Here is a 59161-nt window from a genome sequence, read left to right as displayed (position 1 = left end):
ACATCATTCAACACATTGGGTTTTAATTCTCAATTACCACTGAATTAAACTCTTCAGCAAAATAACATTTCCAAGATTGATATCAGACACGTCTTCTTAATCGACAAAACTAACTTTGTCCATACATTCAACCAATTTCATATAATTCACAAAGCCACAACTTCACCATGTACAAACATTTCACTGCAGAACAAATTTCCAAGTACCAAGACCCTTACCGTTATTCTTTTCCAAATTACAAGCCAAATCGTCAAAGCTGCACTCTACCACCATTAATCCTTCAGATTCCCTAATACGCAAAATAGGATCAAAATCAACCTTCAACCAATTTCTTATTTCACATAGAATCTGCACATAATCCTTACCTTTCTCCTGATTTCAATCTAAACCATCTCAGCCTCTCAGGAGCTTCTCCTCCTCTCCGAAAATCTCAAGATTGCAGACTCCACAATACCTTATACCATCCAATTTGAACAATAGGAATTAGGATTTTCGGCCTAAATCGAATTGGAGGCTTCATGCAAGAATATGACGTCGTAAATTACCTAATAAGGACGATCTGGAGGTTCGGCGACTGTGAGCAGCGGAGCTACGATGGTTCACACGCCTGCAGTGGCACGTGCGGTGGCTTTGGTCGGAGCTGGAGGTCGGGAGTTTAAGGCTTTGATATTTCATTAAGCCCTGATTTCGATTATGGAGATCGTGTAGCCTGATTTTGACCGGAGATAAGAGAACGAAGGGATGCAGGGCCGAAAGCTTTGGTGATGCTCGAACAGCGTCGTCAGGAGTCGGTGGCGAAGAGGGGTTTCTGGGTTTTTTTTTCTCCTTTTGCTCGCTAAGTTGAGCGGTGGTGGTGGTGAGCTGAAGAAATAGCGGGAGATCAAAGAAAGCTAACGAGCAGTGGCGTCTCAGCTTTGAGGAACGCGTACGAAGGCTAGAGGCGATGCATATCGACAGTAAGGCTCAGGTTTTGGTCAGAATTTGGTCCTTGTTCGATCAGTGGTGGCGGTGACAAGAGGTGGTGCGTGGCTGGAACTGGTGTTTTCCAGCGCTGGCAGAGGGAAGACGAGAGAGAGAGAGAGAGAGAGAGAGAATCGTACTGCCTGAGGGAGAGAGAAAAATGAGAAGGATGTTAGGGTTTCATCTTATTTATACCACGTGTGCATTGACAATTTTGCCCTTACAACGAATTACGCAATACTGCCAACTGATCTCTTTCTGGTTTTCAGGCTCATCTCTTTACTCGTTTTTCGTCAACGACTTCTTTAGTGATTCCTCGACTTCGTCTAGATTCCAAAACTCGATTTCTTTAAGATTCAATATTCAAAACTTCGCTACAACCCAATTCATCTCCTATTCCAATTTGCTTCAACAATATTTTGTCTCAATGAACTTTAGTCATCTTTATAGGCCCAAAAGGAACAACTTTGGCCCAAACTCATATTACATGGCCCAAAATATGATCTCGATACCAAGACAACCTCCAAATTTTATTCCTTCACTTAAATCACCTTACAAAAATCTTAGTGGCAAAAAAAAAAAATTCTCCAAAAATTAAATAAAATTTTTGGGGCCTCACATCTATTGCCCCCCCCCCCCCCCCCCCAATAGACTTTCAAAGTATATATATTTTTTCTTTCCTTCTGCCCCTATTTTGCTTAAAAAAAATAATAATAAATTTGGACACCCACATCAAGAGTGGACGCGTTTCTCGCCGGTGCTTCGGAGCTCCAACTCCGAGATCGCCTACCAGGTGTTGGACTCCTGCGAGGTAGCTCCGATTGGAGCTGCTTCGTCGTCTTCAAGAGTGGATGATACTTCTCCGATCGGCGCCGTAGATGGGAAAAAAAAAAAAAAAAAAAGGCAGATCGCCAAAATTGACCATACATGCTTGGTGAGGCCAAGGAAACGGCGGAGACATCCAGGAGGCCATCTGCGACGCGTCGTCTGGTCATCGTTGTCAACATGATGGCGGTTGGGCTGACGGGGCTGAACTTGTACGAGCTCACCGGCGAGCTGCAACGGAATCTGGGCAAGAACTTGACGCTGCGCCGAAGTTGGAGATCGGGGAGTGGATCGACATCGGCCGGAGGTGGGGAGAGAGAGAGAGAGAGAGTTTCAAATTGGAGGAGAGAGAGATCGATGGCATATGGGGTAGTTTATTAATTTAGCTAAGGATAAAATTATCTTTTTACGTTAAATTGGGTAGTTAGGAATAAAAAAAAACTGTTGATGGGGTAGGATAATTTTGGTTCATTTTGGTGCTTTAAATCAAGGACCCAAAAAAGAAACATGGTTTCTTGCTTTTGTTCAAAAGCTTCCTGCAAACATATATGAGCCTTAATGAGAGAAGGTAAAAGATTTCTTTTTGCTTTTTCTCTTTGCTTACCTAATTAGGATTATTTCCAAGTTAATTCAAAGAACGTACAGTAGTGCGCCTTTTTATTTGAACTTAGCCTTCCATTTTCAGCCCCTCTCATTAACTATAGTTCCCACCTAATATTCAATTAATTTCATCATTTCAAAAAATATTCAATTAATTTCATTACCACAAATTTTAGGAAATTAGACACTCCTCACTAGGAGAGGCACACCAAAATCAACTCAAATATAGCTTTTTGGTACGTACGACATAAACAACCATATACATATATATAAATTAATTATTTTCTTGAGAAGTTAATTATATATAAGTAGATTAGCTAAGTTGGATTATTTGCTTGAGAAGTTAATTATATATAAATTAATTAATCAGATAGAACTAGGCAAAAAATTAAATTATCTTTTCTTTTTTGGAATAAAGAAAATTAAATTATTGTTTTAGGAAAACTGAAATTGGGAGAGAATTGAATTGTGCTTTCATTGATAATTAAGGCTTCTTTATATAGAGGATTACAACCAGAGAATTGAGTCTTACATGGAAACTGAATCATACAATGAATAGGATATCTCCGAGGATATTTATAAGATTAACCCTATTACAACTTGGACAACTCATTAGAGTTTGGGCCAGACACATAAATCAGATGTTCTTAAACACTCTCCTTGTGCCGCCCAAACGTGGTGCTCTTCTTGTTGCCTCGTCAAAAACGTTGCCGAGTAACAAAAACTCAGTAGGACAAAAATAACCTTGCTCGGTCGGAGAAAAAGAGTACAACACACCATTCACATTTCGAGACCATACATGTATACATCTCCCCCTGATAACTATGATCATGGGAGTTTGGATAACTTCCACAAACGATGCTACCAACATGTTTCTCGAAAGTGGATTTAGGTAATGACTTAGGGAACAAGGCTGCCACATTGTCCTAAGATCGAACCTAGTTCACTCTGATCTTGAGGAGAGTCTATTGTTGTTGATTATGCTCGGTGTTGTCTCCTTTGATATAGCCTTGCTTCATTTATTTGATGCAAGCAGCATTATCCTCATAAATGCTCGTAGGCTCATCTGTGGTAGACTTCAAACCACAATTGCGTTTAATTATATATCCAATCCTTATACATTCATGAACCGCTTCATGAAGAGCAATAATCTATGCATGGTTCGAAGAAGTAGCGACTATGGTCTGTTCTATAGAACTCCAACATATCGCGGTCTTAACCATGGTGAACACATAACCAGTTTGGGAATGACATTTATGTGGGTCAGAGAGGTACCAGCATCAGAAAAACCTTTCAAAACACTAATGTCTTTTTGGGATGGGGATAGAAGACGCAGGCCAGTGTTGGCGGCGTTCCTGGTGTGTGATGGGTCCGAATCCATTATCTCTCTGTAGGGATAGAACAAGGCCATATCAATCGTACATCTCAAGTATCGAAAGATATCTTTTACACAATTCCAATGGCGTCGCGTTGGTGCAAAGCTATACCTAGCTAACAAGTTCACAACAAATGAGATGTCTAGTCTTGTCACTCTTGTGCATTGAGCTAAGTACAATAATGCGCCTATTGTACTCAAGTAGGGCACTTATGCCTTTAGCACATCTTCGTCATCATCCTTCGGACGAAGAGGATCCTTTTTAGGATCAAGACTACGGACGATCATAGGTGTGCTTAAAGGTTTGAACTTGTCAAAATGCCTAAGCATCCATCGACACGATGCTCAAGTTTCAAACTGAGACATAATCTTGTTCTCCCAAGATCCTTCATCTCAAACTCGGATTTCAAGTGTTCAGCAGTTTCCCTTAACTCTTTAAGGGCTTCCAATAAAGATCATGTCACCAACATGAACCGCGATAGAATCTGGAACTTGTCATAGAAACGCGCGGGCAGTTACATATCCTTTCCCAATCAAGTAGTCACTTAGTGAGCGTTTCAACCTTATTGCAAACGTGCTCCGTAGTCTAGAGCCACTTGACTTAGGTGAATGAAGTCCACCAGGAACCTTCATATATATATATATTATGTATCTAGATCCTCATAAAGATACTTAGTGACCACATTCATAAGCTGCATGTTCAGTTATTTGAAAACTACCAAACTAATAGGGTAGTAGAGTGCAATGATATCCATTATGGAAGAATATGTCTCCTCGAAGTTAATTCCAGGGCGTTTGTGAGAAGGCTTGCGCCATCTGCTTTTCTCATCACGCTTTCTAACGAATACCTATTAGACAATAGGTTTTATGTTAGGAGGTGTCGGCGACACTGGCTCATAAAACCTTCATCTTCGTTAGAGAATCCAATTTAACATGGATCGCATCTTTCCATCTAGGCCAATTTTCTCTATGTTAGCGTTCATTCATCAACGGAGCGTGGTTCGATATCATCGGACTCAACAAACTCATGCTATGAAATACGCGAATACATCATCAATCATGATGGAGTTTCTACCCCACGTCTCATGTACACTAGTGTAATTTTCAGAGAGCTCTATATTCTCAGGAATATGTTCTGACGTTGAGGAGTCCCCCAACGATAACCTTAATCCGAAACATTCTCATGAGACTGATTTTGAGTGTCGATGATCAAATGATTGAGTTGTGCCAAAGTATCCTTCGAACCCACGGGCCTCCCACGCATCCTAGCTGGGGCCATGGCCTGTAAAGCCAGAGTGCCACTCTCTATGGCGTTGGTGTCGTGCCTACCTCCATGTAGGGTGGCGCTACGTCTTCTCGTAGGGACGTCCATCCTTGCAGGCATGTTTACAGTAGAGATATGTGTAATCTCGTCACTTTAACGGGGATCGAGATGAGACATAGTGGGGACAGACCAAGACAATTCATGTCATTTCTGTTGAACATCTGTGTTCTTATCTCCCCCTAACGACGGGAAGACTATCTCATCAAAGTAACAATCCGCAAATCTAGCGGCAAAGAGATCCCCTAGTAAGGGTCGTAAATGGCAGATGATTGTTGGAGTCCCATTCCAACTTATTTGCTCATTCATCTGTGAGGACCCATCATGATGCGCTGTGGTGGCGCAATTGACATATAAATGGCGCACTGAAATACACATAAGTAAGAGATACTTGTACCCAGTCACTAGCTGTAACGCATTGAAAAATTGAGTGGCGGTGGGTCGTAGACGAATTAGCATAGCTGCATGCGTTGCATAACCCCAAGCGGATATAGGGAGATTGGTGCGCCTTACCAATGTCCGGACTACCATCGTAGTCGTTTCCGCGAAACCATTTGGGTATGTACATGGGAATTATGATGTCTAACATCAGTCCCAGGGATATGCATAATCATCGAAAGTCTTCTATGTAAACTCTTTAGTATTGTCAAGTCAAAATGATTGAATGGGATGATTCGGGGAGTGAGTCCGTCGCCATATAATCTATGCAAGAAGTGTAGCGTAAGCAGCATTATAAGTGGACAATGGCACAACACTTGACCAACGAGAGGCCTTAGAAGCAACCAATGAGGATTTTGGTTGGGCCTGAGCATCTGAAACGCTATTGGAAGCAAAGTTGGTGATTGCAGCATCACATAGGGTGCCATCACCATGATGGACACTATCCATGGCGTCATGGATATGGACTACGCTAGCCCTAGGCTGGCGGTGGACGGCGGAAGCGCCAAAGGCAGCGGCGGCGGTTACACTTAGTCCAGCTTTGATTCTTCCTTCGTTTCGCTCAAAAGAATGAATGTCCGTGTGAAGTCTTTAGTAGACGAATCATCATACCATGACTAGGATGACCTATCCTGTCGTGACAAAACCAATATGTGTCTAAATTCAAGAGATCTTCTCTCATAACTTTATTGGATTTAATAGCTCAAATAGTGGTGACATAAAATCCACTAGAGAAACACATAAGTTTCTCTAAGATGCGCATTTATTTGCAATCATTAGAGGTATTGCAAAAGAACTCTTTTCCGTTCTCTACATGCGTTTCAGCATGGAATTCGTTGGCTCGAATAGCTCAATAGGGTTCGATTCGCCCTAGGAGCGTAGAGAGTTTCTGTTACAGTAATCAAAGTGCCATTTGGCAAGCGGAATTTGGGCCATTCCATGTCCTTGAACTAAACCTGATGGCCCAGCCATCGTAGTCACATAAGGATATGCTTAGAATTAAGATGGAGTCATAATAAAAAGAACTCAAAATTTTATTCATAAGCCAACGGTGTACATCATTATTTCTCAACCATTAAGAGAATCTAATCCAAATACTAGCTAATGCAAAACAATGGTAGTCGTTTGACTTCTTTCGGTAACTCCAAAATAAATATGACCAGGTGAGTAGAGAAATTTTGGTGGAGCAAAGCTCACTTAAATATATACCACTTATCTCAAAACCTTCCTGGACATCATATCTTGGAAAATAAATACTTTATTCAAAATCGCCAGTGGCCATGATCTTGGCCAGATTTGAAGTCTTCTACCCCTAGCTTGAGATCACCATCTTGATCCTCTTATTCCATGTAGTTTGCTTCCCTTGCTTCACGATACATCCGTTATGCTTTTGCCCAAGTCCGGATGCTCCATATCGAAGACAAACATCTCCATTGTTAGACTCCCTTGATCGAGGTGCTTTTGGGGCGAAGTTTGGATAGCCCTTGTTAATGTCTAAAAGTTCGGCGGTAGCTGAACCTTTGTTAACGCTGATCCGGTGGGCGGATCGATACTTGTGACGTTCTCAAAGTCTCCGCTACCTGTCAAGTAAAATACAAAGGGCGTCAGAGGGAGACCGCGTTGGGCGGTCTTCAACTCTCTGATGCCTAAGTTAGTCAATGTATTTATGTTGACAAAGTAACAGTAGGTAAGTATTGAATGCGTAATTAATGAGGAGAGAGGAGAGAACCTTTTATAGGTGAGGAAGAGGTTGATCTTCTCTTTGTTTTCGATGTGGGACTGATGTGCTTCAGTCCCCAGCTCTGGGAGCTTCTGATGCTACCTTGGCGCGGCGCGTTGGCGGTGATCTGGGGGTGATCCGCCGCCGAGGTTGTAGCCCGCCTGGCGGTGTGTTTGCATGTCATTCCTTTGGTTGGAATTAGTACCTTTGGCGGTCGAATGAGCGTGGCCCATTATAGCTAATTATGCTTGCAAATGTACATGTATGTACAGCCCTTATGGTGGGTGGTGCCACCACCATAGCCAGAGGCATTGCCTCCCTCTCTCTTTACACGTTGACCACCATTGTTCCGTGTCCGCTTGTTTTGGCGGTTACCTTCCTCATTAGAGTGAGAATATGGACCAGAACATCTAGAAGTGTCCCTAGCCTTAGGGTTTCGCTCTTAGTGCCCTCTCTTAGGTGCGCGACTATAGTTAGACTCCGGAATAGACTTTGTTCCCACGGACCTAGAATTATAGTTCTTCACAAGGATATTTTAGTGCTTCTCATCTACATTCATGGCTCCAATTAGCTCATGAAACCTTGTGATGCGTCCTGCAGTTACATCTATACGATAGTTCTTAGCAACCATCATTGCAGACGGGGAAGGTAGAGAGAGTCCTCTCGATCATCATCGCATCAGTGATATTCTTTCCACAGAATTTCATCAATGATTTGATGCGAAGTGCTTCTGAGTTGTAATCAAGAACTGTTTTAAAATCACAGAATAGGAGATTATGCCATCTCACTTATAGGTCAGGAAGCAGGGAGTCATGGACGTTGCCAAAGTGTTTTAAGAGTGAGACCCACAGCCTTCTGGGATCTTCTTCATTCAGATACTCGTACTAGAGCGAATCATCCATATGACGAGTCATTAGGATGATGACTTTCGCCTTATTTGCCTCCAAGGCTGCTCTATTTGCTTCCAAAGCTTGAGCTTACTCAACAGTTAGCACATCATGACTAGGCTCAAGAATCGTTTCCAGGATTTCTTGGGCCTTGAGATGTTGGCAGATATTACGAACCCACTTCTGATATCCAGAGCCAGTTATCCCCAATGGAGCAGAGTCCAGTTTGTTCAGGTTACTCATCCTGAAAATGAACAAGAAAAGGGGTAAGTTTCGGAGCAAAAAGGCTACCACGAAAATAAAAGAAATTTCTGAGCGTAATTGCTCCCAAGAAATTAGATTCCAAGAGGAATTGGATTAGATCGAAACAATGATGTGTGTGGTCGATCGTATATGCCTTACAAACTCTAAGTTTAGAGATCTCAACAAGCTCCAAGCTTGGAGATAGCACGAACTCCTATAGTTCGGCTTAGGTCTCCCCACAAAAGAAGAAGTAGAGGGTAGAAGAAGGGAGGTTGAAAGTCCTAGAGAAAAGAAAAGAAAAGAAATTAAAAGTACTGAAAGCGGGAACTTTTAGTAAAAATTTCCTGAAAATAGGTCGTCGGAAAAGTTGACCGGAATATGGCCAAAAAAGGATTGTCGGAGGTCGGTCTGGTCGGTGGTGGCCAATAGTGGTCGGCGATGGCCGATCGCTGGGTGGAACTTGGCTGGAACTCGTTGTGTAGTGGCTGGCAAGCGCTGTGCAGGGCTGCTGGTGGTTAGCGAGGCTAACAAAGGGGCTGGATGAGGCGAGGCTAGCAGAAGCTGTCGAGGCGAGGCTAACAATAGGTGAGGGTGTGCACGGGGCCGATGGGGACGAGGCTGCTGCTGGGCGTGCAGGCAGAGGGAAGCGAGGCTAATCTGTCACTGGCGAGGCTAATGCTGGTGTGCTTGCTTGGGCGTTGGCGTATGCGAGGTAGGCGCGAGGCTTAGGGCAGGCTGTGAGGAACAGCTGCGAGGGCTATGCGAGTCTGTGCAAAACTGCTGCGCAGGGGGAAGCTAAGGCAGGCAAGAGGAGGCGCTGGCGAGGCTAACCAAACTGATTCAGGAATTCCGGTGGCCGATTCGGGGGTTTTCTGGCCGATTCTGGTGGTTCCGACGCCAGTTTTGGGCTGCTGAGATAGAGGGCTTCAAGGTGTGCGGTGGGGGAAGTTAGGGTTTCAAGGTTACGAAATTAGGATTTCAGGGTTAAGGCTTCGTGCTGATAGCGTGTTTTAAGAAAACTGAAATTAGGAGAGAATTGAGTTGTGTTTTCATTGATAATATGGGCCTCTTTATCACTACAAAAAAAAATTGCAATGGCCACGGCGCAATGCCGTCGCTAAAACTTCATTTGCCGTCGCAAATGACTTTTGGCGACGGATAGGCGACAGCAAAGCTTCTGTCGCCGTTGGTGGCGTCGCCAATGCTATTTGCTATGGCAAATGTGCCGTCGTAAGAGTATTAGCGACGACAAACCTTTTGCCGTCGCATAAATCATGCGACTGAAAAATGCCGCTACCAGAGTCATTTGCCGTCGCCAAAAGTCATTTGCGACGGCAAAAACACCGTCGCAAAAGTGTTATTTATGAATAAAAAAAATTTGGCATGCAAATATGCATGCCAATTTTTTTTTTTTTTTGGATAAAAGCTATGCAAAAAAAATTAAAGCTTATACAAAAGGGATACATTTTAATTTTTCTCATGAATGTTACAAAAGGAATGAAGCTTCTACGAAAGTTTACAAGATGATTAAGCTTTACAAGGAAACAGACACTTTTGTTTTAATCTTCCTCGACTTCAAGATTAAAACAGAAGCTGCTCACCAAGCTTGAATTGATGCTTTAAAGCCCTACCTATATGACAAATTTTACATAGTCAAAATGTTAAATATATACAACCTTGAAGAAATATATAACAAAGCAGCAGCTAACAATCTTCAATTATATAACAAAGCAGCAGCTAGCTAGAAGCTAATGCTACCAAAAGCCTGAACTAGATAAACAAAAGCATAAATGCATCTAGGTATATTTCCAGATGGCCGGGTGTACAATATCCGAAATCAATTACATATGTGTCTTCTAGGTCGATGAAAGAATGGCTAATATTTATCACAACTCTCAATCATTTAAGTGTCATCAGTAGAACATAAGTATTTATGATAATTATGAATGAATAAAAATGGACTTTCAAAACATAAAGTATAAATCTGTACAAGTTTTCATGAGAGGGAGGAGGGGGGTATTCACATCACTCACCTCTCTTTGATGACCAACTACGGACATGCTTGTTACTGATGTTGTCCTAGAGATTCCAAGTATTTAAGAAGTGACTGATCATCACCAATAGAACCAAATGCACCTTCATGGACCTAGAATTATTCAAAAACAGTAAACATTGAATGTAAGAGGCAAATAAAAGCACAAGTATGCTGGTGTTCTGATTTGATTGTCGAAATTTTGGTATTCTTTTGCAAGTATTCAGGATTAGGGTGAGCTACAGCTACTTGACCAGTTACTTGGTCAATTACTTGACCAGTTACAGTTACTTGGTCAGTGACCATGTAACTGACCATGTAACTGACCAAGTTACATGGTCAGTTACTTGACCAGTTACAGTTACTTGGTCAGTTACATGGTCAGTTACTTGACCAGTTACAGTTACTTGGTTAGTTACATGTAACTGACCAAGTAACTAACCATGTAACTGACCACGATATTACATCAAGAACAGTATTCATGAATTACAGAATTTCAGATCTTTTGGTCTAAAAGGAAAAAGCAACCCAACATGAAATAGAGAAACCACTCACCAATATTGTAATAGCATCTGCAGTGCTTTCACTCTTAAGTTCTTCTTCAATGGAACTCTCCGATGAGAAAGATAGTGTTAAGTTTTTAGATTGCACCATTTGCAACAGCTCATCCTATCACAAATGCAATACAAATCTTAGACTTCAAAACAATAAATTATCTATTTTCATACTGAACAACCACTACGCCAATATTTGAATCAGACAACATGCATCAGACAACTGCGCACATTTTATCTGTCGTCTGAATTTTTCAGACGACAGCAAGAATTATTCTATCGTGTATGATTCAATCATACAACAGTTATTGTAAAATAGGTGTGATGTTGTCCGCATTTTTTAAACGGACAACAGATTTTCAGATTGCTGTTGTCCAAATAGCTAGTTTCAGACAACATAATAATTGTTGATGTTGTTTCATTATTATTCAGACAATGGTTGAAATTTGATGTCGTCTGAATAAATCTATTCAGACAACTCTTTTTACATTTCTATTGTGCAATGTATTATCAAACAATCACTATATTTTGATGTTGTCTGACTCATTCGGTTTAGACAACAGTCGTTTATTGCTGCTTTATTCTGTTGTGCAAAATACCTTTAAACAAATGGATTCAGACAATAATTATTTGTTGTTTCTATAGTCTGTTGTGCAACTCTTTTTCAGACAATGGATATGAATTTATGTTTTGTGAGTTTTCATACTTAACCAAAACTCAAATTTTTCACTCAATCCCTCCATGACTAACAAAACTTTCATTTTGCCCGCCCATTTTTTGACCAAAAATTAAATTCCCCCCTTTTCATTGAAAACCTTTTCACACTCTCTTACCAATGTTCTAAAACATTTTTCATAAAAAAAAAGTTCTAAAACTCAAACCTAGTCCTCTGACCTCTCTCTCAGTCCCCAAGGACCTCTCTCTTTCCACGAACACCAAAGCCACTACTGCCTCTCTCTCCTCCGCTCGCTCTCGCTCTGCTCTTCTTCGATTTCATGAAGGAAGAGCTCAGGTAACTTTGCGGAAGAGAAAAGTCCATTTTTAACGACGGCAAAAGGATGCCGACGCCAACTGGGGTAGCGGTTGCAATTATTTTTTGTAGTGTATATAGAGGATTACAACCAGAGAATATGAGTCTTACATGGAAATTGAATCATACAATGAATAAGATATCTCCGAGGATATCTGTAAGACTAACCCTATTACAACTTGGACAAGTCACTAGAGTGTGGGCCAAACACATAAATCAGATGTCCTTAAACAATTATCTTATTATGTGTAGTTTTTTTTTTTTTTAAACGCAGGCGTATCAGTCCATTAATAGTAAATGAAGATTACATTACACAATGACTCACCCAAATAACCACGCTATGACAGAAATGAGTCATGAAAGAAGGCCCTAAAGTAAAAACCTTAAAGCAATATGACATAATGTAACCCTAGAGTGAAGCTCCAAGTGACTAAGTAACCTTGACACTATCAGGAAAGACTCTGGACGTAGCCAAAATCCTCCTCAACTTATTCATGTACCTAAAGAAACACACACAGAGAAGGCTTCTCTGGGCTCAATGAAAAGATAAAAAATAAAATGGTAAATTCCTTCTATGGTATATGAGGTATGACCAATTGGACAATTTGGTACATAGTCTTCAAAAAATGACAATTTCATACCTTACCTAGGCTCTATTTGACCTTTTGGTATTTCTGTTAATTTTTCAGTTAAATAAGGATAAAATTGATATTTAGAATATATATATAAAAACAATATAAAAAAACATGAGTTTTGTGGTTGATGGCCATCCGCTTTGGGTCTTCATCATTTTCTGGGTCCTTTGGAAACAAATGATGAACATGAATTAATGCTTTTGAGTTATGTACGTTGAAGATGACATAATTGAATTTTATGTTTACAAAATTTATGGTAGCCAGTCTTCAAAAGAGAACAAATTAATACCTGAACCTAGGCTCTATTTGACCTTTTGATACTTCTGTTTTTTAAATTCCTTAGGAGGAAGTTCTTAAGAAAGAAAAGCATTACCTAGGTGTATATGGTGTCAAAGAGAGAGCCGTAGCAAAGGATGAGGAGACAACCAAATTGAAGAAAAAAAAATGGAGAGACATAAAAATAGAAGATGTACTTACATGAGCATTTGCCAAGCATAATTAGCTAGAATGAGCCACGCTCATGCTACCGCCAGCGGTATCAACTACCACCAACTGTGTGACCTACGGAAACACAGCCAAGCAGGCTACCGCCTGAGCCCCGGCTCACCCCCAGATCACCGCTGACGCGCCCCCACGCGCTGCGCCAAGATAGCATCAGAAGCTCCAGAAGCTGGGAACTGAAGCATATCAGTCCCACATCGAAAACAAGGAAGAGGTCAGCCTCTTCCCAACCTATAAAAGGTTCTCTCCTCTCTCCTCATTAATTACGCATTTACTACTTACCTACTGTTACGTTGTCAACATAAATACATTGACTAACTTAGGCATCGGAGAAGAAAAGACCGCCCAACGCGGTCTCCCTTTGACGCCTCTTTGTATTTTACTTGACATGTAGCGGGAGCATCGATCATATCGCAAGTAGCGGTCCGCCCATCGGACCAGCGTTAACCAAGGTTTAGCTACCGCTGAACTTTAGACATTAACATTGGCGCCGTCTGTGGGAATCCTTGAACAAAAGGTCATCCCACCACAACAACCACCATGACTAACGGTAGCGAGGCAAACGCTGAAGAGCAGGCCGATCAATCCGCCAACCCGCTTCCCACCAACCCAACGACTAACGTTAACCCAGCGATTAACGTTAACCGTGCACTATTCATCACACCGGTCAACCCCAGCGTGGAACCCCAACACTATGCCAATAATGCCTTCAGACGACACATTTCAGACCACAGAATTTTTGTTTTCTGTCGTTTGAATCTTTTAAACTTCTTTAGACGACATATAAATTAATTTTGTAGTCTGAATAGCATGAGAATCCATACTATTTCACTTTTTAGTAAGTTAGAAAATTAAGACGACAGATATCTGTCGTCTGAAAGAACTGATAAATTTGCATGAAAAAGTGGAAATTTAGGACAACATTCATATGTCGTCTGAGTAAATGGGAAACAAGTGGAAAATTAGGACTACATTCATATGTCATCTGAGTAAACGGGAAACTGACAGCTAATTTGCTAATCTAAAGTATTTGATCCCTCCCTTGGCTAAAAAAGAAAAACTCGGGCTCCTTTTGCTAGGACCTTTCCCTTAGCTGAAAGAAAAAAAGAACCAACCCTAGATCTAAAAACTCGGGCTCGTTTTGCCGCCTCTGACTTTCAGCCAATCTCTCCCTCACACGCTCGATCTCACTCTCATGAACCTCAGTCCCTCAATCCACCCTCAATCCCTTTCACCCTCTCAAGCTCACACACACTCTCATCCTCCTGCAATTCCGGCAAAGCAAGTTTGGGTATGGAAGTTTTGGGTATAGAAGTTTGGGTAAAGTAAGTTTGGGCAAGGTTCCATCTAGTCGGTCTAGCCGATTCCTGGGCGGCGCTAGGCGGGTATGTTGGGCTCTGGGCGGTCGCGATTAGGCTTCGACCAATAAGGTATGCTTTTTCTGTATATATTGAAATGGTTGTCAACTAGGTGCGTCAATCTCATCCAACCAATTTTGGGGTTCTTTGTGTATTGGAAGAAAACTGAACATGGAATAATTTTGTCTTGCAAGAGTAGATCATTGAGGAGGCTATGTACACAAGAATGATCCATTATGAAGAGGATCAAGGATGCTTGGTGGATAAAGAAAAACCTGTGATTACGGAGAAACTAGGGTGGACTGGCAGTAGGGAAGAAAAAACCAAAGTAGGAGAGCGAGGTTTAAGACGATTACTTTAGTCAGAAGTACAATGAGATTCCGATTGATGAGCAATGCTAAGTTAATAATGAATGTTTTTTTTTTTTTTTGTGTGTGTGTGTGTGTGTTTTTGAATGATTTTGATTCTGAGAATGGTAGATGGAGTATATATTGGTTGATGGGTTCTTTTTTGTGTATATATTAGGGTATGGTTCTTATTTGTTAGCCTATAGGTACTTCTTGGCATATCTATTTCTGTTCTTTTATCTTATACGTTGTTTGGTCTGATTATTCTTCTTATTATTTGCAGAATATATAGTTCTAGGAAATCCACAAACGATGAAGGTTGATTGCCAGGCGATGTGTCCCTTTCAGATCATCCAACAAGGGTTTCTTAGTTTCAAGGTGTATTTCTTTTAATTCATGTACATTTTAGATCAATTTCATGTCCAGTTACCCATAGGCTTAAAGCTAATTGTGCGAACGTTTTTGAAGCCTTTTAACAAAACTCTCTGTAATATACAGTCTCTTTTGTGTTCGAGTTGTCACGATGTCTCCGTTGCAACTCCCTATTTTTTGTTTATGGTTGTTTTTTATTTTTTTGTTTTCGTATATATTTTATAGGTTGTGTTAATTACCAGGTATTAACTTGAATCAAGTTTGCTTCTTTCTCTTGCCAATCTTTTGAATTGCATAATGGGAAGTTTTTATCAATACCATGAAACGAGATGGCAGTGAGGATCACAATGCATTTTCTCCTTACTTTTATTTAAAGTGATTTTAGAATGATTTATAATTTGTACTCGCCCATTATTAGATCGGTTTAATGTGTTATAGCCTTTAGGATTATGACAGCTGCGCTTCTTTCAGTTTGACATTGTTTCTACCACGAAGTTCTAGAAGGATATAACAACTACATTTCACTGCTGATTGCCTTCCTCCACTGGAATTTTTTTCATTCCAGTTTCTACCTTTTTGTTGTGAACGATTTTTGATGTCTCATTATTTCTCTGATGTTGATCTTTGTTCTAATTTTTTTTTTCCTAAACTCCTCGTCGCACTCGAATTCTGGCAACTTAAACTCCTCGAAACTACAGTCACCGTCTTCTCTCTCTCTCTTAGGCACGGCCGCATTGGTAAGTCTTCAATCTTCAAGTCTGGGTTTCTCGGTTTCTTTTTATCACTCTTCAAGCTTCATTCTTCAATCAATCGGTCTCTTGCTTTCTGGGTTTTCAATTTCATGTGTTCAATTTGCAGCAAAGCATAGACGTCCTCAAGTTTGGTTCGATTTCTGGTTCGATTTCGAATTCTTCAAGCTTGGTAAGTTGCTGCCTTTCTGGGTATTCAGTTCTTGTGTATGATACTATGAATAATGAATAATTGGTAACTGAGAAGAGTTGTATGAATATTTGCTTACTGTCTTCCTGTTATTGTCTTACTGATTTGAGTGATTTCAAATTTGAGAATTTTCAATTGAGTTGTACTCTTGTATTGGTCCTGTCTGGGTTCGATTTCTTTTTGCCAGAAACTATTGGACTTTTGAAGTTTTGATATTTGGCATCTGTTTTGCCAGTTTTGAAATTGTATCCGATAATGATAGATATATTGATAGCTATGTGATGGATAACATACACTCAAGCTTCTTGCAGTTGTGAAACAAATGCAATACCAATACGATTGATCATGATAATTTATGTAGAATTTGTCTTTGAGAACAACAAGCTTCTACAATCCATTTATAAGTGATAGATTATAATATTTAGGTACAGTTTATTTGCTAATGTATGTTTGAATATATGTCAATGCATTCTAAGATTTCTAAACTGCATCCTTTTTACTATTAAGTTAGTGTTGATGCAACTTTATTTCGTATCTTTTACATTCACTCATTGCTCTTTTTTTTTTCTTTCTTTTAAATTATTTCTTCTTATTATGTGCAGAGACCTGATAAACAAGAACCCATCTCTAACACAAGACACATTTCCACAAGTGATAGAGTAGACAAAAGGCCAAATCCATACATTCTAGATCAAAATCAATGAAGCAAATGGCTCCGTAGTCAAAGGCATCTATCTAGACGTGGAAACCTTTACGCCACAAACAGGAAATGAAACAACAACTTTCACACTAGCCCATCCTCTTCCTGACAAAAAAGAGTCCCTGATAAACAAAACAGTTCGCAGGTAAACCTCTACAAAATTTTTCTTCATTCAACTTCATTTTTCTTGACAGCTCAAGTGTGAAAAAAAATAGTAACTATGTACTTGTCTTTTCTTGGATTCTTTCTCCCCTGTGAATATTGTATTGGAAATTTCTTTTTTCTTTTTCTTTTTCTTTTTCTTTTTGGCAATAATAGAATTGCTTGTTTGAACTTCCTACTTCAAAGTGCCTTAGCATATAGTCAGTGATGCCTGTACGTTACACACACAATTATACAAAGACGTGTTTGAACAAAGTAATGTCAGTAGAAGTTGATATATATTCTGAGTTGCTATAGTTTGTTCTTTTGTTCTTAGATTTTGTGAATGGAGTTATGTGCCCTTTTATGTGTTTTTTCTTCTGCTGTTTGCTAGCTATGTGGTTCTTGCCTCCAGTGTTTTGGTCTCTAGTGTTGTGCTTGAAATGAACTGTGTGCTCTTCCATTCTTCTGATTATTCTCTGTTTTGTTCTTTTAAGAGTAACTATTGCCAATAAGCTGCAAATTCTTGCAGTCATTTAAGTTATACCAGATCCCTTAGTCAATCTTATATGTTTTCTGTTGTTACAGAGTGGTAGCTGGGGGAGGCATATTCTTTTGTTTGGCCTATTTTGATAGAGCTGGTCTAACTGTATGAATCGTGAGGGTCTTTGTAATTGTGAGGTGTTTGTTGCTGCAACGTTCTTAGAAACAAATTTCCATTACAGAGAAGTGGGTTTTATCTTGACATGTTTTCTGTTTTTCACTATAATAGGGAATTGCTGACATTGAACCAGCAATGTCATTGCAGCTCTTGCACCACTTTTTGTGTAGATAGAACTGGAACAAGCAACTTTTGGATAGGCTCAACTAGACCAACTATTTTCGCATCAAAAAACCAGACCAACTATTTTTTGAAAAATGTTCCAGGAGCGACTGTAACCAAGATTGTGGAGGACAAGAACTTGGATTTTAGTATGAAGGTAAAATTGATCAACTGCTTACCTATGGACTTTATTGTTTAATGATATAGTACGTGCATGCTCTGTGCATGAAACTTTCATATTTAATTTGCTGCATTTCCTTATTGCAGTGGGGAACGAGGTCAAATTTGGTTTACACAGACAATGATATTGATGAGATCCGAGCGGAATGGGCTGAGCATGTTTTGAAGTTCCCAGAAAATTAAGTATCAGCCTATATATATGCTTTTGTTTATGGTAGGTTATGAGCAGTAGTAGTGTCTAGGAACTGCTTTTGTGCATTTTGACAGAACTGCCTATATATATGCTTTTGTTTCTGGTAGGTTATGAGCAGTAGTAGTGGCTAGGAACTGCTTTTGTGCATTTTGACAGAACTGCTGGAAAGTGTTGAACAAATGCATGCAGTTGCTGTAACTACTCTATGGATGCTACTAGGTTTTTGTCTTAGTAAGATTAAAATCCGTGCAACAATGGCAGTCATTAAAATCATTTAATGTAAAGGCTACCATGCTAGCTAGTTTAGTATTATGCTACTGATGGGAATGTATTTTGATGGGTTGATTTATGCAATGAGGAATTTGTTGATTTCAGATCTTATAATTAATCTGCCTTTCTCGTTTGACTACTGTACAGAATGAGGTTTGCTATGGTTCAAATCCAACAAATGCAGGTTTATGATATGTTGTATCACAAATACAGTAACAACAGAAAACTGAAGTTTATTTCACTGTCAAACAACAGAGATGCCTTTAACAGACAACAGAAAACTGAAGTTCAATTCACTATCAAACAACAGATATGCCTTTAACAGACAACAGAAAACTGAAGTTCAATTCACTATCAAACAACATAAATACTTCTAACAGACAACAAAAAAATGAAGTTCAATTGATTATCAAACAACAGAAACGCGAAGTTTTATTTTCTATCAGACAACATAAAAACTTAAAATTGTGGTTGGAATACGAGACAGACGACATAAAAATAAAGTCTTACAACTATTTAGATGACATATGAGCATAATTTACCCAATTATAAGTGATTTACAAACAACAATTAAATGTCGTTAAAAATGCATTCAAACAATAGATTGTCAAACAAGTCTTTATTTTGGTAACTTCATACCACATATATATGTTTTCTTATTTGTCTTCAGACGACAGAGGTTTTATTAAAACTGTAGTTTGTACCTCATTTCAACAACATTAATATGTCGTTATATGTGATTAATAACTACAGAAAGTTCCATATCCTTCAAAGTTGGGTTGTTCAGACGACAGAGCCTTACGAAACTTCTGTTGTCTGAGTGAGAACAGACGACAGAGGATATCTGTCTTCTGATGCCATAAGAGATGACAGCTGGATAGACTACATATAATTTGCATATCAGATGACAGATATAATCTGTCGTCTGAAGCTATTATTGGCATAGTGCAAATTACTCCCCAGGTCCCGCCAACTCAAACTACAGCGGAGGCTCGGCCGAGTAGCAGTCGCCCACCGGTGCAGGACCTTGCCGCTATGTATGAGCTGGCATTGGCGGACCTCCACAAGGCAAATAGGGAGCGCGAGCAGGAGTGCAGAGAAAAGGTCGAGGCCCAAAAGCAGGTGGCCACGCTGATGTCAAGATTTGACGAACTAAAGAAGGCGCTGGAAGCAAACGCTAACCCAGCGCAGAGTGAGCAATCGCAGAGCACCAGACACAGTCGACCCAACACCGGCGGATTGGTACCCGTACCAACCATACAGATGCAGGTACCGCTAAACCCACCAGAACTACTAGGAATGGGACCACCTCCCCCGCCCCAACTAATGTTGGAGCAGGAGGCGGAATCACAGCCACACACCAACCGTTCGGCAATCAGGGCTAGAACTGAGGGCAATATACCTGTCCCCAGGCGGGAGATGGCACAACGGATCCTCCAGGCGGGACCCGCTGAAGACACAACCGCCCTAATCTTGGAAAGGATGCAACAGTTAGAGCAAAGGTTAATCCGAGCGGAGGCAGGCGCCCCAGTGCCAATTCCAAATCCACTATTTGCGTCCAAGCCAGGACCATTCACCGCCAGGATCCTGCATGCCATCCGGCCGGCACATGCGAAGACACCAAAGATGTCACATTACAGCGACATGACTGACCCCTTTGTCCATATGGACACCTTCAAAAAAGTCACTAACAACAAGGGGTTCGATGACGCCACCCTCTGCCACTTATTCAGCGAAACGTTGGATAGCAAGGCAATGAGTTGGTTCTTTGAGTGCCCGCCAGGATCCATTGATTCATTCCACGCACTATCAAATGCTTTCCTCTCTCGGTTCATCCTACTGGTCGTCGGACACCACAACACAAGTCAGTTGTTCACCGTCAAACAGGGCGAAGAGGAAACATTGAAGTCATTCTTCACCAGGTGGCGAGCGGCGACATCTCAGTGCCGAGATCTTGACAAAACAATAGCGCTGGCAGCCTTCAACCAAGGACTCCTAAAGGGACCATTCCTCTATCATCTCAATTATAACCATCCAAATGCTGCATATGACAACGTCATGGGCGAAGCTGTCATCCATGCACAGGCAGAATTCATCACATATAGAGAGACCCCACCTCCTCCGCCAACACCAGTAAAATCCACTCAGCCTTCCTCCAGCCATCAGGAGACCGCTAACAAAACCCCTGCGACGCCGCCAACTGATAAGAAGAAAGAGTGGCAACAGGGCAACTACCAGAGCAAACGGCAGAAGGACCAGCATTACCACAAGGGAAACCGCTCATCCCAGGGGGATAACTGTAACAAACAGACAAAATCCTCCCAGCCACTACAAAAAAGAATTCATTTGGCTTCACCAGTTAGCGTCGGCATGAGAATGTCGTCGCCGTTGATCTAAAATTCGCTACGACAAATGTGGCGTCACAAAGAGAAAAATTATTTGCCACGGCATGGCGTCACCGTCGCATAAATATGTCCTCAATGGCTACGGCATATTCTTTCCGTCGCCAAATTTCTTTAATTTTAGCTACGGTAATACATGCCGTTGTGTATTTTAATTTTATACATTTTCTTTTGTTTTTTTTTTGACGTTTGGGTGGATATAGGTGCCAAAATTAAACATGTTGGCAAGTTTTTAGGTTTTTGGGTTCAGAAACTTCGGACTCCCTCAATCTCTCAAACTCTCAGAATCTCATCCCTCTCTCTCCGACTCTCAAACTCACTCTCCCCCAATCTCCTCCGCGAATGATGGTCAACGGCATGGGCACAGTGGGCCGACGACACATCAATCTTCTCTCAATCTATCCTCGAATCTGATTCCGGTCCGACCCTCTCCTCGAACCCAATCTGGCCGGTAGTGACAGGACCTCTCTCTCTCTCTCTCTAAAATCTCAGATCTGTTTGAAAATCTGAAATCTGAAACCCAGTTCTTGGTTTCTCAATTTCCCCTGTTATGTGTTTATTTCACTTTAATCAAAATTGAAATACTGTAGGTTGTGTTCTATACTTCTGTGTAGAAATAGTGGTGTTTGTCATGTTCTTGGTTTGATGGGGTTTAGCGGAAATGCTTTAGTGTTGTTTATTATGTACTTGGAGAATCAATGTTCTTTGTTACTGAGGCACTGATGTATTGTTCTAGTAAAACCTTTCAACTCCGATTCCTGAAAATTGGAAGTCAGATTAGCTTGATTCATAGCTTTATTATGAGGGAGTAGGCATAATTGGAATCTTGGACTTTGTAGTTGTGAAAGTATGACTTTCAGTTTCCTGCTCTTAGAAAGCAATAGAGGTGGGAATAATTTGTGAGATTTGTGTACTTTTGCCAAAAACTTATTGTTTCCTTTCTACTGGAAATTTAGGCTGAACAAGAAACAAATGAAGTTTATGCGCATATGAGTACACTTAATTAATAGGACAAGTTCAAATGAGGTTTATGCACATTTGAATACACTTGTTGCTGTCAACTTATTCATGTCTTTTATCTCAGAAAACTACCTGGGTTTCAACATTCTACATGTGCATAGTACTTGGATTTGCACTTGGTTTTGTTTGCGTTGGCTTGGTAAGTTTATATACCCAGTTCCTTCATAAATTATACATATGATTTGTTGGAACAATAGTTATATACAAATGCATTTGACACTTAATTAATAGGACAAGTTCAAATGCTCAATCGGATTCATTGTGCCATGAACGCAAGCTGCTTAAATAGGATAAACTTGGCTTCTTAGCATGAAGCTTCGAATTTGAGGTACAACTAATGTTTTTTATTTTCTGTCAAATGCAAATGTATTTTCTAATCAAAATTTTGTCATGCTTATAGTAACCAAGAACTCTCTGTGAGTCTAGAGTTTCTCTTTTTCTAATTAGGGATATAATATTTGTTGAGTTTTACATGTTCTGGATGTACTGGTTTTTGTTGGGATCGACAATGGTTAGTGGTAAACTACAAAGGGAGGGCATAAACTCAAAGAGTTGAGCCAAAGCTTGCTTTGGTTGAGGTACAGCTGCAAAACGAGGCATTCTTAGAGAATTGGGAACCTACTAAAAGCTCTTATCTTGGTGAGAACATCAATCTTCTTTTGTTCTTGATATAAACTTTGTTTTCCTTTTAGACACCAAAAACCAAACTATGGTTTCTGCAGCAGAAATTTATAACTAAGCTAGTGATGCTGTGATTCACCCATTCTCAATTCTAGTTTACTGATTATCACTTTGTCTCGTCATGTTTATTGGGTTCTGTAGTTTAGTGCTCATGTTTAAATGGCGAGGATGCGGGCGTGCTGAGGAGACGATATCCCACACGCTAACCCAACGAACGATGGCCACGTGTAGAGCGCCGTCAAACGAAGCGTCTATCCGAAGTAACCGTCCACAAAGCAGGTACACCAACCGTCAAGCGAGAGTCTCCGCTAAGCGCAACACCACTAGCGGAACTTCTCACTATCATCTTGCAAGCGAGAGTCTCCGCTAAGCGCAACACAGCTAGCGGAACTTCTCACTATCTTGTTGCAAGCGAGTCTCCGCTAGCGGAACTTCTCACTATCTTCTTGCAAGCGAGAGTCTCCGCTAAGCGCAACACCGCTAGCGGAACTTCTCCATTTCATCTGGCAAGCAAGACAGTCCGCTGAACGGCAACCAGCCAGGTCCCCGCGACAATCCTTGCCTTTTACTATCAGTGGAGGGACTTCCGCCAACGGCGATTCCCGAGGTGACGGCTCACTCTGACAATGACCGCCACACGGCGTTACAGTCAAACCTACGACGACCGCCACACGGCGTCGCAGAAGCTACGTCCCTAAGGGACAGGGGGACTTGTCAACAGTCTACGACGGCCCTGATCAGGCATGTTGACCCCCGCCACTCGGGTATCAAAGATTGGGCTCGCTACCCAACACCCTCTACTCCGCGCAGCTCCCCTCAACAAACAACATACCGACCAAACGGAGGTCAATCTTAGCCGGGGAGTGGGGGACTCCCTGGGGGGCCTAGCAGGGGCCCACCCGAAAAGGTATAAAGCGTTTGCTCAGTGAGTCCATGGTTGACAACGCACTGACGCTAATTATGCTCTTGCAAGTCTAGTAGAAGTAACGCTTCAAACCGCTAGGCAACTCCCCAACCAAGATTGCCCTCCTTGACTGTGGACTTGGGGGACTTGTACTTACATGAGCATTTGCCAAGCATAATTAGCTAGAATGAGCCACGCTCATGCTACCGCCAGCGGTATCAACTACCACCAACTGTGTGACCTACGGAAACACAGCCAAGCAGGCTACCGCCTGAGCCCCGGCTCACCCCCAGATCATCGCTGACGCGCCGCCACGCGCTGCGCCAAGATAGCATCAGAAGCTCCAGAAGCTGGGAACTGAAGCATATCAGTCTCACATCAAAAACAAGGAAGAGGTCAGCCTCTTCCCAACCTATAAAAGGTTCTCTCCTCTCTCCTCATTAATTACACATTTACTACTTACCTACTGTTACGTTGTCAACATAAATACATTGACTAACTTAGGCATCGGAGAAGAAAAGACCGCCCAACGCGGTCTCCCTTTGACGCCTCTTTGTATTTTACTTGACAAGTAGCGGGAGCATCGATCATATCGCAAGTATCGGTCCGTCCATCGGACCAGCGTTAACCAAGGTTTAGCTACCGCTGAACTTTAGACATTAACAGAAGAAAAAAGAGACGAAGTCATGTGACTCTTCAATTTGTTGTAACTATTGCTATAAAAACATGTTGTGATTCAATTTTTCATTTGAGTTTTGTCAACAAGTTGGGTTCGTCTACGGTACATTAATGTACTGATACATCAAGTAAACTAATTCAATACAGAGGTAAACTAGCTTGGAACAAAGGTAGACTAGTCTACTTATGCATGGAGTGAGTCTACCCTTGTACCGAGCTAGTTTACCTCTGTATTGAACTAGTTTACTTGATGTATCGGTACATTAATGTACCGTAACGTTTTTCCAACAAATTCATAGACATTTTTGTTAATAAGTATAAATTTGCATTTCAATTATTCACGCCCGAACGTGGCGCTTCTATTTATCCTTACATATAGCTGAAAATTAACAAACACCTCTGTGCAATGCCAAAGCCACACTCAAACCGTAACACACAGTGACACAGTCAAAAGTGAACTCAATAATGAAAACCCATAAATCAATAAACCAAGAGCATTCAAATCCAACAAATGATACAAGGGAGTAGAGAAATAGGTAGTACTGTGCATCTATTAGTGTAACGGCCATAGCTAGCTATATTAGTTAGTTAAGATCGATCGAGCTCAATGAAACAACAAGAGCAAGATTTAACGAGCTTCAACCTAAACTGGAAAAAGTTTTTATGACCATAAAAAACTGGAAAAAGTTTCGCCCCTCTCCTCTAAATCCAAACTGGATAACCCAATTTACAATTCCTATTGCTATAGCTGCTATAAGTTATGATCGAACACATGGATAGAACATCAAGAACTAAATCTTGGAACAAAACTCGAAGAGCCGAAGCCGACGACGGCGCCAATTGGTGGTCAATATTCATCTTCTTTCCTCGGAGCCCAGTCGTCCTCTTCTCCATCTTCAACCTTCGGCACTCCAGCTTCAACCTCCTTGTTTGACCCAACTTTTGAAACCCACAGGCGGCGAGCCGGAGATCCAAATTCTGGTAGAGTACATGGTGCCAAATGGCGACAACGAAGGGGCTGAAGCCGAGGAGGAGCTAAAGCCGGTGGTGTCATGGAGGAGTAAGGAGTCGTCGGCGGCTTACGGGACGGTGATTTCTTCAGTTTGCCTTCGGCGCCTCTCGCGGCATAGAAGCCCTTGGATCTTGCTCCATGGAATCGGAGAACCGAGTTTGGAGATAGAAAAGAGAATGGAATTGAATGGCATAAATTTATTAATTATGTTAGAATAAAATGGTAATTTCAGTTTTTTTTTCAGGTTAAATGGAGTAAGTGAGGGAATTTTATGTAAAAATTGAGCTACCTCTTTTGTTTTGTATACAAATATATGGAGATCAAGGCCGGCCCTGAGGGCTGCCGACTGAGGCGGCTGCCTCAGGTCACCGGCCTCCGGCGGGCCTCCGTCAGTTTTTTTTTTATATATATAAATATAGATTTCAACAAAGGTTATATAGTTTTCTTCGCACTAGTTGCATGATGGGCCGTTGTAGTTCATTTGGTAGGTAATCTAGTAGCTTGCATTTATGAGCCACCCCACCCAGGTTCGATTTTTGAGCTTGTTCAATTCACTTTGCTTTTTTTTTTTTTAGGGGCTGTGACCAGTTACCCATTTTTAGCCCAAAAAATGCCCACTTACTCCACCAAGAGTTTTTTAACCCCATTTACCCAATCTTACATCTATTGACATTTTAGCCCCTGTTAATTAAATTAAAACCCATCCATCTCTTAGCAGTCTCTCTCTCCTTCCCAAACTCTCTCTCTCTCCCCCCGATCTCCACCTCCACTCTCTCTCTCTCTCTCTCTCTCTCTCTCTCTCTCTCTCTCTCTCTCTCTCTCTCCTCCCCATGATCTCCACCTCCGGTCTGTCTCTCTCTCTCTGATCGCCGCGCCGGAGATGCAGTCCAAATCTGAACACGACGATGAAGCTCCAGTCGGCGATCCAACGTTCTCGTCGCCGTTCGATTGATCGGCGATCCAGCCACTCCAACGTCCTCGTCGCAGTTCATCGGCAATGTGTCTACTGCCCCTAACGCTGCCCCTAAACCCTAAACTTAACACAAAGACATTATTTGGGGGCAGTAATGTGTCTACTGCCCCCCACTAAACCATTATTACTGCCCCCCACTAAACCATTAAAACTTGCCCCAGTTTTGTGAAGGGTTCTGACTTCGTATGAAGACATTATTTGGGGGCAGTAATGTGTCTACTGCCTCCCACTAAACCATTAAAACTTGCACCAGTTAAGTGAAGGGTTCTGACTTCGTATGAAGACATTATTTGGGGGCAGTAATGTGTCTACTGCCCCCCACTAAACCATTAAAACTTGCACCAGTTTCAAGGATTCACAGTGTATTGCACTTTATCACAAACAAATCAACAAGAGATGATTACTGTCTCCTAAGAAAGACATTATTGGGTGGCACTAATGTGTCTACTGCCCCCCAATAGATCATCAAACATTACACCGCTTCCTATGTTTCGCAGATTATACAAGTTATTCACACTCAAAACAACAGATAATGTCTAAAAACCCACATTATGAGGGTCAATATTCTGTCTACTGCCCCCCACTAGACTGACACAAACAACACAATTTTTTTCATTTATCAACTACTGCAATTTAACACTACATTTACTTTGGAATAGCAGTTTTCAGTCCGTCAATAAATAAAGCAGTCATCATTGGCCCCCAATACAAAGTCTACTGGGGGGCACTAATGTTACAACTTTTATGGTTATGACTGCACAATAGCATATAGCCATTTTCAGTCCGTCGTCGATTCCTTCAGAAGGTCAACCCCGGCCTCGCCGAGCTTCTCAGCGACGAGGACCGTCGGCTTGGCGTCGAGCCTGGCAGCGGAGAGCACGACGACGAGTTTCGGCGCGGCGATGGCTAGAGCAGGCGTCGTGGGCGACCTGCCGGAGGGATGGAGGGAGGGAGAGAGAGATCCGACGTCTTCTGGAGAGAGAGAGAGAGATAGAGAAATCGGTGAGGGGGGAGGAGAGAGAAATCGGTGAGGGGGAGAGAGAGAGAGAGAGAAACTGAGAGTAGAGAGATTGAAGGAGAGGGCAAAAAAGTCCCAAAAATTAATAAAAAGAATTAATTGGGTAAAGGGGAAATAATCCCTTAGAGTGTTTTGGGTAAATGGGGTTTAAAAACTCTTAGTCGGGCAAGTGGGCACATTTTAAGCTAAAATTGGGTAAATGAGCATTTTCCCTTTTTTTTATTCTTTTTTCTGGTTTACCTTACTACTCTTTTATTTTTTATTTTTTTGGTTTCTTTTGGTATAATCACCTTTAATTCCTTTTCTTTCTTGCTAATGTATATGAGTTTAATTTATTTTACCCCTTATAATTTAAGAAAACAAATATAGATGTAACAAAATACTATATGAAAATTAAATTTTATTATTGAATAAAACAAATTTGGTTGATCGAACACTATTCATGAGGCCACATTTTATTTATTCGCCTCAGACCTCTACAATGTCAGGACCGCCCTGATGGAGATATATGTAAAACATCTTATATTATTTGATCTAGCTTCACAACCAATTTATTGCCGTCATTGAGAGGTGACAATGATCTCACTTATTATTTTTCTACAATTTATCAATTTTTTCCAGTAATATATCCCATATATAAGTAAAAACTAATCAATTTGGATCAGTTTTAGTCATTAGACTTCTCAGCTGGTCCAGCCGGTACAGGAGCATCGGTAGCACAAGCAAGAGGCTGTGCCACATTAGCAATTGTGGGTTTGACATTCGTACATTGAGACGTGAGTGCACCTGTGCCGGTGAATTTGAGATCAATGCCAGTCATCTCCACCTTCTCACATGGTAAGCCCTTGGCGCATACAATCTTCACGCCCAACGGAGTGGAAGTCGTCCCTCTAATGTTCTTGAAACTCACATTGCTGATCTTGATTTTCGATGAAGCCTTTAAACAAGAAACACTACTAATTAAATTCGCATAGTATTAATTACGTCATGAATAAAGTTTAGTCATAGCTAGACTCTAATATTATCCTGATTTTCTGTTGTTGTTAGACAAGTATCATATTCCAAAAACCTAAAAAGCTATCATGACATAAGAGTTTATTGGTAAAATGTAATTGTTAGACTAGTTCAAACCCTCATTTTCGCTCTCGCGAACCCTCATCACGTAGGTAGAAGGCTTCTTCTGGTTGATCAACCGTAGGTAAAAGATGTGGTTCGTGCAAAAAAAAACCTTGACTATGGAGTTATCTAATTTATACTTCCTTTAAGATTAAGTAGAAAAAATGACTGGTTGATTATCTAGCTAGCTAGTAATTAAGATGCATGTTGTATGGAGAGTACCTGTTTATCACATTGATTCCATGGGCAGTATTCTTGATCTACGACGATTGGGTTTTGAACATCATTCATGATGATATCCTCAAAGTGAATTTCTGAGCAAGTGCTAGCTTGAGGATTTTTAGCCCATGTCTTGATTCTAACACCATTAGTCGTTTTACTGAGGGTACAGTTCTTAACATTGATTCCTTCCACAGGGTCTTCTTTGTCGTACCTTCCAAGACTTCCAACGCTTATTCCATGGCCTGGTCCACAAGTAACCTTAGTTATGGTAAGTTGCTTGGTACCATCACCAATTGAAATGCAATCATCTCCGGTTCCGATATTTGTATCAGTAACGTTGACCCCGGTTGAGCGCGCGATATGTATTCCATCTGTGTTAGGGCTATCTCCAGGTGCAGTGACGGTGACATGATCGAACGTAAGTTGCTCGCAACTTATTACGTTGATGTGGAAGTTCTTGCTATTAAGTGAAGTTATATCCTTGACTAATGACTTCTTGACGGCGTGGAACCTGATATTCTGCACGTATTAAGAAAGCAGTACGACAAATAAAGAGAGATCAATTAATAACGCGTATTGAACTAGCCAAAATCCATTACCTTGGAATACGATAAAAAAAAAGAAAGAAGAAGTGCAGGATAATGCTAGCTTACAATGGTGCCAGCCTTTGCGTTTTTTGGATCAATGGCTTTCCAAGTTTTTTGTCCTTGGCCATCAAAGGTTCCACCACCCGATAGCGTGAAGTCGTTAAGGTATAAAAACTCGATCCAAGTATCTTGTTTCGATAATTGGCTTGCGTCTTCTGGCGCCTGTAATGTGCCTTGGACCTGAACCTCAATAGGAGCCTTGCAAGGACCTTTGAAACTTGCTTCTTTTACTTTGAATGTCCCTTTTGGAACAATAACTTTACTTGCCGATGTTGATGCACAGGCATCTTTCCAAGCATTTGCTAAAGCCTAAATACAAAGAAAAATGAAATACAACAATTTAATGGTGTAGAGCTTAATTGCATTTGCAAATTATGTTTAATAATTACCTCAGTAATATCAGAATTGGGCTTTGCACCATATTTCGCATTGGTCACGTCAAATTCACCACCATCGGCTAGAAGCTCTCTCCTTCCAGATGTCGAGGATGTCAAGGATAAGAACAAAAGTAATGAAAACGTAACCATGACAAGTTTGAGAGTCATGTTGATGTTTTCACAAGTTTTATTCTTCTTTATCGTTTTGAAACGATGATGAAACTCCACTACGGTTTTGAGGCCATTTTATAGTCAAGTTGGGAATTTTAACACCATAAAATTATCCAGCCACACAATCCTTCTTGTTATATTTGTATGAGGCCGTGAGAGCCGTTCAACTTATATTCTATTATTGGTAATCGATCACCAAAGAGACGTGCTAATTAAAGAAAGCATGATTATATTACAAACTGCATTAAATCTTTTTTTTTTAACATGAATAATAATTTCAAACTAGATCTCGTTTGGGATTTGGCTCTAGGGTTTTAGTTTTGTAGTTGTGCGAGGTTCATGCATGCTATCTCGATTGAACACCCAATATGTATTTCATCTGTGTTAATGCTATCTCTTGGTCAACTGACGGTGAAATGTTGGAATGTAAGTTACTCACACATTTAAACATCGACGTGAAAGTTCTTGATGTTAAGTGAAGTGATCGACATCCTTAACTAATGAATGTTTGACGAAGTTGAACCTCAGATTCTGCACATATTGAGAAAGCAGTACGACATATAAAGAGTTGTTAATAATGTAATCAGACTTAGCTAAAATAAATAAACGCAAAATATAATTTATTAAAAAAATAGGGTCTTTGACCCAAAGCACCAAAATAAGCAAAAGTTATCTCACTTACCCCAACAACAGATTTTTGTTTCTACATACACAATTTATCAGCAAATGACCATTTTGCCCCCAATCCAATTAAAGAATTACAGTCCACGCCGCTCTCTCTCTCCAGACGATTCTCTCTCTCTCTCTCTCTCTTCCCGTCGCTCCACTCCTCGTTGACGACGCTCTCACCGGCGACGGCCCGAAGACATGCACCTGGCCGCTCAGGCCGAAGTCCGGTACGTCATGGAGAACCCCTGCTTAGTCCACAGCAACATCGCCGGCCTCGTTACTCTTCTCGAGGCATGTAAATCGGCCAATCATCTGCCGTCGATTGTGTGGGCCTCGCCGGCTTTCTTCGTCGCTGCGTAGAGGCTTGCCGGCTGGTCCGTCCGGTCGGATCCCGAGAACAGGACCTTATCGTTTAAGCCATGAACGGAGCACCCAGCTCAGATAGTGGCGTGACATATCCGGATCTTCGTAGCCGGAGACAGCGCCGGCGCGAACCTGGCCCACCACGCGGCCTTGTTTCAAAGGGAACCGGTCTCTCCGATAATGACGACGACAGGGATCCCTCAGCTGCATGCCTGCACCCAAGATCCGACCTGATTTCTAGTGGGTTTGCTCCAATTTGGTGCCCAGATCATTTCTGGGTGCCCAAATCAGTTTTTTTTTTTTAAGTAACGGGACAGAAGGAAAGAAAAAAAAAGTTTTGAATGTCTATTGGGGGGCAATAAACGTTTTTTAATTGATATAATCTCTTCGTTTTTTTCTTTAATCAGAGTTTTATTTGTCTAATTTTATGAAGATTAGTTCCCATTCTCGCTCCCGAAAGTTCTATTGGAGGGCAATAGACGTCTATTGCCCCCAATAAACGTCAATTAGGGGGCAATAGACGTCTATTGGGGGGCAATGGGAAGCAATAGACATCTATTGGGGCAATAAACCTTTCCGGCGACCTATGAAATCTCCGACGACCTCTTTGGAGATCTCCGGCTAGGTTTTCCGAAAAATTTGATGGGCGGCGGCTGGTGACCGGAATCCGGCGGTCGGTGACCGAAATTCGGCGAAGTCTCCTATGGTCTCTCTCTCTCTCTCTCTCTCTCAGTAACAAAGGGGTGAGAGTAAAATGGTATTAAAAAAAAATCTTAATAGGGTATTAGGGAAGACATCCTTAGAGTGTTTTGGGTAAGAGGCAATTAAAAAAACGGAATGGGCTAAGTGGGAAAAAAATCCCTAGAAATAGGGTAAATGGACAAAAACCCTTAAAAAAAGTAAAGGGTTATATTATCTTACTACGGCAATAGATGTACACTATGAATTTTTATTGCAATCGTTGTCTTTCCAAGCTTTTTGTCCTTGCCCATCAAAAGTTCTGCTACCCGATAGTGGGCTTCTCAAGGTTTGCAAATAGTGAAGAATGAGTTTCTTTACAAACAAAAATAGCTCTAACCACGGCTACAATCACTAAAATTTCTAGATGATACGTTTGACTCAAACCTCTTATATATTCTTCACTTGAAAGGAATCGAAGGTGCTGACCACGATCTTTAAACTTCTTGTATCACTGACTTCTCCCTGGCTTGACCAAGTTTTTCAGAATTATATGGAGGAAAAGACACCTCATTAATCAATGTTTCTAACGTAATTGACTTCTATTAGGAAATAATCTTTTTAGAAAAGATTTTCAATTAGTTAAAAAAGATCCTAAATCAATTAAAATTGATTCTCTTAAACAATACTAATTAACCAGCTGGAAAAGATCGTTTCTAAGCCACATTTAAATACGGAAAATTACTTTCCAAAGAAGGACGACCTAAAACCACGAACAGACTCAGGGATTGCAACACAATTTGCAATCTCAATGCATATGCAAACACATGAAATGCATTTACCTGAGATATATCTGAGATGAGTTTTGAGGCACTTTTTCAACTTCTTCAGTGATGAAACAACATGATACACTTCACTTGCTTTGAATGGGAATGCCAACATAAACATGTACAAAACTTGTACTTACACATAATATACATATATACTGAAAGAGAGAAAAAATTCCAGCTACCATAGCTCCATCATTGTCTCTTCTTAACTCAATTTCATTGAGAAATTATCTTGTAGATCACATACACCATGTGCAATGTTTATGGTATTTATCATGCATTGTTACTCGGTGTGTGAATATTCTGTTTTTTATTTCATTCGTCGATCTGGGATTAAGCACATGAGTTTAACCTAATTGACTCTTGGGGCTTCATCAAGAGAGGTTTCGCACGGGATCAATTGATTTTCCGGTTAGGTTGGTGCGAGGTGGTGGTTATGAGGTGCAGGTCTGGCGATCGCTCTCTGCTGATGGTTCTTGGTTGAAGGCGTCGTATTGATGGCGGTGTGGGATGTGAGGATCTGGATCAGGGATGGGTTTTGTTGTGGTGGCACAGGCTTGTGGTGGCATTGCTCGTGCCAGTTTGGGTCGTAGACAGTGAGTGGTCATGGCGGCGTGGACTATGGCAATGCAGGGCGTGGTGATGCAGGTCATGGGTCAACGGAGCATGGCCGAACTGGTGCGTACAGCAGGAGGAGGGAATGACGATGGTGGACTGACCCAAACCAAGATTGATGGGCTTGCGTGGATTTTCTTTGGTGGATGCCCTCTTGGGCTTCTAGTTTTGGGCTGGGGTTTTGCCCTAGTCCATTAGTTATGTTTTAGTGTAGTTTTTTACAATAATGTCCTTTTAGGAAGCTAATGCACGTTTGTGCACTCTATGTATCTCTAGTGCCTTTGGAATAGTATCAAATGAGCTGGATCTCTGCTATGTACGTAAACATGACATGTCTATGAGTGGGTCTATTTCTATGTACCATTATGGATACTACCACTATCTTGTCCTAGATGGCAGCGAAAGGGTATGTAACGGCCTATTCTGACTTTAGATGAATATATTGACACCCGCCCTATGAATTTGAGTTTGATTCAAAAAGCACATGAGTTTAACAACCACGTCAGAATAGAAAACTAACAACCCATATACTTCGAATATACACTAGTTTCATATCAAACAATAATTCATATGATCGGTATACCGTATCTCTAAGCGAGATCGATTTCCACCAGAAAAAGGGGTGGAAATAATTGTGGCATCAAAAGGGAAAGTAAAATTATAAGACAAGATTCGATCTATAATAAAAACCCCTGATTTAAAGGATTTCTTTTCTACGTGCGTGAGACCCCTGCAGTGAGTCATCAGTTTATAACTCTTAGGAAAACCCTAGTCCGATCACAAATATGAGAGAAGCAGCGAACAACACCCCCACAGCCACCATGAGACCCGCCACCAACACCAAGGACTCCGCCAGCTCACCAACTCTTAGAGATTGCGTAGTACTTCTTTTTTTACTGCTGGCAATCATGGCAATCGTGCTTATGATACTGGTTCCAATAGTACTTATGAATTTACCTGATCAAACCCTAGAGTTTCAGATCAACTCTCTTTCAGTCTCTCCGTTTCTAGTCTTCTCCTCCTTCATCACTGCCAATTGGAACATCACTTTACTTGCTAGAAACCCTTACAAGGACAAGATCGTCTACTATGACGCCATTGAAGTTTCGGTTTTCTATCACAAGCTGTTTCTAACTTCGTCGAAGATAGCTTTAAAGGAATCCTTGTATCAAAGTCCCAAGAACGAATCAATGCTGCAGGCGAATCTCGCAATCTCATCAGTGTATGTTGGGGATTGGATGGAGGCAGCGGCCATGCTCGAGGAGTGGAGAAACAAAGTTGTGGGGTTCGGCGTCAGAGCAGATGCTATTGTCAGGTTAGGCGACAGTGACAAGGATTTGGAGAGGAAGCTGGTGAGGGCCAACTGTGATTATTTGAAGGTTGAGATTTCACCGAATCAAATGGCGGGAGTCTTGTTGGGTGGATCAAGAAACTGTGATGTCATAGAAGTGTACTAGTGCGGTAGTGCCTACTGCCTAGTAAGTATATATTTTTTGCCTTATACAAAGGTTAGAGCTTGAATCCCGGCTGTGTCACTGAATGATATAATGGATACATAAATATAATTGTTCTTTTATAAAAGAACATTAGCCGATATCAAACTTTGCAAATTAGCTTAAAATGTATGCATAGGAATGATTATCATCTAATTAAGTAATTACTGTTCATCTGGTCATTTGAACCATTCCCTGAATAAGCATTGATAGGTGGTGGGAACTTCTTTATTTTAATTAGCTAAGAGCAAAGCTGGCTCTTTGGCATTGAAAAACATGCATTGTCCTTTCTCTTGTTTGGCCATATCTAAAGCGAGAAAAAGTAAACGACTAATAATCATAATAAAGACAGGGTAAAAAAAAATAGTGCATAGAGTTTTCCGGCCAACTATTAACATAAATGTTTTTCGATGTTGTTTCGTGTATGCATACTATTTTACAATAATAGTAGCTCAAAATATAATAAGATTGAAACTTTGAAGTGAGGAATGACAAATCCAGAGTTGGATCAAATAACATACGCCAAAATTTGGAAGGAGTATGGCTATATTCACTTGTTCTTGACTCGAGTCATTTAGACGATGAATCAACATATATAAATGTATAATTATCCATTGCATTGGACATTAGGCAACGAAATGTCATTTGGGTTTGCTATTTTAAAATTCTTTTCAAACTTTTTTGCTGTCATTAAATGTGAATGGCCATGACTAGCTTGTTAGCTCGTTACTTTCCTTGGCGAAGAGAATTCAAGTACTTTCTTGATCTCAAGGCAAAACTTTCTGATGTTCCTCTCTTCCTGTACAACAATACTTGCGGAAGTAAGTATTTGGGAAACGGTTAAACTACCCTAGTCATATTGTTACTCAAATCGCTAAAGCATGAGGAATAATAAAAGTCAAAGAGAATGGAAACGAGAACCTAATTAAACATGCAATGCAAGCACAATCATTAGAACAAACTAGTACTGCATCCACTGCTCTTTCTTCTGTACGTTTACTATGAATAAAAATTGTTAATTCATCGATTTAAACACATAAAATCCCAATTTAAAGAAAGCAATACACTACTGATGCATATAAAAATATAATTAATATATGTAGTTGATTTTCACCACCCACCATCAATAATAAACCATGGGGGGGACGCCTGCAAAATTATTATCGATCAATCTAATTTATGTTCCTATAGCTTAAATTGTCTTTCACTTTGGGAGTAACCGATTGCGCTAATCATCGCAATCCTCGAGACTCAGTTATCACCTTACTTAAGCAACGTTCTTTGCACAAACTTGTGGATTAACTTTTCCTGACACAGTAGGCTTCACGTTGGCACATTCGGATGTAGCAGTTCCTTTGTTCCCATTATATGTCAAGTTGATGTCAGCAACTTGAACATTCTGGCACGGTATCCCTTTGCTGCAAACGAGCTTCACAGCCACAGGGTCTTGAGATGTGCCCCTAATGTTCTTGAAGCTCACATTGGTTATCTTGACTTTAGATGGTAACCTTGCTTGACATTGACCATATGGGCAATATCCTTGGTCTATAAGCACAGGGGTGGTTTTGACGTTGTTCATAATAATGTCCTCAAAATGCAAATTTGAGGCCACACCATTTGGAGAAGCTGGCCAGGTTTTAATCCTAACACCATTTGAGGTATTCGAAATGGTGCAGTTTCTCACAGTGACTCCCTCAACAGGTTGCTCGTTGTGATATCTGTAGACATCGAAAGTTAAGTGACACATAAATCAGTACCAAACCGAGGATTAATTTTGTGACATGAATCTTTTTATTTCAGTCAGTACGTACCTTCCTAGGCTACCGATACTAATGCCATGGCCAGGGCCGCATATCACCTTCTCGACATTTATTTGCTGGCTTCCGTCACCGATAGAGACACAATCATCCCCAGTTTTGATGTTTGCATTGGTAACATTGATATTTGAGGACCGACCAATATGGATTCCATCTGTGTTTAGACTTTCTTGAGGTGCATCGATGGTGATGTGTTCGAGGGTCAGGTGTTTGCAGTTGATGACGTTCATGTGAAACAACTTGCTGTTCAACGATGTTATGTGTTGAATGTGTGAATTGGTAACCCCAGTCAATCGTATATTCTGTATACACAAAGCAACGGGCAGTATGTATGTTAGTATATTACTTGTTAGAAACAAATAGTTAAGCTTCAAATTGATTGTAAATGGGTACATAAGACTTACGATAGGAAGTGAATTGCACTTTCCAGTTTTGGCACAATTATTTTTGGACCAAGCTAGTTTTCCTTGGCCGTCAAAAGTGCCCCCTCCGAACACAGATAACTTATCGACATTTTGGAAAACGACCCACCCATCCTGGGATTTGAGCTTTTCAGGTTCAGCCGGAGCCTGTAGGGTTCCTTCAACCCTAATGCTAACCGCTGCCTTGCAGGGTCCTCCAAACCTGACCGGACCAACCAAATATTTACCCTTCGCTATCACAACCGTGCTTGGAGTCGCGGCTGCACATGCGTCTCTCCATGCATTATTGATGGCCTGAGATCATAATGCATATGTTATGTAGTCAGATTGTTTGTACATTACTATATTAACGATATGGTATAAGCTAACAATCACAATAAGAGAAGAGTACCACGCAAAGTTTCGAAACGAGTAGAAAAAAATCATTACCTGGCTGTCATCTGTCCTGCCATCCGCCTTGGCTCCATATTTCTTGATATCAAAATCTGCAGCATTGGTTTTTAAGGAGAACGCTACCAAGAATAAAAAACAAGTTCCAAGGAAAGATTTTGAACCCATTTCAGACTTCTTCTATGTTACAACTTCTAGTTTGAGATTGCATGTTCAATGGATGTTTTCTAACTTGAGGGTTCATTTTATAGTAAAACAAGGAAGCTGAATGCCACAAAATCTATAACCTAATTTTAAGTGAACTAATCTGAGGTCCTTGTGTTTTGGTACTTATTTATCTTCTCTATTGGATCCAAATTACGCTACAATTTTGTGCTACGTGGTCACTTAATTTACCTTCCAACCATTCACATGTACAGGAAAGTACGTGGTTGGATATCTGTGTTATAAGAAACTACGTGTTTGGATTAAGCTTATTGACATTCAACACAAACACCCTATTAATTTACATGTTATCATTACATTCAGTGTGAATGTATATTAGAAAACTTCACATTAACACGGAAAATGGATATTCTGATTAGAAATCTGAGTGCTCAAAAGAGTTTTGACATTTGGAAACAATGTTAGGTTACATGCACCTGGTGTGTTTGGAAATTAACCGACCAAAGAAAACAAATATGAGGTTGGGAATTAAACTCGTTCTTCAAACATCACGTTGGTCAAAGATTTTGAAAGAAATGACAGCTCTGTTAGTAACAAAAAAGATTACAACTAAGAGATATATAAACTACATCAAATTGAAATTGAAAGAAAAAATTTAGACAGGATGCAACAAGACATCGGAAAATAAATCTAGAAATAACACAAATGAACGCAAAAACGCATGTAATTAAGCACCGGATAGAAGCCGAGCTATGAAGAAAGTTACTGATGGTATGACTGACCATGAGAGGGCAATCTATCATCCATGTAACCGGTGATATGACCACCGAAGCATTCTCCACGTGCACCTTATGCCAAATGAATGGCAATCTTCCATCTATATTACCAATGGTATACGGTTATTGGTAATAATCGAACATGATAAGGCAATTTTCCATAAAAGTAGCCGGTGATATGACCGACCCAATATATTCCACATGTAACTAACACAGCAACTAATAGGTAAATAGGAACCCTAACAAAAATGAGAGACCAAATCCAGCCTAGAGCCCAGGCCCAAACCCAAAATTTGCCGGATTCCCCTGGATTCCATATTCTCGGATCCAAACTGAAACCCTAGCTTGATGGAGGCCCAAACCCTAGCTTGTGGGATTCAGAGGTGCTAGAGCCCCATTGATCCGTTGAGGAATTCAAATCCCTTATCAAACCCCAAAACAACCGCAGCACCGCCAACCCGTCCCTTCAAACGCCCACGCTTGGGCCTCTGCTGGGTTTCATACTAAAAGCTAAACACATCCGAAATGAGACCATGTTCAAGAAACTTCCATTATCAATACTAAGTACAGAGAGCATGAAAATTTAAAACAAAAAAAAAAAATTGTTTAATAGAACTATCCAAGAAGCATATACAAATACAAGAGTGCAGCCTATAGCCCTTTTGAAGTGAGACCAAAATCAACCTCTAGTGCAATGAAAATCCATATCTGCACTCGCTAAACAATATATGGGATACAATGTCGCTATGGTATAGAAACCTACAAATGTAACAAAACTGCCTCTACTTTCAAAATGATGTTCTGCTTTCAATGGCTAACTTGATTCTGCTGACAAAATCGTCAATCGTCATGGTCCCAGGATCCTCACCAGACCTGGATCTTACTGTAACAGTTCCAGATTCAACTTCCTTGGCACCAACAACAGCCATTAATGGAATTTTGAGCATCTCTGAATTCCTAATCAGTTTTGGCAGTCGTTCGCCGTGGCAAAGTTCACCCCGAATACCATTTGCTTTCAGTTTGTTGGTCAGCTCTTTGCAGTAATCGAGCTGTACAGAAATTTAATATTTTTGCTTTAGTGCAAAGATAATTGTCTGATTTGCCTCAATTACTAAATAATTAAATCAAAGGGGAAAAAAAATAGCAATGGTTCTCCTTCTAAAATAATTAAATGAATCCATCATTTTGAAAGTGTGGGGCAACTAAACAATCTTATATTGAACAAGAATAGAAGTTTAGAAGTCATAGCATGGACAATCATCGCTCATGAGATGGATTCAAACGATAAATGGAAGTTGAGCCATCAAAATTTCATGAGAAACCAAAATGCAGGTCCTCAATTCCTTATAGACTGTGTGGAAGGCTTCTTAATGTTTTTAAATATTAAATGAAACTGCTTTGAATACCTGAGTGTCTGTCACTGGTAAAACATGAGCTTGCACTGGAGAAAGCCATAATGGAAAATCCCCAGCATAATGCTCTATAAGGACTCCAAAGAACCTCTCCAAGGACCCAAGAACAGCTCTATGAATCATGATAGGCCGCTTCTTTTCCGAATTTGAGTCAACATATGTTATGTCAAATCGCTGTGGTAGGTTAAAGTCAACCTGTACAATTGGTAGATACATATTTAGAGGGAGGGAGGGAGTGAGATCAGAACAAAGTCTGTTGGACAAATTCATTATGTTCAGGACTTGCCTGTATAGTTGAGCACTGCCACTTCCTTCCAAGAGCATCCTCAATCTTAAGATCAATCTTTGGGCCATAAAAAGCACCACCGCCATCATCAATTTGATAGCTCCAACCCTTATCCTCCAAGGCATCTCTAAGGGCAGATGTTGCTTTCACCCATATATCATCGTCTCCAACAGACTTCTCTGGCCTCGTCGAGAGATTAACTTCATATTTGCTGAAGCCAAATTTCAATAATAACTCTTCCGTAAGATCTAGAACACCCCTGATTTCATCTTTGATCTGATCTTCTAGACAAAATATGTGTGCATCATCCTGAAAAAAGATCGTGAGGTTAAACGGAGAACACTTCATAGCTCCGGGAAAAAAAGAGGATGGGATGTTAAGAAACGCGGTTATAAAGTGGTATGTAGCTATGTACTAGCAATGAACATCAAGTGCTTTAAGCAACAGCCATAAACCTATTTGTAAAATTAACAAAGATTAACTCCTTCAATATTAAAGGACTTCAGTCTCTCTAATAAAAAAGATTGGACAATTTAAAACAAAAATTTGTAACGCTCAGAAGTATGACCGACTTTTTTCTTTTTCTTCTGTGCCTAGAAAACTGAACAGGTTGCAACAAGATATTATACCATACCTGAGTAAAACCTCTTACACGGAAAAGGCCATGTAAGCTTCCAGATAATTCATATCTATATACAGTTCCCAACTCAGCAACTCTAATAGGAAAGTCATTATAAGAGTGACGCCTCCTTTTGTAAATCAAGATATGATAAGGGCAGTTCATTGGTCGAAGTTGATAAAGTTCATCTTCAACATCCATCTGATTGTACATATTCTCTCTGTAATAATCCAGATGACCACTTATCTGCCAAAGATCTGCCTTTGCAACATGTGGAGTATATAGCAGATCATAACCACGCTCTATGTGTGTCTTTTTCCACAAATCTTCTATTACATTCCTCACAATAGCACCCTTTGGATGCCAGAACACTAAACCCCCGCCAGCATCATTCTGTAGAAACTCAAACTAAAATGTTCAATGCAAGAATCCTCATACCAAATAATTGAAAATATGGAGTTCTAACTGATAAATCAGCGTAAATAGCATGAAGAGCACCAGTGCTATTCACTCTGAGCACCTGTATAGAAAACAGATCAAGAACTTGACCAAGGCGCCTGTGATCTCGGCGTTTAGCCTCCTCCTTGAAATGAAGGTATGCCTGCAATTGTTCTTCGTTCTCCCATGCAGTGCCATAGATCCTCTGCAACATCGGTTTCTTTTCATCACCTCTCCAGTAAGCACCAGCAATAGACTCAAGTTCGACAGCTTTTCTGTTAATTTTTCCAGTATATTCCACATGAGGCCCCGCACATAGATCCCACCATTCATTACCTGAGAAGAACTTAGTATAATATAAACCACTGTAATCTAACTGCACATGTCATGGAGATGCATCCAATTCAATACATATGTCCATCAAGGAAAGAAACTAAAAGCCAACTTAAACATCACATCAGAGAAAACTGAATCTCACTATAAAGTGTCTGCCTGCTATTGTTATACGTGTATGTAAAGCTCAAGAAAATAGCTGATCTTTCGTTTTCTTTACTAGGAATCATTTATACAAAGTTCCTGTAATTAAATCACAACATGTCATTCTACAGTGAGACTCAAAACTAGGACAACCCTTACCAATGTGGTAGATGGTAATGGGATCTTCCTTAATACCATCCAAAATTTCAAGTTTGTATGGTTCGTTGAGAGCACTTATTCTTCGCTGAGCTTCCTCTCTTGAAACTTCTTCTCTTACAAGTGGTAAATTTCTACCAATGATGCGATCCTACAGATGGCATACAGAGGCTGATGAACAGTTTGCAATGCTTAGATGGTTCCAAAAACATTGATAAAAGAAGATAGTCCGGATACATAAATTGGCTTACCATCTCCTTCTTGATTCTCTTCAACTCTTTGTCTGTCAAAGGCTCCATATCAAAATCATAATAAAACCCATTCTCTATCCACGGCCCAATTGTCACTTTCGCATCTGGGAAGAGCTTCTGAACAGCCATGGCCATAACATGCGCACACTGCAGTGATGCATATAAAACTATTTAATCCCCATCATAGCACCAAAAAAAAAACACACCATCCGTACCGAATTCCTCAGAAAATTCACTTTCACTTTTTAACAAATAGCAGACTGCCCCAACATTTCATCCAAAGACCGAAAACATCTGTCTTCCCATTTTCTCCAGTCGTAAACAATCAAATTACCCAAAAGTTATGATTTTTATCTTCTTCCTCACTTCCTCATTCTTCCCAACATTGATTACAACTATTCTAGCTAGGTGACAATTGGTAGCATAGAATTGAAATCAAAGGCACTAAAGCATACAGATTTTTGTAACGCAAACAAAAAAAAAAAAAAAAACATACAAATTTTGACAAAGGAAGCTACTTGGTTTCTAAGCAAACTAGAATTCAGAAAGTCCAGCTAACCCAACAGCTCAAATCAATAGAGCAAACTCAACAACACCATAAACCCGAAAACCCAGAGCGAATTGCAATACCGTGTGGCGAATTCTGAGGAGTTTCTCAGAGGACTCATTGGAAGGAAGCACAAGTTTGTCAAGCTTATCAGTCTTCTCCTTCAATTTGTCGTGTTGGGTCGAAACCTGAGACTCTGTGGTGGCCACAGCGGCGGCGGAGGTGGAGACTCCATTTCTGTAAAGGGCCAAGGCCCTGAACTCGGTGGTGGTGGGTTGCGAAACGCAGCGTTTAAGAGGGGAGAGGAAACGGGTGGGAAAAGAAGAGATCTTTAGGAGAGGGGATGAGAGGAGAGAAGAGGAGGTGGCCATTCTCTGAAGAATCAACATCTGGGCCTTGTTCTATGTGAGGGGAGTACTATACAAGGTTTCTGTGTGGTGGAGGTTTGGCTTTGGGTTTTCTTTCTCTCGGGACGCCGTGGAAGTTAGAGCTACTTCCTATAGGTATAGGTCGTACGTTTACTACTATGGGAAATTTTTTTTCTTCTTTTTTTTTTTTGGTCTGACTACTATGGGATTTTGGGAAGAGAAAAAAATTCTGTTATTTTGTAATCTAGGATACGAAAATATAAACGTACTCTGAAACTGCTTCAGTGAAGCATTGAAACGTCAGAGCGAAGCGGGCCTAGAATCTAATGGCTTTTGGTTTCGGAGTTTCAATACTTTAAAGTACTATAAAACACCCATCAAAGCTTGTTTAGATTGTTACACTTTAATCAATGTTCAAAAAGTCGCTAGGCAATAGACTGGCAGTGGGGAGGGGCCTAAAGCCTAATTGCTTAGGCGAGGATTAGGCTGGCGCCTAGGCTGAAATTTTTTATTTTATTTTATTTTTATTTTATTATATCACATATAAATAAGTGTCTAATTAAAACAAACCACTATAGTTAGCAATAATTGATTGAAAACATGGGGAAAAGTTAAGTATATAATGAGTACCTATAAATCAAAAGTTAGTTTTTAAGTATTTAGTCAAAAAAAAATATTTTGAATATTTTTTCTTAAACCCAGCATGCCTGGTCCATAAAGAGCCAACCATAGAGCCCAAACATAATGCCCAAGAGCTCACCCAACGAAGTGATCCCCTCCAATTGAGGCACAAGATGAGACCCAATTAAGAACCTCACCTCTACTCTAAGACCTCATTTGGTTTGCGGAAAGTAAGCGTTGTGAGAGGAAAATTGTTCATTTCTTGCGTTTGGAATGCAAAATGAAAGGAAATACTTTTATTACACCCCATACACAAATTTTCCCGTTTACTAATCATTTGGACAGTAAATGATAATTATCTTTATTTTTTACCTTCATTTCGGACTTTTTAGGGTTTCAAGGGTTGACTTTTTGTTCGGTTTAGTTTTTGAGGAAACTTCCATCCGGAAAGTTGTAGATGACGTTAAACTGAATTCGTGGACATGTGGCATGTTAAAATCGGAGTTGTAACGAAAGAGTTATAAAGGTTTAAAGTTAGTGGCAGTCTTGTAATTTTTGGAAATTTCTTTAAAGCATATTTGGATGCTTTTGGAAATAGAAATTGCTCTTTTTGGTGATTTCCATTTTGGAAAATCGCAGAGAGAGAGAGAGAACCGGTGAACCTTCTTGGCCTCGCGCGGCGTCATTTCCGGCCACCTCTGGCCATGAAACCACTTCCATTTGAACTGCCTTGACTTCCTCTTCCTATCTGTGGCAGCGGCATACTTTGATTCCGGCAGTAGGAAGCACAGCGAGCAAAAACTCTGGCGACCTCATTTTAAGTTTTCCAGCCAATTCTTGGCTTTTCAGTCATCTCAGGCAGCATCACCATCCACATCTTGAAGCCTTCTCCTCCCTGGTTCAAACCCAACCAGTGGCTAGCTCCAATTCAGCTGGAGGAAGGAGAATCGAAGGCGAGAGGAAAATCTAGGGTTTTCGGGTTTCCGAGTTAAATTTCGATCTATAGACTTGAAATTGAGCTTTGTCATAGTTGAGAAAGTTGTTGAGGATGATGAGATGATCATGTTGATGAAATTTGGTGACCCAATTCAGGGTTGGAACCGACGGAGCGTGAAGCCGTTTTCGGTGTCCTACTTTGGTCTGTTTGGTTGAGCTCATCGTTACGAACATGTGGGTATAGTTTGGTAGCTATACGACGAACCTTGGGATTGTTGGGAATTTCCGAAGTTTCGTAAATTCAGGTTTCAAGTTGAAAAGATATGACCGTTGGATCGATTCCATTATCTGATATGTTGTTATAATTATTGATTCATTGTAACATATGAAGTTTGAGCTTGTTCCGACATGATTTCGAGCTTCCGATGAATTATCCGTTTTAGGGTTTCAATTTTATTATCGTCAATTTAATTCCGATTATCAAGAAACAGTTATTTATAATATCATTTTGTAAGGACGACGTGTAGACCGAGTTCAAGGAGGAAATCGTTGGACAGCAGTTGTAGTCGCAAATCTGTGAGTGGACATTTGATTTTAAAATAAATTATGCAGGCAGTACTACTTTTGATTATTTATTTATTATGAGATTTTATGATTTATTAAGAGATTTAGTATTATGAGCTTTGATTTATCGAGATTCCTTGATTTATACTTTTGACGACTTATTGATATTTTACGAAGTGGATGAAGTTTATTAATGATTTCTCTTTCGAATATTAGTGTCGGTTTTGAATTTATATTGAGTTATGGAGTTGATTTCACTATGAGAATTATTGAATTTTTGAGGATTTCTCTCAGTAAATTTGAGATTTATATATTATGATTTAAAAAGATTGAGTTTGAGTTCAGTTTATTCGAGGAGGTTAATATGATAGCGCATGCATGCATTACCTGGTCGGCAGTACCCCCTAGGTGGCATGAGATAGTTAGTCGGCAGTACCCTCTAACTATCTATGGTTAGTCGGGAGTACCCTCTAACCATCACTTCCTCTTCCAATCGGCATTACCCTCCGATGCCTCCCTGGTCGGCAGTTACCTCCAAGTGGCATGAGATGATTAGTCAGTAGTTCCCTCTAGTCATCGCCCGTTTTACAAGATGAGTATTTTATGAGATTTCCGAGATTTATGAAAGAATTTTGAGATACTTGGTTATATGAGTATTTTAACAAGAGTTTTGAGATGAGATTTACAAGAGTTTTGAGATGATTTACAGTATGATTTCGAGATTTCAGTATCAGATACTAGATAAGAGTATTTTCATGAGATTTTACTGGATGCGTGGTTTTTAAGAGAAATCAAATTGGGAAAGCATTGAATAATTGTTTTACCTTATTTACAATTACTTATTTTCGTCTACTCACTCTAACGGTTTTCAAATGCTTTTCCCTGGGCTTTTCGGTTTCTCGTGCCTAGTCTGCAAAGTAGTTGAGGTCGAGCTTGCATAGGAGTCTAGGCATAGTGACCACCGCTTCCATCTTCTTTGTAGGTTATATGTTAACCTACTTGTACTCTATTTCAGTTCATTTGTCTATATTGCTCTGATGACCATCTTTCAGTTGTGTTAATAGAAAGATAATTTGATATTCAAGATTTGAGTTTCAGATTTGTTTTATGTTTCCTGTTGGAGAGTTGGGTATGAATTATGAGGAGCAGGTAGGCTCCAAGAGTTGAGGATGGATAAGTTTATTGAGGAGTGCTAGAATGATTTTACAGGTTTTGGGTAGCCCACTTTCAGGGGAAGTTCCGCCAAATTTTTGGTGAAATTTCTTCGAAGGTGGGCCCCGTAGGGTCATTCCGGATTTCAAGGTGAAATTCGGTTTGGGTCCTGTTAACTTTTTAGAAGCAAAGGAAAATATGGGGGAAAATTGTTCCTTCCATACTCCAAAAGAATCACTTTACCCCATTCTTTCCTTGCATTTATTACTCACAACATATTATTTTATTGCATTACTTACAAACTTTTTAACAACTTTTCGGATAACTTTCCTTATATTACCAAATATTGGAATGGAAAGTTCTTTGAAAATTTCATTTCTCTTCCTATGAGAAAGACAAATGAATTACTTTCATTTCCGTGAACTAAATGAGGTCTAAGAAGAGTAGACTAACTCACCAGACCCAAGCTTGGTTGGAGGCACCATCGGCCACAAGAAGGATCCGGCGGCCTGGACCACCACACCATTGCCGCCTGCCCGCCCACTACTGTTGCCATCGATAGGATCAAATGAAATCACCTCTCCCTTAGATAGAGGACTCCTTGACACAAACAAGTCAAGTATAGACCAAAAACGAAAAATAGATCATAGTACATCAAGTATGTACCGTCAGTTCCGATGAACCCATGCAAGAACCGAAGCAATCAAAGCCACTCAAAAGTCCTTGCAACCCAAGGCATCGCTCAAAGACTTCAACCTTTTAACTAACTCAAATACTTAAAGTGTTTCTCTGAATGCAGTACGTTGTTGATAATTTGTTACAATATTAAACTGGTGGTGATCATAATTTTATGGATATACATTTTAATAATCCAAACTATATAGTTTCAAAACACAAGTAAATAAAACTAAAAAATTTACTCATCAAAACATCTTAAAATGGGTTAAAATGAGTGGAACAAAACTAAAATGTTCTTACTCATATATGGTTCAAAACTCTGCTTTGTTAATCTAATTACTTGATTATTGTCCAAAATAATATATGCTCACTATTTTTGCTCTTCTCATCCTTCCGATACCGATCTTGTAATTTTACTGCTAGGTTGCTACCTTGTATTTACTATTTTCAGGTCCTAAAAAGCTGTAAAATCTATTTGTACTTTTCTCTGCAGAATTGCCTTAAATAATTGGGCCCCACAAATCTTTTAAATATTCCACTTGTATGAATTCGATTGGCAAGTGGAACACACGCGTTTAAGCGGGAAAGTCCTTTTTAGGCGGTTGCTATATTTGTAACTAACAACTCTTCGTCATCCCGAAAAAACCGTTATGGATTCTGAAGCTCTACCTCAATCCCATGTTGTTCCCATCTCTTCTCCTAAACCCTAAATTGAGGTTCCGTCCCCAGATGCGAAGTAAGAAACGCAGCAAAGATGAAGGGTCTCTTTTGATAGTGAAATTGAAGATGAAGGGTCTTCTCAAGAAATCCAAGGCACGCAAGCCTTTGGAGCTCGTCAAGCACACGCGCGACCTTCTCATCTTCTTCAATGGCAACATGGAAGTCCGCGAGCAGAAACGCAAAGACAAGGCGAGTGTTCATTGTCACCATCATTTATTCACTTTAATTTCTTATTGTTTGCTTGGTTTTATTGGCGGTTGAAAAATTGAAGAGTAGGATGTGGAATTAATTTTAGGCAATGATGGATTTGATATAGAGTTTCATGAGATTTTGAAATTTGGGAGGTGTGGATTAGTTTCTGTTCTGAAATTTGATGAGTTTTTTTTTGAGTAAATGAGGTTTATTTGGAAATGAAATTCTGTAGCTGTCATTGCTTATGACATTGCAGATATATATATATCCTACATGAATCAGTATCATGATATAGATTTTTACATAGATATATGGATTATGATGTAACTATTTTACTTTGAATATGGTTATAGACGGAAGAATTAACAAAATCAATGTTGGAGATAAGAACACTTCTGTATGGCGATGGTGAATCAGAGCCGAATAAAGACACTTGTGCACAGCTTACCCAGGAATTTTTCAAAGATGATACGTTCCGCCTTCTCATTGCTAGCCTTTCGAAGCTCAACCTTGGGGTAAGCAATAAGCATATCATTAGTCGCTATGCATCTTCTTAAATGGAACATTTGCTTGTTGTCTTGCTGCTATTGTATATTAATTTGTGTACATATATAGTTGTGTGGTTTGATAATTTGCGTTACTAGATTTGTGTTAACTTCTTTAATTTAAACTGTATTGCTGCAGACTCGTAAAAACGCGACACATATTGTCGCAAATTTGCAAAGGCAACAGGTTCAATCGCGATTGATTGCTTCTGAGTACTTGGAAAAGAATATTGATCTTATAGATATTCTGATACCTGGGTAAGATCTATTTATTAGTACTGTTGACATAGTTATAAATGTGAATGGCTACTTGGCTAGTGGTACCAAATTAGTTGGCTTGTTTGGTTCAGTTATGGAGACGGTGATATTGCTCTATCTTATGGTGCAATTTTAAGGGAATGCATTCGTCATCAGGTTGTTGCGAGGTAAAGCCTTCAATATGTACATCTGTAGATGAGTCAAGTTTGCGCTTTTGTATTCTGGAGGAGTCAGAGGTTCCGTTCGTCATGAGTTGGTTATTATAGGCCATATTATCTTCAACTGGTTTACTTCTCAGGTACGTCCTGGAATCAGACCACATGAAGAAGTTCTTTGATTATATACAACTTCCAAATTTTGAAATAGCATCGGATGCTGCAGCCACTTTCAAGGTTGAGTATGGTTTGATCATTATTCCAGATTGTAAAAACTAACAAAATCCACTATATTTTTGTACTAATTTTACTGTCATTGACATACTCGCACAGGAGCTTATGACCAGGCATAAGTCAACAGTTGCACAATTTTTGTCTAATAATTATGACTGGGTAAGATTCGGAATCTACATGAGCTCTTCTGGTTGTGGTGACTTTTACTCTATAACATAGTACTCCAGGCTATGGATAAAGATGATTTTAGATATTTAGGCCGTCAAGGTGTCTAAATGTGATGATTGAAACCCTCTGATAAGAATGATTTTAGACTTTTTCTTTTTGCATTTTGTAAAAATAGAATGATCATTGTCAATATCTGAATTGTTTCCCACTGTTGGCTGGTTGTAGTTTTTCCAAGAATATAATTCGCAGTTGCTGGAGTCTCAGAATTACATCACCAAACGGCAGGCTATCAAGGTAAGTATACATAGTTTTTGTGCCCCCGAGAGTCTTGTTTATGTCAAAATTCTGTAATATATTCATTGCTGAGATTTATTTTGCTAAAAGAACAGGAATAGTTGTTCTGTTACACTGATGGGTACATCTTTGAACTTTGTTTCAGCTGTTAGGAAATATGTTACTTGATCGCTCAAACTCTGCTGTGATGGTTCGTTACGTGTGCTCTTTGGATAACATGAGAATCCTAATGAACCTTCTCAGGGTATAGACTTGCTCTCACAGACACAGATGTGCATGCATTCTAACACATGCAGATGTTTAATTCCCTCTCTCTTTTTTGTGCATACTAAATGTTTGCAGGATCCAAACAAGACAATCCAATTGGAGACCTTTCATGTCTTCAAGGTTTGTCCAGAATATACCAAACTTTTAGTATCGTAAAATGAAGCATTATACATCACAAGTCTGACTTCTTGTTTTGGTTATTCACAGCTATTTGTTGCAAATGAAAATAAGCCTCCTCAGATTGTTAATGTACTAGTAACAAATAGGAGCAAGCTTCTCCGTTTCTTTGGCAACTTCACCATTGAAAAAGGTACGAATTCTTCGTCTCCAAATCAACTTTAGTCCATCTTTATCATCTGAACTCACTTTTTAAAATCTGACCATATGTACTTCGCTGCAGAGGATCAGCAGTTTGAAGCAGACAAAGTTGAACTTATGAAAGAGATTTCTATTCTTGAACCCAAGGATATTAAAGAATTTTCGTCAATCGTGAGCTTTAGAGAGAATTGTGAGATTCCATGTTGATTATCTTCTTAAATTTGAGGGGGTTTTTTTATATTAATTTTCCTTTTGGGGTCCTAGAAACCAGTGATTATGCAAATTTTTTTTTTATCTCAAGAGTATGTAAAGAATCACTGTAAATGAAATGGAAGATGGAGCCTAGATATAAGCTTATATTCTTTATCGTTCTTACAGAAGTGCACTTGTGTCTTTGTTGTTACCCAAAGCTCTCACAGCTCCTTTTGTTCTGATTCACCTACGCCACCTAAAATCAAACTCATTTTCTTATAATGTAATGAGCTTTATTTTGAGTGCACTTAGCCGCAGAGCCAAAAAATTATACCTAGCTATAGTTTTGCACCCATGACTTATGGGCGCATTTGAGATCTTGTAAGCATATAACCACGATACACTTTTTTTTAACCAATTCTCCCTTTTCTTTCCGATGAGGTAACCATTTCTTCATGAACCATTTCTCCCATGAAGAGGAATCACCCGCAACTGACTCGCTTTTTAAACATGCAGATTTCGAGTCATGTTATCGAGTTGTGTCAGAATTGCCGGCCCTAATTAGAAGTTGAAAGTATGAAGTTTTTGTTATATATCACATCGTTTCTCTCTGCGTCATTTGTGTTCTTTTGATTTGTCTTGGGTTCATTCTTTGCCCCTATCTTCGTATGATCATTTACACAACTTTTTTTGTGTGACTTCCAAGACTATTAGGCATCAAAAGGAAAACTTCTTGGACAGATTCTCACAGAGGGTATTGTTTCTTTATTCGATCTTATTTGTTTCTTTAGGCCTGAAAAACCTTCACAGAAAATTAAACCAGATTTTAGGTTCTCTTGGACCTCCGAAAGACTAACTTAAGCATTCAAAATTCAGATTCTCAGACCTTTTGGCCAACAAAACTCTCGAAGATTGTTTCTCCTCTTTAATCAGAAAAGACCTCGACGACTAAGAATCGGAATATGCGAAAACTTATTCATGGGGTCCCTAGATGGGTAACCCTTAAATGTTTCACACTAGTAAATAAACTGTAATCTCACGTACAAAAAGAAGAGAAAAAACAAACCAAATGATGGGATGAAAGAATAAGAAAAAACCATTCCCTGACCAGAACCCACGACTTTGCCAGAGATGTTACAGATGAAATTCTAAAGTAGAAGAAAGAAAATATATATCAGTCTATAACTTTTTGTTTTTTTGTTTTTTTTTTTCTTTTTGGTATCGCCGCCTCACCGGAGATGCATGATACACTTCTGACTATATCCCGCAATCTGATTTTACATCTCACTCAAAGATCAAAACAAAAAAGCCTAAAAGGGTAACTCAAAACAAAAGCATTAACACAAAATCCATTTTAACTTCTATCTCTAACTTTAATCCTTCAAAACAGGCACTCCCAGTTAGCTCTTACTAACCAAATTTCTTTTACTGAGATATATGAATGAGGTAGGCTTGCAAAATTCACAATTCACCTGCTTCACCGGATTATCTTCACCTACTATGACGTGATATCAGAAATGATCCTAGGCAGCAATTCCTGGAAAGTAAAAAAACAGCTGTTAAGTATTAGCATATATATACAATGGCAAAAAGACAAAAGCATTATTATATCATAACTAATCAAGCGAGGAGCACACATATCTACATCAATTGGAATCCAGTTCCCACTTATAATCTTTCTGAGTACAATACAGCATAGAGCTGTCTAGAATTACCAGCAGCTTCCTTAGGATCAAATCTACAACAATAACTTCCCTTAAAGTTTATGCCATGAAATATAAATATTTTTCTGACACCAAAAGTTATGTCGCCAGTAGCCATCAGCCATATGCTGGGCTATATCCTTATAATTTAGAATTCTTTCAAACATTCCAGGTAAATCCTAAATAACACAAAATATCACTAAAACTAGATCGACTATCTCATCTGAGAGCCAATACTAACAACACCATACTTTCTCTTTCAACATTGTATTAAACAAGCAATATGCAGCCAGTACAGTATAATATGACATTTGTTCAATATGGAAATGATGTATAACAAGTCAGACCTCAGATTTGAAGATATTGTAAGCATCATGAACATAAGATTTAAATGAATGACTGAATTCTCTGTCCCTCTAGTTCATTTATTACTTCTCCTTTCATACACTCTCCTTAATCGCTGAACTTGAATAGCTAAATATGTATCCCCATTCCCCATACTATTTAGCCACTATATCTTCTCTCTCCACCTCTGGCCCAAGATAGGTGATTTGTGTTACTTAGATTATCAGACTAAGGTCCTATAAAGTATAAAGAGTTCATGGAAAGGTCAAACCGAGGAAACAGATGCAATTTGGTAGGACATGCATACAAGATACTGTCAATATGAGAGAAACACAACCAGACACGAGATATCATGCAGGTGAAGCATAGGCCAAGCACATATTAACCATAGGCCAAGCAGAAACTGTCTGAAGACCAAAAGTCTTCCTCTCGGACTTCTTTAAATTTCTACATTTCTAAACCAATTGACAAGACATGGAAAAGAAAAGAAAATCAAAAAACAAAAAAACAGAGGTATATCTCAGAGCATCACATTAAACACTACAGTCAACTTCAACGCAACAGTTGATTATACTTTATTGCTTTACAGTTGATTATACTTCAAACTTATAAACATAAGCTGAACTTCTTCTTTTTTCCTTTTGTTGTGCATTTATGAACATCAAAGCCACTTTTCCCTGATAAAGATATCTGAAGCGGAGAAGGAAAAAAGCTACATTTTACTATGAAAGCAATGATTAGAATTCTGCAAGGGTAATGTCAAGAGCTCCTTACAATAAGAGGGATATCTTGATATGTCAACCATTAAGGACCAGTGATACAACATTCTGGTTTTGTTTTTTAGATTCTTTTTAGTTCAAAAGACACAGAGGAAAGAGAAGACGGTCTCTTTTCTCCCTCTTCTCTTACGTTTCCTTCCAAATTTTATACTACAACTTGAAAGCACAAATAAAAATGTTATGACATGGGCCAACATAAGACCGAAACCACAGTTTTATGAAACAAGACACATACACCCGTGCGCAGATGCGCACACACAGAGGCAGAGAGAAAGAGACAGAGAGGGAGAAGTTCAAAATCTACAAGAGTCATAAACCTGAGAGAACTCGAACATCTGCTGAGACAACATTTCAAGAAAGCAATCTCAATCCAAGGGAATACCAAATTACCAATCAAGGAGCAGAAGATTATTTGACATCACCTACACAAGAAAGGAGAGATCCCATAAAGCTCTTTTTTTAGTTCCTCTTTTGTCAGAAGACCCGATTATATCCTATCAATACCATATACAATGTAAATATGAACAATTTTCTCTACGTCCCTGCACAATTGATTCCCATTCGGGCATCGCCCTCTAGATTACCAAGATGTTACTAGGCATGACTAGTTAAGTATCCAAGAAGGTCACAGGCTATCACAAACTTCCAGCAATACCAACAAAGCCAACTAAAAGATTTAACCAACATTACAACATTGAAAGTGTCTTCATATAATATCTTGAAAGTTAAAAGCAACCATCTTTTGGTTTTTTTTCATCCATTTAATAATAAAGAATAACGAGAATACAAAGTAGAGAAGGAAGCACAAAGTATAGAAGAATCCAGGTAGCCATGTAACAATCAAATTCCAACTAATGTGTCTTCATATAATATCTTGAAAGTTAAAAGCAACCATCTTTTGGTTTTTTTTCATCCATTTAATAATAAAGAATAACGAGAATACAAAGTAGAGAAGGAAGCACAAAGTATAGAAGAATCCAGGTAGCCATGTAACAATCAAATTCCAACTAATGTGTAAACATAACTTCCTTTTAAGGAAGGAGATGATGTGTTGTAGTCAATTTAATCGATGGGATAAAGGATTTCATGAGTTCAGCTTCATGAATTGAGATGAAGACAATCTTCACAGAAACACAATTGTGCTTGACTAAATCTATGTAGCCACTAACTATACCCCAATCACCCAATTCAAGTTAATTGAACTATGCAACAGACTGCAGAGCTTAACGATAGCATTACCTATTTTTCTTATATAGCTACAGTTAATTCTGTAATACAAAGACCCCTAACCCGGAAAACAGATTTCATGAAGTATTTCTACGAAGCAATGTTAAAAATTAGTTCAGGCATGTGGATGCATTGAAGAGACAGCAAAATCAAGCTAGTTCAAGAAAAGGGTGACACAAAGTTTTACCAATATCAAATGCAAAACTTTAAACCATGTATCTCAGAAGGAGGACGTTGTTTATAGACATCCATTATTCCGTCCCAAATTATTTAAACGAAGTACCCTACATTTCAAAAAAAAAACAAAAAAAGAATAACTCAAAATAGGAAACAGTAGTTTCACTAAATATTAACAAAGTGGCTCTTACCTGTATTCGGCTGTCTCTTATTAACACTATAACCACCAACATAACCAGGAGAACTTTTAGCTGAAACATCAGAAGCTGCACTGCCAAGCCCATACCCAAAGGGGCCAGACCCATCTCGCTCGGAATTTGATGATCTCCAAGTAGGATCTCCGTACACTGAACCACTACTGTAGAAGTCAGTAAAGGAGCCCTCAAAACCACCATTTGATGCAGCAAAAGAAGATGTAGGGCCCACAGTTGCACCACTGTTTCTTCCATACCCTCCGGTTCCCAAGCCATAACTGTTATCACCAGCTCCATAGCCAAGTGTCCCACTATTGTTAGAGACATTATTTCCTCCACCTTGAGGTGAAATTGCTGAAGAACGCCAATTAACTCCAGCATTGCCAAATGTACTTCCTCCAATGCTACCACTTCCTGAACCCATGTAAGCACTGGAATTTGCAGAATTTGTATTAAGACCCCCATTACCCCACAAATTCCGAGTCACTGAGCTAAAAAAGGATGAGCTTCCTCCATTATTACCATCATATCCAATGGGATTGCTAAACCTATTTGAATTATTGATATAATAAGGGCTCAATCCCCGTCCATAGCTCACATTATTATTAAAATTTGCATTTCCTCCAAAACTTGGGCTCAACCCTGGCTCAAAGTTCATTCCCATTCCATAACCAGAACCAAATGGAGGAAATCCACTTCGACCACCAGCAACTGGACTGAACCTACCAAGTCCATAACCTCCAACCGTACTTGGATTATACCCCTGAGTATAGCCAGTAAGGAAGTTATTGACCCTACTCAGACCATAATTGTATCCACCAAGAGGGCTGCGACTGGGACCAGGTGATAACTCTTTTGGAACTGCACGCTTGACCTCAACCATCTTCCCATTCAGTTCATGAAATGTCTTTAGCAAAACCTTGTCCACTGCTTCCTCTGAATCATAAGTGATGAATCCAAAGCCTCTCGGCCTCTGGGTGTTGTGATCATACATCACAACAACATCTGTAATTGTCCCAAACTGTTCAAAGTACTTCTTGAAGTCACCCTCTGTAACAGTAGACGCTAAACCTCCAACAAATATTTTTCTTGTGCGTCCTGGACCTGGAGAACCATGGATGCTGCCACTGTTTCTACTCAAAGTGTTCTGGTCATCCCTGGGAACAGCCTTTTTTGCCTCCACCTGAGAATAGAGAACGCAGTCATAAAGACAGAATCAAACTATAACAGATCCACATATTAATGATCAACTTAGAAGGATAAGTTACTGCACAAAACTGATCTTGAAAAATATAAGAGTATGAGAAGCATGATTTACTTTTGCTTGATTTGAAATTTACTTCAATACAGAACCACACAGTAAAAGACTTCCTGCAATTACAATTTCATACCCGTGACTCCTATAAGAAATTGAATTTCACTTTATATTTCATGCGAGTTAAACAGAAAAGCTTAATGATGCCCGGCTATGGCTTAAAAATATTTCACACATTCATTGAAAACAAAGTATTTTGATTACCATTCTTCCATCAATGTTGTGCTTTTCCATTATGACAGTGTCTGCTACTGCTGGGTCTGCAAAAACTACAAAACCAAATCCACGAGCACGTCCTGTGGTCCGATCCTTCATGATCACTGCTTCTACCACTTCCCCAAAAGCACTGAAATACTCCTTGAGACGCTCTTCATTTGTGTCCCAAGATATGCCACCAATGAATAACTTGCCACTATCGGATTGCATTTTTCCTGGAAGTAACATGAATTCAATCTTAGAAAATTTGCAAATGCAAATCACTCTTGACTCAAACAAAGAACCAATCTTTATCAAAATCTCAAACCCAATTCAGAAAAGATGGGGTCTTATTCATGGATCCAAAACAATTCCTCACGAAACAGTAAACTAAAACAATTCCCAATCAAATCTCAAAACAACACCCTCAGCTGAAACAAAACCTGTATTTTGATCCACAATCAAACATCCACCTAATCAAAACCAAATGCAGGCAATTACATAAATCAGCAAACTAGAAAGAACAGTACCTTTTGCTAAAATGTTTCAAACAAACACACAGATTCAAACAAGTAATCCTGGATTCAATTTAGCGATATCCGATCCTTCACCGATCAAACACTGGACGCACAATTCAGCACACCTATCAAAAATCCAGAAAGTTTTCCAATCAGAAAAACTCACAGGATCCAAATCCACACCCAACACAAAGAAAAGAAAAAAAAAAAAAAAAAAAAAAAAAAAAAAAAAAAAACTCAAAAACCCAAATCAGATTCCCACCAGACGCACCGATTGACGAAAACCCAGATGCCAAACCTTGAAGAAAATTAAGATCTGAGAGGAGGCACTGTAATAATAAGAACAGAGGGCATGTTCAACCTCCTCTCCATATATGCCCCCCTCCAAAACTTTGTATTGGTTGTTTCAATGGTGTAAATTTGATTACCAAATGCAAATTCAGTTACCTAACAGATGAGTGAGGGATTGAAAAACAAAGAATGTGTATTTCTAGAGAGAGAAACACAAGTAGAGAGAGAAAGAGAAGGTAATTGGGGAGGTCTGAGAGGAATATATAGGCACTCTGTAAATGGGAAGATGAAGATTTCACCCTCTTTTTTTTTTTTTTTAATTTCTTTTTTTCTTTCTTGAATTTGATTTGAAATTTTATAGAAAAGTCCAGTGTGAAATATGCCCAATCCAAATTTATGAAAAAGAAATCAGAGAAATTTGGTTCTGATAAAATGAGCAGGATTACTTGTCCTCTGGCTCGCCGTCCATTCCTTTATATACTTCACCCTTACATGACACTACGGTGTTGCTCATTTGCCCGAGCCTTGCATGAAGCTCAAACCCACGTAGTGATGGGCCCAAGCACTTGCCATCCGCCATTGATTTTCATGACTTTTACAAGGGTATAAAAGATTCAAATTTAGAACCTCGTATCGTATGTAGCAATAAACGCCAACATTCGTGACCGTAAGAATTACATTACTTAACATCATTTTCAGTTCTCACAAAACATGTGGTTTTTGCTTTCGAAGTGACTAAACTCCCTCTCATTGAAACTTCAACACTACTTTCTTTATCAATGAAGGAAGACACGTTGAGAAACAACATCAGCTTCATTGTGTATGGATTGGACGAGCTTACTTTTAAGGCCTGGTCTATATATATGAGGGTGTGTTACTCCCCTCCCTCCCTCACTCACTCGGTGTTGGATTTTTAGGAGGAAGAAGCTCAATGTGGGCTCGGAGCATATCACTTGGATCTTGAATTCCTCATCGTTATCTTTTGCTAAGCAACTTCAAATTTTTTATTAATGTTGTGTGACGATTTCACTTATATTTAACTTAATAAAATTTAGATAATTTGAGAATAAGCTTTGGCTGAAATATTTAACTTATATTTAACTTTTCTTTTTTAATGGAGCCTATCCCTTACTTGAGTGAATGAAACTATCTTTTTCCTGAAGGTAAATGCATGTTATTTTAATTTGCTTTCTGTATAGAACAAAGTCAATTTAACAACACTACACACCCTTTGATCTTTCAAATTATAATATTTATTGTTTTTCTTTTCTAATTACATTAGCTTCCAGTCCACCTCCATGACCAAATCTGTTCACCGCCGCTGCCATTGAGCTTCAAACTTTTTGTTTATTTTTCAATATGCCATCCAACTTTTTTAATTAAAATTATCCAACTTATCCTTCTAAAACAAGTCGATGCTACTTTGTAATAAACATCATTCAAATCCCAACTATTACATTTTACATTTCACACATTTTAAAATATTTCAGAAAGCACATAAACACTTCTTTTTTATTTTTTTCTTTTTTTTTTGAGAATAAGCACATAAACACTTGCTATCACACTATATACACAAATCGCCTTTTTGATAATGATATGCCCTTTTGCAAATACAAATGGTTGGCAACCATTTGTTTGAAATTTTGGCCATGAATATTCTCCTCCCCTTTGTGATTGGCTTAAGCTTAAAAATAAGTAATTTCAGTCAACCAAAATAATTCACGATTTGTTTATTTATTATTTTACATTTACCGCCATATCCCCATCGTTTACCAAACTGGCAAGGAGTAGTAGTACCAACCAGCTATATTAAGGAAGGGTAAAAGTGGAACTAAAAAAAAAAAAAACAGAAGAAGATTTGAGTGTCAGTAAATGTGTCTGAACACTCACTCTCATAGAATCATGATTTAACTGTAGTTTTAGGACCATATATATATATGGAATTCCTCTAAAAAAAAAACTGTAGTTTTGGATGCGTCACATTCACAAAGAAAGTAATTTAATTTTTGGCAATTAATTAATTCAATTAAAATTTGGACCATATATGGAAAGAATATGAGTAGCAATCAGCATCTTTCTTCGTGCTCTCCACGAAAGGGACTTTGCCCTTTACAGACAGTATCATACATTTTTCACATAACTGCTAGTTTCACTTTTTTTTCTTTTCCACATTTTGTTTCTGACCACTCTGCCCCTGCCCCTTGACTTGGAATCTAAGCAAGTGTAGTTACTACGGGGTGAACATCCGAACAGCACCGTTGGTTTTAGTTCGGTTCGGACAGCGGTTAGACTTCTCGGCGAAATACATAAGAACCGAGCATGCGAGGTGAGGCCAAATTACATCAAAATATATTCGGTTTGATGGTTGGTGGTTTCGGTCAAAATAGTGAACCGTACGCATTGAATCCGGTCTTCGTAGTTACTTGGGTCTTCCCAAATTTCATGTGTCTTTTGATTATTAATAAGGGTTAGTTTAGGATTGCTGTGATTTTTTAAAAAAAAAAACTGTTGCTGCTGTGTTGTGAAAATAATTAACTGTGAATTATAATAGTTTCGTGTTTGGTAAATAATATTTTTAAAAGCACTTACTAAAAGCGTGTTTTGATTCACAACAGCTTACTAAAAGCACAGCCCAAATGTTATCTGAAATCTGTTATCAGTGACCTATAATTTTCAATTAAAGTTA

The 59161-nt window shown here is 39.4% G+C and overlaps 5 protein-coding genes and 1 long non-coding RNA gene across 12 annotated transcripts; 2 read left to right on the top strand and 4 right to left on the bottom strand.

Annotated features, from left to right (window-relative positions):
* The first annotated feature begins 14178 nt into the window (after positions 1-14178).
* Positions 14179-16976, top strand: LOC133743805 (uncharacterized). Its single transcript, XR_009863278.1, has 3 exons — positions 14179-14446; positions 16057-16119; positions 16740-16976. It is a non-coding gene; the product is annotated as an uncharacterized LOC133743805 (long non-coding RNA).
* A 10541-nt stretch (positions 16977-27517) lies between these two features.
* LOC133725916 (polygalacturonase-like) lies at positions 27518-29721 on the bottom strand. Its single transcript, XM_062153325.1, has 4 exons — positions 29507-29721; positions 29124-29426; positions 28471-28989; positions 27518-28069 (listed from the first exon to the last, which is right to left on the bottom strand). Exons 1-4 carry the CDS (start codon positions 29660-29662, stop codon positions 27800-27802), a joined length of 1248 nt encoding a protein of 415 aa, XP_062009309.1. The 5' UTR covers positions 29663-29721; the 3' UTR covers positions 27518-27799.
* Positions 29722-34841: 5120 nt separating this feature from the next.
* On the bottom strand, positions 34842-37171 carry LOC133725914 (exopolygalacturonase-like). 2 transcript variants are annotated; one of them, XM_062153324.1, is made up of 5 exons: positions 36982-37171; positions 36535-36846; positions 36125-36432; positions 35576-36031; positions 34842-35112 (listed from the first exon to the last, which is right to left on the bottom strand). In XM_062153324.1, the coding sequence occupies exons 1-4, from the start codon at positions 37108-37110 to the stop codon at positions 35581-35583; spliced, it is 1200 nt and encodes a 399-aa protein (XP_062009308.1). In that variant the 5' UTR covers positions 37111-37171; the 3' UTR covers positions 34842-35112; positions 35576-35580. The 2 variants fall into 2 exon arrangements, with proteins under 2 accessions (XP_062009308.1, XP_062009307.1); XM_062153323.1 differs by lacking the exon at positions 34842-35112 and having other exon boundaries at positions 35309-36031.
* A 1238-nt stretch (positions 37172-38409) lies between these two features.
* LOC133725913 (threonine--tRNA ligase, chloroplastic/mitochondrial 2) lies at positions 38410-42532 on the bottom strand. Its single transcript, XM_062153322.1, has 8 exons — positions 42153-42532; positions 41523-41669; positions 41275-41422; positions 40721-40974; positions 40216-40593; positions 39582-39890; positions 39290-39490; positions 38410-38932 (listed from the first exon to the last, which is right to left on the bottom strand). The coding sequence occupies exons 1-8, from the start codon at positions 42456-42458 to the stop codon at positions 38672-38674; spliced, it is 2004 nt and encodes a 667-aa protein (XP_062009306.1). The 5' UTR covers positions 42459-42532; the 3' UTR covers positions 38410-38671.
* Positions 42533-47045: 4513 nt separating this feature from the next.
* On the top strand, positions 47046-49911 carry LOC133725912 (putative MO25-like protein At5g47540). The gene is made up of 11 exons (XM_062153321.1): positions 47046-47297; positions 47654-47815; positions 47985-48103; positions 48196-48270; positions 48402-48495; positions 48592-48651; positions 48886-48954; positions 49100-49198; positions 49297-49341; positions 49429-49531; positions 49622-49911. The coding sequence occupies exons 1-11, from the start codon at positions 47067-47069 to the stop codon at positions 49744-49746; spliced, it is 1182 nt and encodes a 393-aa protein (XP_062009305.1). The 5' UTR covers positions 47046-47066; the 3' UTR covers positions 49747-49911.
* A 792-nt stretch (positions 49912-50703) lies between these two features.
* Positions 50704-56788, bottom strand: LOC133725911 (heterogeneous nuclear ribonucleoprotein 1-like). 6 transcript variants are annotated; one of them, XM_062153320.1, is made up of 5 exons: positions 56447-56788; positions 56197-56309; positions 55676-55902; positions 54154-55339; positions 50704-51268 (listed from the first exon to the last, which is right to left on the bottom strand). In XM_062153320.1, exons 3-5 carry the CDS (start codon positions 55895-55897, stop codon positions 51255-51257), a joined length of 1422 nt encoding a protein of 473 aa, XP_062009304.1. In that variant the 5' UTR covers positions 55898-55902; positions 56197-56309; positions 56447-56788; the 3' UTR covers positions 50704-51254. The 6 variants fall into 6 exon arrangements, 3 of the variants coding, with proteins under 3 accessions (XP_062009304.1, XP_062009303.1, XP_062009302.1); XM_062153319.1 differs by having other exon boundaries at positions 56456-56788; XR_009854591.1 differs by lacking the exons at positions 56197-56309; positions 56447-56788 and adding an exon at positions 53973-54069 and having other exon boundaries at positions 55676-55915.
* Positions 56789-59161: the final 2373 nt, after the last annotated feature.

The sequence above is a fragment of the Rosa rugosa genome, chromosome 1, assembly GCF_958449725.1.
Source record: "Rosa rugosa chromosome 1, drRosRugo1.1, whole genome shotgun sequence".
Classification (NCBI taxonomy): domain Eukaryota; kingdom Viridiplantae; phylum Streptophyta; class Magnoliopsida; order Rosales; family Rosaceae; genus Rosa; species Rosa rugosa.
This window is presented reverse-complemented; position numbering and strand designations above follow the sequence as displayed.

Bases quoted from the DNA above. Each gene is read 5' to 3' on its own strand.
- LOC133725914 (XM_062153324.1), bottom strand. From the start codon at position 37,110: ATGGGTTCAAAATCTTTCCTTGGAACTTGTTTTTTATTCTTGGTAGCG. The intron at 36,847-36,981 runs GTAATGATTTTT...TTATGATCTCAG, and splicing joins GCAGGACAGATGACAGCCAG to GCCATCAATAATGCATGGAG. The intron at 36,032-36,124 runs GTACGTACTGAC...CGATGTCTACAG, and splicing joins AGTATCGGTAGCCTAGGAAG to ATATCACAACGAGCAACCTG.
- LOC133725916 (XM_062153325.1), bottom strand. From the start codon at position 29,662: ATGACTCTCAAACTTGTCATGGTTACGTTTTCATTACTTTTGTTCTTA. The intron at 28,990-29,123 runs GTAAGCTAGCAT...TAATACGTGCAG, and splicing joins ACGCAAAGGCTGGCACCATT to AATATCAGGTTCCACGCCGT. The intron at 28,070-28,470 runs GTACTCTCCATA...TCTTGTTTAAAG, and splicing joins GGAATCAATGTGATAAACAG to GCTTCATCGAAAATCAAGAT.
- LOC133725913 (XM_062153322.1), bottom strand. From the start codon at position 42,458: ATGTTGATTCTTCAGAGAATGGCCACCTCCTCTTCTCTCCTCTCATCC. The intron at 41,670-42,152 runs GTATTGCAATTC...GCATCACTGCAG, and splicing joins TCCTCAGAATTCGCCACACG to TGTGCGCATGTTATGGCCAT. The intron at 39,891-40,215 runs GTATGGTATAAT...ATCTTTTTTCAG, and splicing joins GTGTAAGAGGTTTTACTCAG to GATGATGCACACATATTTTG.
- LOC133725912 (XM_062153321.1), top strand. From the start codon at position 47,067: ATGTTGTTCCCATCTCTTCTCCTAAACCCTAAATTGAGGTTCCGTCCC. The intron at 48,271-48,401 runs GTAAAGCCTTCA...TTTACTTCTCAG, and splicing joins CGTCATCAGGTTGTTGCGAG to GTACGTCCTGGAATCAGACC. The intron at 48,955-49,099 runs GTAAGTATACAT...ACTTTGTTTCAG, and splicing joins CCAAACGGCAGGCTATCAAG to CTGTTAGGAAATATGTTACT.
- LOC133725911 (XM_062153318.1), bottom strand. From the start codon at position 55,915: ATGTTACTTCCAGGAAAAATGCAATCCGATAGTGGCAAGTTATTCATT. The intron at 55,340-55,675 runs GTAATCAAAATA...CTCTATTCTCAG, and splicing joins ACAACATTGATGGAAGAATG to GTGGAGGCAAAAAAGGCTGT.